Below are 72,089 nucleotides of genomic sequence, written 5' to 3' on the forward strand. Positions count from 1 at the left end.
CTATCAAACACAGAAAGAGAAGACAGAAAAATGACTTTAACTTTGGATTCATCAATTGCATTTTTTTTATTATTAAAGTGTTATACCCCAAAAAATAATTGCAAAAATCCTCAACTTTTTGTGTAGCTTTAGCTGTGAAAGTGTTGATTGTTACTCGGGTCCGTCATTAATTATTTCAGGACACAACACTTGATAAGTGGAAAATACTCGATCGATTTATTGATAAGAAGAGATGTGGATACAGCGCAGCTTTACTGCACAGGTGCAATCGCGGCACAGTTTTGTAAACCACAATTGGGGCGGCCGTTACGTGCACCGATGTAACATCGTGACATGGACTTATATTTATGTCAACTGATTGAAATGGAAAAAAAAACGAGTGTAGGAGATGTTTATTGTTGTTCTTAAAGGGGTTTTCTCGTCTTCTAAAATAAGTAAAGTTGCAAAGTTGTGAAAATTGTTTACTCATTATTAAAAATTTGAAAAAGGCAGAGCGCACTGTCAGGATCAATGATGCAGTGATGCCGCCAGCACCATCAGGAGCGCAGGAAGACTGGAGGCAGGGGAGCGGTGCGCTCCTGAACATAAGACAACCCCTTTAATCTTAGCCCAACATAAGACGCGACCTTATTTCCAATGTCAGGTTCCCTTCTTTGATGTAGGACTTCATCATACCCGGCAGATGATGGCTGTCCCATGCATCCACTAACCCCCTCCGACATGATCGTGGGGTGCCGATGGGTTTCCTTTGCAGCTGGTGGTCTGCAGAAGGCCTCTGTGTGTGCCATGATTGTGCTCCAGTGAAAACCTACCTGCATTTATAGAAAATTGGTCAATCCCAGGTTGAAGCACAAATAGTAAAAAAAAAAAAAGTTTTATAATTTTTTTTTAAATTATAAAACTTTCCAAACATCCCCTTTTCATAATAAATATACAGACATAAAATAAAAGAATATATATTTGTGTCATCACTGCCCAATCCATCAATACCTAAAATTAATTAACACTGTCAAGAAAAAAAAATGCCAGAATTGGATTTTTCCAGTTGCTTCAATTCCGACAAAAAATGCAAACAAAATTTCTTAAAAAACTTTTAGCCCCAAACTGTATCAATAAAAACATTAGCTCGCTACGCAAACAAAATCCCATCAGTGTAAAAATTGAAAGGTTTTTTTTTTTGCAAATTTTCAAATTTTGAGGGTAAACTGTGTAATGCTTAATTACTCCTGCGGAGGCACTGTGGGAAAATTGAGCACAAGTTTTCCCATAGTTCATCTTTGATTACTGGAGGTTCTAGTCTCCCAGTCAAGTCCGTGAGTTATTTTTCTTTTTGGATAGTTCTATGGTGCATCTGTTTCCGACGAAGCTGAATTGCAAATGATTTACAGCATATTACAGGTTCACGGAGGACTCGGTGCTCCTATACAGACAGATCAGCCTAGTGATATGGTAGCAGTGCATCACTTCATAACAACGATGGATCTCCTAGTGGTGGCCATTCTGGTTAACCAGAAGGTTCATGAAGTGGTGAGTATCTGTGGTTTCTTTTCCACCCCCTTACAGTTCAACGCCAGGATCTTGGAAGTTTCACACAACATCTTCCCATTCTTAGTCCTAATAGTCCCATTCTACAGAAATCAGGACTGTTCCCAGGAATATTATTCTGTGCTCCCACTTTTGCATTTTCAAAAATTGACCCCAAAATTCTGACTTTGTGAATCAACAGGACAAAGAATTGTTGTTTTGGTGACACTAATGGACTGTGAGCTAACAACTGCAAATCTGGAAAACCAAAGACCACCGACCTCAGACTGTTGTATCTTCACGTCAAGATGTCAACATTATTAAAGGGGAAGTCTTATTTTCCTTTTTTACCTCTCAAACTGTTCCAAATATCAGGCCAATCGCCCTCTGACTGTTGGTGACTACACCCGTCGTCCTAATTGCATGCTGTGCCCGGTGGTCTTGCGATTTTTCTCTCTTGCTTTCTTCAAATCTCGATTGTGGCGGGAAGTGTCTATTTCATGGGCTCCCTTGCGGATCCTCTTCCCAGCGCTATGTCGCCCCACCTGCCCTTCAAGTTACTGCTCTTTAATCTTACTTTCGAAAGGGATGAAAGGCTGGAAAGGCCTGTCAATCAAAGACAAGAAGGAGGAACACGTGCTCTGGAGGTGCTGTACTAGGTGACCCGTCGATGTTAGCGCAACGGACATTCAGTGCCGGCTGGATCATGTGATCCCTCAAGGCACATGGACAAATTGGAAAATCTGCATGGACTTATCTTAGGAGACACCTGACAGTAAGTATTCAATTACACTGCAGCACCCCCACTGGAGAAATGGGGTACTACACAGGAAGTAGTCACATCAATAGATGGTCTGTATGATACAGGACAGGGCATTTCCTCCATGGAGAGGCGCTCTTTGCAGCTGCTCTCCTCTCTGGTCTATGGGATAAGGACCCCATGATAGGACATATGAAATGCATTTTCTGAACTAGATAATCTCTTTAAAAAGTAAATTAAACCATCAGTATTTTTTATAGTGTAAAAGGAATCAAGAACGCCCTGGGGAAACCCACCCAAAGAGGGGGAGATTATACAACCTTGAAGCTAATAACCACTGAGCCACCATGCTGCCCATTGATGTACATGCATTTGGATTAAGCTTAATAAATCTTTACACAAACCAGTAAAATCCTAATCTAAGATGCGGCAGCCAGAAATACATAATCAATGTCATAAGCGGCATATTTCTCGGCTTCCTGAAGAAATGAGTAATTGTAACGTGGAGGCTGCAGTGAAAGCTTTGTACAACAGCCGAGCGTGGCGCGATGGAGTGTCGGAGGCGTCACGGGAAGCAGAAAGTCAATGAGTTCGTCCTGTACATTACAAGGGTCTTTTTGGTAAGTTCATTATACCATTCTTCTCCTCTGTGGGCCTGTGAAATAGAATTGTGACCCATTAATATTAGGGAAGTTTACTGTAAAAATAAAAAAGTTTGACAACTTGTTAATGTTCTGTGTACTTTAATACATTAGTTTACTGACAGTAAATAGGAGCAATTTTTTATATTTCGAGGCAGGAAATTTGAGACATATAAGAAAACTGTAGGCACACAAGTCATAATCATTGAATTCCGGTTTCTACTTCTGCTCCATTGTCCCCCAGTGTGTAACCTCCGACCTCGCTGCACAACATCCGGCCTATCGACCCCGGTGAATAACTTTCAGCCCTACTGCTTTTAGTGTATAAAATCCAGCCCTAAGCCACTTGGTGCATAACATCCGGCCCCATTGCTCCCGGTGCATAACATCCGGCCCCATTGCCCCCCGATGTATAACATCCGGCTCCTTGCCCCCCCCAGTGTATAACTTCGACCCCTTCCCATGCCTTCTGCCATTACTAATGTGACAGAACGGCCGTGGTGCGGATCTCATTGATATCAGCGCAGCCCTGTAATAGGAGCCACCGGGGTAACACGTCCTTTATGACATTTCTTCCTCCTGAAACTTCCCCCATCCCCTGTGATTGATATTATTGAGAACTGGAAGGAACCGCAGCATCTCAGCCATGAAGTGGAGACCCCGTAATGCTACAGAGTGGGGTCACCAAGTGCTGAGGAGCAGAAAAGTCACCACCGCTCTGCTGACTCCATAACTGCAGAGTCCAGACCTCCTCTGGTATAACATCAGCACAAACACTGCGCCCCTGCCAGGATTTTCATGACCGAGCAGCTGCATACAGCCTTACATCACCAAGCACAATGCTGAGCGTAGGATGGAGTGGTGTAAAGCTGCCACCATTAGGGAAATCATATTTTCTGTTCCCTTTGACTGTGGTCAGTGCACAAGATCCAAAAGTACATGGTTGGTGTAGTTTGGTGGAAGAACATGACAAGCTGCACTTTAGCCCCTTTTAACACTTTTGGGGGATTGTGAGCCCGGCCTCCCCCCAACATCGGTGTCTGATCTCCCAAATGCTCTTTTGGATGAAGGGAGAAAAAAAACATAGACACCTCCAAAATCTTGAAAAAACCTACAAGAAGCAAAATAAACAGAAACCCTGCTATAACTAAATAAGTAAAAAGCAAGTGCGTTTCAATAACACAGGGTTCTTAGTAATATGATTTTTGTTCAAAAAAAGCAGGTCAATAGAGCTTGTCCAGGTGAAATGTGAAGGGGGCACATACTTTTGTCTATATAATATACATCTGAGAAGTAGACACAATTGTGTACAGCTCAGACTTTTGCTGCAGGGAAAAACCTTCCTTTTTTTACTTTGTCTTACAATATTTAATTTTATTTTTACTGATTAGTTTTAGTGTAAAAAAAACAGAGGGAGATGAATAAAAGGGGCTGCCCTGCATTAAAAAGTTTTTTAATGTTTGGAAAAAGGTACAATTTACCAATTTACGTTAATTAAGAATGGAGCCCCTATCTCAAGATTTCGGCACCAAAACATCACTCTCCAGAAGACGGCTTCCCGTGTCGGCACATGGCCAGTAATGTGTGTCATCGGGGCTGGCAGACTGACTCATTTCAATATCTAAGCCAGCCCCCTTCCTTCCCTAATACGGACAGTGACGGGGTCTGGTTTAGTTATTGAACACATTGGATAGGATTGACGAATAGCAACCACGGGAATCTCATGTTCCTCCTAGATGCGGGTCCCAGAGGAAATGTTGGGTATTGCGATGTGCAATGTGAAAAATTGTCCAAAACATAAAAGAAATGGTAATGAAACAAAACTTTTCTGTGGTTTCGTTAATGAAGGAAATGAAACTTCTCTGTTGTCAGGTTGTTGTTTTCTCTGTACATACTGTGATACCGTACTGACCACAGCCGCTCTACAGACTGAACTCCTCAACAAACAAGAATTTACTCTTCACGATGTTCCTGTCTTCTACCCATCAGTGGTGAAAATGTGGAAGTGCAAATCTACCAATCACGTAACCTGTACTGCATAATGGGCCTTCCACTTCACTAGTTTTAACCCTATGTTCAGTGTGTGACTCCATGTGGCTCTCTCTAGGAGACACCATGAACATTGTACGGCACCATTTATAAACATGTCCACAACTAAAAGTGTTCAGCTTTTGCTTTTATTATTTTCACACCAATACTGGATATTTTGCTTCTTTTTTTTTTTTTAAATCACCCACGCGGTTCCAGAGATGTGGGACTTTTTGTTTACTGCTCATTTTTAGGGTCTTTACCAAGGATCCTCTGGAGTGTGTCTATAGCCTGCTTTGCATAATTACCCTGTGAGCTCCTCCCCATTGGAAAAGAACATAAAAATTAGCACTAAATATAAAGGACCATATCTCTGGAACCATATGGCAGATCTAAAAAAAGGAAAAAAGTGGAATATTCAGCAACAATGGGAATAAAATAGGAGGAGACTTTAGATAGGTGACAGATCCCCTTTAAATGGTACCAGATAGCTGGAACAGTATGGTGTAAAAAAAAAGCAAAATATAAAAAAAATGAAATACTCAGGGGAGCAGCAGGAATAAGATAAGATAAAAAGAATTTTCACTTTAAATGTATGTGGACACAGAATGTCATTATATGGACAATATTTTGCAATATGTGTTCAGTGTATGAAAAAGTGGGGAAAGTATTGAGCTGCCACTGACAATTTATGGGACGGATCTTCTAAAAAAACAAACACTTCCTGATTGAAAGTGTAAAAACTACAAATATCGCCACTTAGGGAAGAGTCAGATGACTGTATGCATGGCTCGGACTCAAGACCGGGGTTCAAAACGCCAATCTTGATGAATTAGATCCTAAATCTTTATGCTGTATTGAGTTAGGTTTCTTGAGGATATCAGTTTCGGAGAAGTTCTCACCTAGGTTTACACCGGCATCGCCTTTTTCTTGTCCCTAAAAAAATAAGATAAAAAATTACAAAACTAAAACATGGACTACTGTCATTAAACAAATGAACTCTATAAAAAGAAAAAAAAAACTTAGAAGTCCCATGGTTTGTAGGATCTCAAGTGACCCCAAAAAAAACAGAAAATAATGGGAATTGTAGAGTTTCATGCAAGTGTTTCAGCTCGTATTATGTGTTCTTGACCCTTCTTTGTCTGTAGGGATCCTACAATTTCAGCTTGTTTGCTCTAAAAAAATTAAGGGAGGATTTGAAAATCAATTAAAGTTCAGGAATATCAATCTCCAATTGGAAGCATATTCGATTGTAATTCAAGGCCACCTGCTTGGTACAAATGAAAGTGCACTGGGGAGGAACAGTAAGGAAACCATCCAAAAGGGAGTGGTGCAGGTGGCGTCCACAGACAAGTTCTCTAGTTTCACATTTGGTTAGAGTCTTTGTTCCTACTGGTAGCATAAGGTGGTACCTGAAGTCCATTCTGGGTACAAAAGTAATCCAGCTTCTCCAAGATGGCACATCCATGGGTTTGCCGTGTCTCCCAGCAGTCCCAGTAACACGTAGCAGATACCAAGGTTTGTGCCATTTCACGTGAAAAAGTCTGTTGATCATTATGCTTTCTCCAACATCCTTCAACATGACTGGTTTGGTGGTTGGTAAGTGATGGTCTGGGGAGGCACATTCTTGTGGGGGTCACATTAACCTCCACCTTGTAGCCAACGGTACTCTGACTCATGTTAGGTACCAGGGTGAAATCCTCAAAGCTATTATCAATCCTTAGTCCTGTGCTTTGGGTCTTGGGTTCCTCCTGGTGTAGAACAATCCACAGCCTTGTGTGGCCAAATTGTATAGACAGATGCATAAGACATTGATGCCATTGACTGACCCTCATGTTCCCCACAACCTGAATCTACAGGGTGGGCCATTTATATGGATACACCTAAATAAATAGGACCCAAACTGGAAACCAGAAGCCACAGTCAGGAGAAATCACCAGCAAGAAACTAGGGAGTCGGCAGCCTTAAATCCAATCAGAAATTCCTGATGTCCAATCACAGTCCTCTTCCTCAGGTGGACGGTCTCTGCCACTTAGATCAGCTTCATTACCTCCCTTCACCAACAGAGGGAGTCCAGATAGAAAACTCATTACTCCTCTGTCAGCACAGCCAGCTCCATAACCCTCACCAGAAGCCAGAGGCAAACCCGAAAAAGAGCTCACAACAGAAGAGGGTCATGTGACACATCAAACTAATTGAGAATTTCACAAGAAAAACAATGGTGTGCTTGGTTTTAATGTATCTTTATTCGTTTATGAGTTATTTACAAGTTTATGACCACTTATAAAATGTGTTCAAAGTGCTGCTCATTGTGTTGGATTGTCAATGCAACCCTCTTCTCCCACTCTTGGCACACATATAGCAACACCACAGAAGAAATGCTAGCACAGGCTTCCAGTATCCGTTGTTTCAGATGCTGCACATCTCCTATCTTCACAGCATAGACAATTGCCTTCAGATGACCCCAAAGATAAAAGTCTAAGGAGGTCAGATCGGGAGACCTTGGTGGTCATTCAACTGGACCAAGATGACCAATCCACTTTCCAGGAAACTTTCATGTAGGAATGCTCGGACCTGACACCCATAATGGATGGTATGGTGTGGTATATGTGGTACAAAAATAGTGGGGCCATTCTTCATCAATGGAAACCTCAATGCCACTGGATATCTGAAATTGCTACTTGATGATGTGTTGCCCTCTTTATGCACTGAAGATGGCACGTTCCCTGAGTTTTTCCAGAAAGATGGTGCACCACCACATTATAGGTGTCAGGTCCGAGCATTTCTTCTGCGGTGTTGCTATCAGTGTGTCAAGAGTGGGAGAAGAGGGTTGCATTGACAGTGCAACACAATGGGCATCACTTTGAACACATTTTATAAGTGGTCATAAACTTGTAAAAAACTCATGAATGAATAAAGTTACGTTAAAACCAAGCACACCGTTGTTTTTCTCGTAAAATTCTCAATAAGTCTGATATGTCACATGACCCTCTTCCCATTGAAAAAAATAAAGTTGGATCCAAAATGACCGACTTCAAAATGGCCACCATGGTCACCACCCATCTTGAAAAGTTTCCCCCTCCCATATACTAATGTGCCACAAGCAGTAAGTTGATATCACCAACCATTCCCATTTTATTTAGGTGGATCCATATAAATGGCCCACCCTGTAGTAGGAAACCTACATCCAAAAAACCAAGATATGCCACAGACTGTCCAGGAGCTTTTTGATGCCCCGATCCAGGTCTGGAAGGAACTCTTCCAAGAAACCATCACCAATATCATCTGGTCCATGCAAGGACATTGTCAAAACTGCACACAGACGTCCGAGGACCATAAACTACGGAGACACATTAAGAAATGCCATGATGAAGTTCATGCAAACTGGGAATTTCTTTATTTTGACTTTGATTTTCAGATGATTTGGAATCCAGGCTTCAGTTGGCTGATGATTTTGGTTTCCATTGACCGTTGATGCGTCATTTTTGTTCTCAACAAATTACATAATTTATATCAGTAGAGATTCTCAACTTGAATCTTTCATTCATCGAGATCCAATGTGGGATTTAAAGAGAACCTGTCAGCAGGTTTTTGCTGTGTAATCGTAGAGAATCAAGATATAGAGGCTGATACCCTGATTCCAGCCATGTGTCACTTACTAGGCTGTGCTTTTTGTTTCAATAAAATCAGTGTTTTATCAGTAGGAGGTTATCACCAGAGAATAATGTGTCACAGGCATCCTGATCCAATCCCGCCTCCACCACTGATTTCTATCTGTATTCATTGTGCACAGAAAGCAGCCAATCAGTGGTTTGGGCGGAGTTATATAGATAAAACAGCCAATCAGTGGTGTGGGAGGGGTCATACAGATATAGCTGCAAATGAGTGGGTGGGGCGGGGTTATACACAGCTCAGTATTCTAGCTCTGCTTGATCTGCAGCAGAGAAAACTGTGATTCTATCACAACTGCTGCACCCAGTAAACTAAGTGATACATCGCTGGAATCAGGTTCTCTATCTCTACCTCATGCTGCTTCCAGATTACATAGCAAAAACCTACTGACAAATTCCCTTTAAGTCTTCCCTTCTTTTTCTTGACCAGTGTATTTTTTCTTTTATATAATTATGACGGTCGTATTCATTGTCACCTTTCATTTAGGTTCTCAGAAATTGGTGCATGATGCTGGTATAGTATTGGGTTGGATTAGTTATGGAGTACCTATCTCATTTTTTTCTCTACTATGAGTAATAAGTGCAATGTTGGATTCTGTGAATTGTGCAAAAAAATAAAACTCTAGATTACTGTCAGTATTAAATTATAATATTTTCTCCTATATATAACTGAGTGGAATGAATTTGGACAAGCACTATAGCAGTTGTGCCCAGCCAAACATTATCTGGCAATGCGGTAACAATTATTTGTTGGCCCCTCAATAATGGGCCATCTATGTTATACCATTATTGCCCAACTTTTCAAGCTGGTCTTGTTGGGGGATTTCATGTGAACCACTCCTCCTCTGAAGTACCGTAGCGTCTCCGAACCATACACCCTTTTACAGGAGGCATTCCCTCTCTCCCTTTCCTACAGGCATTCTTCTCTTGCATTGTGTCTCGGGTTCCTCCTGGTGTAGGACGATCCCCAGCCTCGTGTGGCGAAATTATATAGGCAGATCTTTGTTGCATAAGACATTGATGCCATTGACTGACCCTCATGTGCCCCACAACCTGAATCTAGTAGGAAACCTACATCAAAAAATCAAAATATGCTAAGTGGTTTTGGATTTTTTTTGAGGCATCAGGAGATATGCCAACTTTTTTTGATGTCCCAGAGGTGAGCTGCGTCTGTCAGATCAACTATCTCTGTCCTTTTTTATAAAAAGGGCACAATGAGGACAACCCCACTATATGTAAAATATATTCCCTCATTCCTATTTTTCTTAATATACACACACGTGGTCAAAATTGTTGGTACCCCTCGTTTAATGACAGAAAAATTCTCAATGGTCATAGAAATAACTTGAATCTGACAAAACTAATAATATTTGAAAATCCATGAATATGAGCAAATGAAAGTCAGACATTGCTTTTCAACCATGCTTCCCAGATTTTTAAAAAATTAAAACTCATGAAATAGTCCTGGAAAGAAATTATGGTTCCCTTAACTTAATATTTTGTTGCACAACCTTTTTAGGCAATCACTGAAATCAAACGATTCCTGTAACTGTCAATGAGACTTCTGCACCTCTCGACAGGTATTTTGGCCCACTCCTCAAAAGCAAACTGCTCCAGTTGTCTCGTGTTTCAAGGTTGCCTTTTCCAGACGGCATGTTTCAGCTCTTTCCAAAGATGCTCAATAGGATTTAGGTCAGGGCTCATAGAAGGCCACTTCAGAATAGTCCAATGTTTTCCTCTTCGCTATTCTTGGGTGTTTTTAGCTGTGTGTTTTGGGTCATTTTACGGTTGCAAGACCCATGCCCTGTGACTGAGACCAAGTTTTCTGACACTGGGCAGCAAGTTTCTCTCTAGAATCCCTTGACAGTCTTGAGATTTCATTGCACCCTGCACAGATTCTAGCCACCCTGTGCTAGATGCAGCAAAGCAGCCCCAGAACATAACAGAGTCTCCTCTATGTTTCACAGTAGGGACAGTGTTCTTTTCTTGATATGCTTCATTTTTCCGTCTATGAACACAGAGCTGATGTGCCTGGCCAAAAAGTTCCATTTTTGTCTTATCTGTCCATAGAACATTCTCCCAGAAGCTTTGTGGCTTGCCAACATGTAGTTTGGCAAATTCCAGTCTGGCTTTTTTATGATTTTTTTCAACAATGGTGTCCTCCTTGGTTGTCTCCCATGATGTCCACTTTGGCTCAAGCAACAATGGATGGTGCGATCTGACAATGATGTTCCTTGAGCTTGAAGTTCACCTTTAATCTGTTTAGAAGTTTTTCTGGGCTCTTTTGTTACCATTCGTATTATCCGTCTCTTTGATTTGTCAGCAATTTTCCTCCTGCGGCCACGTCCAGGGAGGTTGGCTACATTCCTGAATAATATGTGCAGCTGTAGTCACAGGAACATCAAGCAGTTTGGAGATGTCCTTATAACTTTTACCTGTAACATGTTTGTCTCTAATTTTCTTTCTAACCTCCTGAGACATCTCTTTCCTTCGCTTCCTCTGGTCCATGTTGAGTGTGATACACACCATGTCACCACACAGCACAGTGAGTATCTGTAGCCTCTATACAGGCCACTCACTGATTCCAAGATTGTAGACACCTGTGATGCTAATTAGTGGACACATGCAAATTAACATGTCCCTCTTGTCACATTATTTTCAGGGGTGCCATCATTTCTGTCCATGCTTATATCCTGAGTTTTATTTTTTTAAAATTCTGTGGAAGCATGGTTGAAAAGCAATGTCAAACTTTCATTTGTTCATTTTCATTGATTTTTTAGTTATTATTACTTTTGTCAGATACAAGTTATTTCTGTCACCATTGTGGGTTTTTCTGTCATTAAAAGAGGGGTACCAACAATTTTCACCATGTGTGTATATGTCCTTTATCTATAAAAAATAAATAAATAGAATAAACCTATTTTATTTCTTTATAAAGGAGATAAATATTAAGAAAATATTGCAAATGGGGTATATATATACATAAAATAATAGTTACATAGACTAATAGATGGATATAAGATATTTAGATATATATATATGGAAAGTAGATAGTTAATAAATATGTAAAAAACTTTAGGACCACAAGATTATAGTGAAAAATAAAATAAATTGATTTATTCACCCATGCTCTGTATGATGTTTTGGGTCCTTTAAAGAGGATCTGTCACCTGGTAAGAAGTAATACGTTTTTGTTTTTGTTTTCCCGTTGTTTCCTTGACAATTCAATTTTTTCGCTAATTTTTATGGTTTATTTATCAAAGGGTGTGGCTCATAGGATCCTCTGGGGCGTATCTTTAGGCTTCTCTGCATAATTACTGTGAGAGCCACTCCCCTTTTAAAGACCATACAATTTACAACCAAAAAAAAGGCGCATATCTCTGGAACTGTATGGTGGATTTTAGAAAAGAAAAAAGTGGAATAATCCAGGGAGTAGCGGGAATAATATAAGAGAAAAAAACTGTACAATTTTGACCTTTCACGGGTGCTCTTTAACTGGCTGAACCTTCAAGGATTGTAAAAGGCTCAGCCACCTGGAAAGATGTAAAGACCGCACATAAATACCGTAAATCAATTGACCTTGTTTGAAGTGCTCATGTTTTTTTCATTTTTGTGGAAAGACGCAGAGACGACACCATAAGACTAGCAACTCATATCCAGAGTTTTCTGCTTTCTTCTTTTCCGGAGCAAATAAATATGAGATAGATTGGTACCTTTGGTACCTTATGGCTTGAGAAAGGCTTACAGTTTGAGGAGATGAAAAGTTGCCTATACATGGGTGACTAAGGGCCACATTTTCTTTCACTATCTCTTTCCTGGAGTGAGGCCATAATTTATTGTATAGATAGAGCGCTAAACAGGTAGATAGATAATATCCTTGAATAAATATATAATATAAAAATATCTTACGGCAGCAAAGCATTATGGAAGTGATCACAAGACAGATCAGTAAGAAGCCACAAAGTCCTGCCAGGGGAAGCCATACATATAGGTCACATGATAAGGCCAATGGTTTTGTCTCTTTATCTTCTATGGAACCTAAAAAAAAGACGTATTAATAACACAAAGAAGACGCAAGAGGATTAAAGTCATTTCTATAACTACATACTATATATAGAGGTATAGTCACAATATATGACTATAATAAATGCAGTTATTACTACGGCCGAGAATTATCATCAAGCTCCTCTCTATTCACACAGGTACAATCTCCTCTGCTCCTGCTTCTGCTACAATCCCTGCTTGCTGTCATCTAGTGCAGCATTTCATTTAATGGTACAATCTCCTCTGCTCCTGCTTCTGCTACAATCCCTGCTTGCTGTCATCTAGTGCAGCATTTCATTTAATGGTACAATCTCCTCTGCTCCTGCTTCTGCTACAATCCCTGTTTGCTGTCATCTAGTGCAGCATTTCATTTAATGGTATATAACAGTGCCTCTGAATGTTTGCTAAATTCATTTGTTGCATTGAACTCAATACTTACTGCTGTATAGGCATCTTGGGGTCTGTAGAGATGTTATCAGGTGTAAGGTGTTACTAGCATATGGATGTAGCCAGGCCCTGTGCCTTTGATTGTCTATCATCCCCTGGTGTGCTAGGCAATTGGTAATTTATCCCAAATCAGTTCCCACAATCCCTCTCACCTGATCCCCTACTCAGTCATATATATTCAGATGCCTTCTAGGGGGGCACGTGTGCGGGTCAGGCACGTGTGTCCCTGCAGCATAAGTACCACTGCAGCAAAAGTATCTTGAAAATGCAGTTATTACTACAGCAGTTAGTCTTGGCAGGAGTCAGGACCCCACACTATCTACCTGTCTCTTTTGGGTATGTCTGCTGAGTCAGCCCTTCTTATTACTTGGACTTTGCTTTTCTTAACCTATCTTATTTCTTCACCATGTTTACATATGCCCTAACAGTGTTTGCTCCTTTAGTCCTCACTCTCCTTCGCTATCCCCAAACCCCAGCACCCTCTAACCAAATAATCATCTCCCCTTCCCTCTTTCCTCCCCACCTGACCTCCTCTGCTGAACTGCTCCTCATCCTCAAATCTGTCCAAATGAAGCATAAATCAAGCTGCCCACTCTCCTTCTCCCATCTGCTCTCCCTTTCTCTGCTTCTCCTCACTGCTGGCGACATATCTCCCAATCCTGGACCCCCACAGCCCATGCCCCCCACTACTTCCCCTTCCTACCATTCCCTATCTATTAAGAACTACCGCAATCTTTCCAACTTAAAACCCGTGCCATTGACACCCAACCCCCTGCTCCCTCTCTCGGGAGCACTTTGGAAAGCCCGCTCCATCTGCAAAAGCTCCATGTGATTCACTACCTCTTTCTCTCTCACAATCTTGCCTTCCTCGGCCTCACAGAAACATGGCTGACACCCTCTGACACCGCCTTCCCTTCTGCGCTGTTTTACGGCAGCCTCCACTTTACGCACACTCCTTGCCCTGGCAACAGACACGGTGGAGGAGTGGGTCTTCTCCTTTCTTCCAACTGCACCTTCAACCCAATCCCACCTCTTCCTTCCTCAATCCTCCCCTCCTTTGAAGTCCACTCTGTCCGCATCTACTCTCCCTCCAACCTCCAAGTGGCCGTCATATACCGACCTCCAGGCCCAACCACTGCCTTCATTGACCAATTCTCTACCTGGCTTCTTCATTTTCTTTCAACTGACACCCCCACTATCATCATGGGTGACTTCAACATCCCTACCGATACCCTTCAGTCAGCAGCCTCCAAACTCCTGTCCCTTACTTCATCCTTTGGACTTACTCAGTGGTCCTCCTCAGCCACCCACACAGATGGACACACATTAGACCTGGTCTTCACCCGTCTCTGCTCTCTTTCTAACTTCACCACCTCCCCTCTCCCTCTGTCTGACCATCATCTACTCACTTTCTCATCCCTGTCCTCCTCACCTGGCACCCATGTCCAGCAACACGCACACCCCCGCAGAAACCTTGCACACCTAGACACCCACGCGCTCTCTGACTCTATTCTACCACTGGCATCCATATCCTCACTCCATGACACAGACGGTGCCACTGCTTTCTACAATGCCACTCTCGCATCAGCTATTGACGCAGTTGCCCCTCTCGTTCATGGCAGAATGCGACGTATCAACAGACAACCCTGAAACAATAACACCACTAAAAAGCTCCGGCAAGTGTCCAGGATTGCAGAGCGGCGCTGGAAGAAAACAAAGATGATCATCGCAAGATGACCACCACATTCAAACAGGCAACACTTGATTTCAAATCTGCCCTCACCTCTGCTAAACAGGCCTACTTCACAACCCTCATATCGTCCCTATCTTACAACCCAAAACAGTTATTCAAAACCTTTAACTCCCTCCTCCGCCCACCACTGCCTCCTCCAACCTCCCTCATCTCTGCCGAGGACTTTGCCACACACTTCAAAAACAAGATTGACCAAACAAGGCAAGTCTTCATCACTCAACCACCACAACCCCTTTGTATACCAGACCAATGCCCAAACCCCATAACCTCACTCTCTAACATCACTGAAGGGGAGCTTAATCGTCTCTTCTCGAAATCGCACCTCACAACCTGTGCACTCGACCCCATCCCATCCCACCTCCTCTCCAACTTCACCACCACACTTATCCCATCCCTAACCCACCTCTTCAACCTATCTCTAACATCCGGTACCTTCCCTTCTGCTTTCAAACATGCCACAATAACGCCTATCCTTAAAAAAACCAACCCTCGACCCAACCGCTATGTCCAGCTATCGCCCAATATCGTTGCTTCCATTCACTTCCAAACTCCTGGAACAGCACGTCCACGCTGAACTTTCCTCCCACCTATCATCTAACTTGCTCTTTGACAATCTGCAATCTGGTTTCCGCCCCCGTCACTCCACTGAGACAGCCCTGACCAAAATTACTAACGACCTACTTACAGCCAAAGCAAAAGGACAATACTCTATACTCCTGCTTCTAGACCTGTCCTCTGCATTTGACACAGTTGACCACTGCCTCCTACTACAGATCCTCTCCTCCTTCGGCATCAAAGGCCTTGCCCTATCCTGGATCTCCTCATACCTTTCCAACCGCACATTTGGCGTCTCCCACTCCCACACCACCTCCTCATCCCATCCTCTTTCTGTTGGAGTCCCCCAAGGCTCTCTTTTAGGACCCCTACTCTTCTCAATCTATACACTTGGTCTGGGGCAACTCATAAAGTCCCACAGATTCCACTACCACCTTTATGCTGATCTACCTCTGTGGCCCAGACGTCACCTCTCTGCTGTCCAGAATCCCAGTATGTCTATCAGCCATATCCTCCTTCTTCTCCTCTCGCTTCCTCAAACTCAATGTAGACAAATCTGAACTCATCATCTTTCCTCCATCTCACAGATCTTCCTTACCCGACCTAGCTATAACAATTAATGACATCACGCTTTCCCCAGTATCGGAAGTCCGCTGCCTCGGAATAACCTTTGACTCTTTCTACCTCCTGTCACCTCCAGCTCAAAAATATTTCAAGAATCCGTCCTTTCCTCAACCCTCAATCTACTAAAATGCTTGTGCATGCCCTCATCATGTCCCGCCTCGACTACTGCAACATCCTTTTCTGTGGTCTCCCTGCTAACACCCTCGCACCTCTCCAGTCCATCCTTAACTCTGCCGCCCGACTAATTCATCTCTCTCCTCGTTACTCCTCCGCTTCTCCCCTCTGCAGATCTCTTCACTGGCTCCCATTCCCTCAGAGTATCCAGTTCAAATTACTAATTCTGACCTACAAGGCCATCTATAACCTGTCTCCCCCATATGTCTCTGATCTAATCTCCCGATACCTTCCCTCACGTAATCTCCGGTCCTCCCAAGACCTCCTTCTCTCCTCTACACTTATTCGCTCCTCACCCAACCGCCTCCAAGACTTCTCCCGAATAGCCCCTATTCTCTGGAATTCTTTGCCCCAACAAGTCCGACTATCAACCACATTTGGATCCTTCAGACGGAACCTGAAAACCCACCTCTTCAAGAAACCCTACAGCCTGCAATGACGCCGCTACCTCCTTCTCTCTCACCACTACCAGTGATATCACCTCAACCAACACCGGGACTGCTGCAACCCACCAACCTACTGTCTCCTTCCCCACCATCCTGTAGCATGTAAGCCCGAAAGGGCAGGGTCCTCTCTCCCCTCTGTATCAGTCTGTCATTGTTAGTTTGTTTACTGTAAGTGATATCTGTAATTTGTATGAAACCCAGTCTCATGTACAGCACCATGGAACCAATGGTGCTATATAAATAAATAATAATAATAATATAAAGGTTAATAATATACGCAAAACACAAAACCACAAAAATAAGCACATATGGAGATAAGGAGTAATAAAACACGAGTGAAACAAACCAGAATATCTGTGGCACCTTAGACTCCACATAGTACCCCCCTTTTACTCTGATGACACCCACTTGGCATTCGCTAAAGCTGCTGCAACAGGTAATCACCTGAAACGATTTTCAATGAACAGGTCTGCGTTGTCAAGAGTTCAGTTGTGGAATTACTGAGGCAGTGTTGGTACACGGTCCCATACAGTGCTGAGCCCTATTCCACAACTGCTCGAAGCCAGAATATGACAAGAACCACTTAAACCCTTCACCCCCAAGGGTGGTTTGCACGTTCATGACCGGGCCAATGTTTTTCAATTCTGACCACTGTACCTTTATGAGGTCATAACTCTGGAACGCTTCCATGGATTCCGGTGATTCTGACAATGTTTTCTCGTGACATATTGTACTTCATGTTAGTGGTAAAATTGCATTCAAATAACTTGCGTTTATTTGTGAAAAAAACGGAAATTTGGCGAAAATTTTGAAAATTTCGCAATTTTCCAACTTTGAATTTTTATGCCCTTAAATCACAGCGATACGGCACACAAAAAACTTAATACATAACATTTCCCACATGTTTACTTTACATCAGCACAGTTTTGGAACCAAAATTTTTTTTTGTTAGGAAGTTATAAGGGTTAAAAATTGACCAGCGATTTCTCATTTTTGCAACACCATTTTATTTTTAGGGACCACTTCACATTTGAAGCCACTTTGAGGGGTCTATATGATAGAAAATACCCAAAAGTGACACCATTCTAAAAACTGCACCCCTTAAGGTGCTTAAAACCACATTCAAGAAGTTTATTAACCCTTTAGGTGCGTCACAGGAATTTTTTGAATATTAAAAAAAAAATGAACATTTAACTTTTTTTCACAAAAAAAATACTTCAGGTTCAATTTTCTTTATTTTACCAAGGGTAACAGGAGAAATTGGACTGCAAGACTTATTGTGCAATTTGTCCTGAGTACGCTGATACCTGATATGTGGGGGGGAACCACTGTTTCGGCGCATGGCAGAGCTCAGAATGGAAGGAGCGCCGTTTGACTTTTTCAATGCAAAATTGGCTGGAATTCAGATCGGACGCCATGTCACGTTTGGCGAGCCCCTGATGTACCTAAACAGTGGAAACCCCCCCAAGTGACCCCATTTTGGAAACTAGACCCCCCAAGGAACTTATCTAGATATGTGGTGAGAACTTTGAACCCACAAGGGATTCACAGACGTTTATAACGTACAGCGGTACAATTAAAAAATCATATTTTTTCCACAAAAATGATCTTTTCACCCCCAATTTTTATTTTTCCAAGGGTAACAGGACCCTAAAAGTTATTGTGCAATTTGTCCTGAGTACGCTGATACCCCATATGTGGGTGTAAATGACTATTTGGGCGCATAGCAGAGCTCGGAAGGGAAGCAGCGCCATTTGACGTTTTTGGCTAGAATTGAGATCGGACACCATGTCGCGATTGGAAAACCCCTGATGTACCAAAACAGTGGAAACCCCCCACAAATGACACCATTTTGGAATCTAGACCCCCCAAGGAACTTATCTAGATGTGTGGTGAGAACTTTGAACCCCCAAGGGCTTCACAGAAGTTTATAACGTACAGCAGTACAATTAAAAAATCATATTTTTTCCACAAAAATGATCTTTTCACCCTCAATTCTTATTTTTTCAAAAGTAACAGGACCCTAAAAGATATTGTGCAATTTATCCTGAGTACGCTGATACCCCACATGTGGGGGTAAACCACTATTTGGGCGTATGGCAGAGCTCGGAAGGGAAGCAGCGCCATTTGACGTTTTTGGCTGGAATTGAGATCGGACACCATGTCGCGTTAGGAAAGCCCCTGATGTACCAAAACAGTAGAAACCCCCCACATATGACACCATTTTGGAAACTAGACCCCCCAAGGAACTTATCTAGATGTGTGGTGAGCACTTTGAACCCCCCAGTGCTTCACAGAAGTTTATAACGACCGGGCGTGAAAATAAAAATATCGTATTTTTTCAACAAACATCATCTTTTAGTCCCCATTTTTTTTATTTTCCCAAGGGTAACAGGAGAAATTGGACCCCAAAAGTTGTTGTCCAATTTGTCCTGAGTACGCTGATACCTCATATGTGGGAGAAAACTACTGTATGGGCACACGTCGGGGCTCGGAAGGGAAGTAGTGACGTTTTGGAATGCAGACTTTGATGGATTGGTATGCGGGTGTCATATGCGTTTGGAGAGCCCCTAATGTACCTAAACTATTGAAACTCCCCACAAGTGACCCCATTTTGGAAACTAGACCCCCCACCGAGCTTATCTAGATGTGTGGAGAGCACTTTGAACCCCCAAGTGCTTCACAGAAGTTTATAACGCCTGGGCGTGAAAATAAAAAAAACATTTTTTTCCGCAAAATTATATTTTTGCCCCCAATTTTTTATTTTCCTAAGGGTAACAGGAGAAATTGGACCCCAAAAGTTGTTTTGTAATTTGTCCTGAGTAGGCTGATACCCTACATGTGGGGGTAAAACACTGTTTGGGCACATGGCAGAGCTTGGAAGGGAAGGAGCACCATTTGACTTTTTCAACGCAGAATTGGCTGGAATTGAGATCAGACGCCATGTTGCCTTTGGAGAGCACCTGATGTGCCCAAACAGTGGAAACCCCCAATTATAACTCCAACCCGAACCTCAACACACCCCTAACCCTAATCTGAGCCCTAGCCCTAACCCTAGCCCTAACCCTAGCCCTAACCCTAACCCTAACTCTAACCCTAGCCCTAACCCTAGCCCTAACCCTAACCCTAGCCCTAACCCTACCCTAACCCTAACCCTAGCGGGAAAATGGAAATAAATACATTTTCTTTTAGTTTTATTATTTTTCCCTAACTAAGGGGGTGATAACGGGGGGTTTGATTTACGATTTATGGCGGTTTTTATGTTTGGCGGCTGTCGCACGCTAAAAGACGCTTTTTATTGTAAAAATAGTTTTTGCATCACCACATATTGTGAGCTATAATTTTTCCGTATTTTGACCCACCGAGTCATGTGAGGTCTTATTTTTTGCGGGACGAGTTGACGTTTTTATTGGTACCATTTTCGGGCACGTGACATTTTTTGATCGCTTTTTATTCCGATTTTTGGGACGCAGAATGAACAAAAACCAGCGTTTCATGAATTTCTTTTGGGGGGGTGCGTTTACACCGTTCCGCGTGCGGTAAAATTGATAAAGCGGTTTTATTCTTCGGGTCAGTACGGTTACATCGATACCTCATTTATGTCTTTTTTTATGTTTTGTCGGTTTTTTGCAATGAAAACTATTTTATATAAAAAATAATTATTTTTGTATTGCTTTATTCTGCGAGCTATAACTTTTTTATTTTTTTGCGGATGATGCTGTATGGTGGATCGTTTTTTGCGGGACAAGATGACGTTTTCAGCGGTACCATGGATATTTATATGCGTCTTTTTGATCGCACGTTATTGAACTTTTTGTTCGGTGGTATGATAATAAATCATTATTTTTTGCTTCGTTTTTTATTTTTATTTTTTAAGGGGTTCGCTAAAGGGGTTAACTAATGGGACAGTTTTATAGGGCAGGTCATTACGGACGCGGCGATACCAAATATGTGTACTTTTATTGTTTTTGGTTTTTTTTATTTTGAAAAAATGGATTTATTGGGGAATATTTTTTTTTTTTTTACTGATTTATTTAGCGATTTTTTTTAAATTATTTTTAACACTTTTTTTTTATTTTTTTTTTTACTTTATTACCTTGTCCCAGGTGGGACATCGCTGTCCTGTGACAGATCGCTGATCTGTCACATCACAGATCACTGTGACAGATCAGCGATCTGACACAGGCACTGCTGCAGACTTCCTCATGCCTGCGCTTTGCAGGCACTGAGGAAGCCAGCTTCCTCAGGCCCCCGAAGGCCCCCGTCGCCATCTTGGATCCGGGGGCCTGTAGGGAAAGAGCCCCCAGCAGCAGCGCTGCACATTGCGCTGTTGTGGGGGGCTCAGGGAAGCACGGAGGGAGCCCCCTCCCTGCCGATGCTTCCCTTTAACCCCCGGTACACCGCGATCGCGTTTGATCGCGGTGTGCAAGGGGTTAACGTGTCGGGGGCGGTCCGTGACCGCCCCTGACACATTGTGCCGGGTGTCAGCTATGATAATTAGCTGACACTCGGCCGCGATCAGCGGCGCTCACCACGTGGGCGCCGCTGATCACGATGACGTAATATTCCGTCCATGGTAATTAGGTCCATGGTCACATGGACGGAATATTACGTCAATTGTAGGTAAGGGGTTAAATTTGCTGGCAAGGCGGCAGGCAGCGGCACCCTAGGGGGTTAAGAGCGTGCTGCGCGACGTGACGCTGCACGTCGTCGGACGTTCTTTGAGGGCGTAGAGCCAGAAAGCGCGCGCCTCTGCCCTCTGCTATGCTCTTCTTCCGTCACTGGCTGCCTGCGTCAGGCACAGTGACTGGTGACTGACCTATCAACGGCGTTGCAGCGGCCGCGTTCACCGACTCACCCAGACCAGGAAGCAGGAATTTATCCAGCCTATCCAGGGACCAGAGGAAGCTGGGCAGTGGTAGCTGCTGTGCGCGACTCGACTCCTACCTCCGCGCGCCGGGCTCAGGGCAGGCTGAAGTTCATTCAAAGCGGTGTGGGCCTTGACCGGGGCCGGGGGTGAGTTAAAAGAGGCTGGGGGGTGCACTGATGTGATGATGGATAATATATATATATATATATATATATATGAACAACGACAAAGCAAAGTCCAGCAATAACGTGAGCAATCCAGGATGCTGTTAAAAAATTTTTTCTTTCTTTTTATTCATAAATCCATTAAAATGCAATGGTCCAAGCAGTTCAAAACAGCAATAACGCAGGAAAGTAGTGCAGATAGGACTACGCGTTTCAGCGGTAGAACCCGCCTTCTTCACGGTCCAGAATCTGGACCATTGCATTTTAATGGATTTATGAATAAAAAGAAAGAAAATTTTTTTTAACAGCATCCTGGATTGCTCACGTTATTGCTGGACTTTGCTTTGTCGTTGTTCACATTTGTATGGATGGACTCCTACATCCAGATCCGGGCACAACGGAGTTAACCAGGTTAGCTGAGGTTCCAGGTGGTTCACAGGAGTGAGCTGGTCTACATTGTTGGATATATATATATATGTATATATATATATATATATATATATATATACACAGGGCAGGACTGGGGGGGCTGCCATCTGCCAGGGTGGATGTATATACAGGGACTGGTCACTGGGGGGCCACCATCTGCCTGCACTGATGTGGATGTATATTACAGGGCAGGACTGGGGGGTGCCATCTGCCTGCGCTGATGTGGATGTATATACAGGGACTGGGGGGTGCCATCTGCCTGCGCTGATGTGGATGTATATACGGGGCAGGACTGGGAGGCCGCCATCTGCCTGCGCTGATGTGGATGTATATACAGGGCAGGACTGGGGGGCCGCCATCTGTCTGCACTGATGTGGATGTATATACAGGGCAGAACTGGGGGGCCACCATCTGCCTGCACTGATGTGGATGTATATACAGGGACTGGGGGGCCGCCATCTGCCTGCACTGATGTGGATGTATATTACAGGGCAGGACTGGGGGGCCGCCATCTGCCTGTGCTGATGTGGATGTATATACAGGGACTGGGGGGCCGCCATCTGCCTGCGCTGATGTGGATGTATATACAGGGCCGGACTGGGGGGGCTGCCATCTGCCTGCGCTGATGTGGAAGTATATACAGGGCAGGACTTCCTTTCTTTCTCTCTGTTCTTTCTTTCTCTGTTCTCTTTCTTTCCCCTCTTTCTTTCTATTCTTTCTCTGTTCTCTCTCTGTCTCTGTGTTCTTTCTTTATTTCTCTCTTTCTCTCTCTGTTCTATCTTTCCCCTCTTTCTTTCTCTCTCTGTTCTTTCTTTCCCCTCTTTATTTCTCCCTCTCTGTTCTTTCTTTCCCCTCTTTCTTTTTTTAATCTCTCTCTGTTCTTTTTTCTGTCCCCTCTTTCTTTCTTTCTCTCTCTGTTGCTTCTTTCTTTCCCCTCTTTCTTTCTTTCTCTCTCTGTTCTTTCTTTCCCCTCTTTCTTTCTTTCTCTCTCTGTTCTTTCTTTCCCCTCTTTCTTTTTTTCTCTCTCTCTGTTCCTTTTTTCTGTCCCCTCTTTCTTTCTCTCTCTGTTTCTTTCTTCTTTCTTTCTTTCTTTCTCTCTCTGTTGTTTCTTTCTTTCTTCTTTCTTTCTCTCTCTTTGTTCTTTCTTTCCCTCTTTCTTTTTTCTCTCTCTGTTCCTTTTTTCTGTCCCATCTTTCTTTCTCTCTTTGTTCTTTTTTTCTGTCCCCTCTTTCTTTCTCTCTCTGTTTCTTTCTTCTTTCTTTTTCTTTCTTTCTTTCTTTCTTTCTCTCTCTGTTGTTTCTTTCTTTCTTCTTTCTTTCTTTCTCTCTTTGTTCTTTCTTTCCCCTTTCTTTCTTTCTTTCTTTCTTTTCTTTCTCTCTCTGTTTTCTTTTTTCTCTCTCTGTTCTTTTTTCTGTCCACTCTTTGTTTCTCTCTGTTCTTTCTTTCACCTTTCTTTCTTTCTCTCCCTGTTGTTTCTTTCTTCCCCCTCTTTCTTTCTTTCTTTCTCTCTCAGTTCTTTCTTTCCCCTCTTTCTCTTTCTTTCTCGCTCTGTTCTCTCTTTCCCCTCTTTCGTTTCCCTCTTTCTCTCTCTCTCTGTTCTTTCTTTCTTTCCCCTCTTTCTTTTTTTCTCTCTCTCTGTTCCTTTTTTCTGTCCCATCTTTCTTTCTCTCTCTGTTCTTTTTTTCTGTCCCCTCTTTCTTTCTCTCTCTGTTTTCTTTCTTTCTTTCTGTTTCTGTTCTTTCTTTCCCCTTTCTTTCTTTTTCTTTCTTTCTTTCTTTCTTTCTTTCTCTCTCTTTCTTTCTCTCTCTGTTTTCTTTTTTCTCTCTGCTCTTTTTTCTGTCCACTCTTTGTTTCTCTCTGTTCTTTCTTTCACCTTTCTTTCTTTCTTTCTTTCTCTCTCTGTTGTTTCTTTCTTCCCCCTCTTTTTCTTTCTTTCTCTCTCTTTTCTTTCTTTCCCCTCTTTCTCTTTCTTTCTCTCTCTGTTCTTTCTTTCCCCTCTTTCTTTTCCCTCTTTCTCTCTGTTCTTTCTTTCCCCTCTTTCTTTTTTTCTCTCTCTCTGTTCCTTTTTTCTGTCCCATCTTTCTTTCTCTCTCTCTCTCTGTTCTTTTTTTCTGTCCCACTCTTTCTTTCTCTCTCTGTTTCCTTCTTCTTTCTTTCCCCTTTCTTTCTTTCTTTCTTTCTTTCTCTCTCTGTTGTTTCTCTCTTTCTTCTTTCTTTCTCTCTGTTCTTTCTTTCCCCTCTTTCTTTCTTTCTTTCTTTCTTTCTCTCTCTGTTGTTTCTCTCTTTCTTCTTTCTTTCTCTCTGTTCTTTCTTTCCCCTCTTTCTTTCTTTCTTTCTCTCTGTTCTTTCTTCCCCTCTTTCTTTTTTTCTCTCTCTGTTCCTTTTTTCTGTCCCATCTTTATTTCTCTCTCTCTCTCTCTCTGTTCTTTTTTTCTGTCCCACTCTTTCTTTCTCTCTCTGTTTCCTTCTTCTTTCTTTCCCCTTTCTTTTTCTTTCTTTCTTTCTTTCTCTCTCTGTTGTTTCTCTCTTTCTTCTTTCTTTCTCTCTGTTCTTTCTTTCCCCTCTTTCTTTCTTTCTTTCTTTCTTTCTCTCTCTGTTGTTTCTCTCTTTCTTCTTTCTTTCTCTCTGTTCTTTCTTTCCCCTCTTTCTTTCTTTCTTTCTTTCTCTCTGTTCTTTCTTTCCCCTCTTTCTCTTTCTTTCTCTCTCTGTTCTTTCTTTCCCATCTTTCTTTCCCTTCTTTCTTTTTTTCTCTCTCTCTGTTCCTTTTTTCGGTCCCATCTTTCTTTCTCTCTCTGTTCTTTTTTTCTGTCCCCTCTTTCTTTCTCTCTCTGTTTCTTTCTTCTTTCTTTCCCCTTTCTTTCTCTTTTTCTTTCTTTCTTTCTTTCTTTCTTTCTTTCTTTCTCTTTCCCCTCCTTTCTTTCTTTCTTTCTTTCTTTCTCTTTCCCCTCTTTCTTTCTTTCTCTCTCTCTGTTCTTTCTTTCTTTTCCTCAGTACCAGTCAGTGTGCCCACAGTACCGGTAGAATAAGAGGGGTAGGAAACTAGGTGGCACTGGTCACATTGATCCTTTCATACTTTTTACTGGTGTATAATCATATGCCCTGAGAACCCCCATAAAGTGGGCCAGCCCCAGACAACAGGGTACAAACAAATCACTATTACTATCAGTACAAGTTGACAATTACAGTATATACGTAAATTTAATGATGTCCCTGTGCCAAGCACTGCAGAGGATCAGAATACACCGAGGAGACCAGAGCAGATGGGTATGGTGAGAAGAATTATATGGGGCCCATTATGCTGTATGAAGTAATATATGGTGCCTATTATACTGTATGGAGCATTATGTGGGGGATGACTTTCTGTTTGTTGTGGTCTGACCGCTGGGACCCCATGATCCTGGGAAACGTAGCTTTGAAGAGCACCATGTAAATGGAGATGTGGTCAATCATACGCACTGTGGTGCCATTCACATGTGGCTCTTCAAATAACTCCTTTAAGAGAGTGATGAGGGGACGGCAAAGTATAGCAAAAATTCACTGATTGGGGCTGATGAGTGTTATAGTTTGTGGGCTGGTGGGGTTTGTGTGGCAGGGCTGCATTTTTGTCCCAGTCCGGCCCTGGATGGGGCAAATATAAACCTGGTCAGAGGGGATGCATGAGGCACCATGTTCCCCGGCTCTTGTGACTTGCCTAGCAGGGGCATACATAGAAATCATGGGGCCCCATAGCAAAAGTCTGAATGGGCCCCCCCCAAAAAAAAAAAAAATCAACAGGTGCTCTTAACTCCAGGCATGCATGTTATAGGTCAAACAATTAATTTTATAGCTAGTCTTTGATTTTTTTCTCATTTGAGTAAGGCCGGAGTCACACTAGCAATAAAATCGGACGAATGCAATGTGATAAAAAATCGCATTGCATTCGTCCCAATGTTATTCTATGGGGCTGCTCCCATCATCCGTTTTTTTATCGGATCCGTTCCTCGGACCGAGACAGTCGCAGCATGCTGCGATTGTCACCGATTTTCGGATCGGATTCGACAATGCAAGTCTATGGATGCGATTAAAAATCGCATTGAAAACGCACCACACGTGTGACTTGCGATTAAATCGCAAGACTTCTCCAGGTCATCATGAAAGAGCATCAGGCATTGGCATTGGATGTCAATTTGATGCTTAGATGCGAATAAAATCGGTTCCTCGCTGGAAAATGGGATGACAGACGGATCCCTGGAGAAGAAATCTTTGTGCGATTTCGTATCGTTAAAATCAGACCGATTTTTTATTTGTTGAGTGTGACTCCAGCCTAACGCATCCAAACGCATGATGCGTTACTTCACCCCCAAATGCTGCAGACTGTGTTCCAGGGTGCGTCATGAAGTAACGCATCATGCCGATTTTGGATGCGTTAGTATCACTGTGGCCAAAGGGTGCTGCTATGTAACGGATCCCGGCCAGGAGGATTCAGGACAACACTACAGGGAGGAGGATCGACTACGTCAGTTGTTGCTGCTAAGGGCTCATACTTGCGAGAGAGTCGCGTGTTTCTCGTCTGAGTCTCTCTCTCTCTCGCAGCGGTTCCTTTAAAATTCTGTGAAACAGGCCTAAGGGTAGGGTAAGTAATGTAAAGTGATTTTAGGTAAAACCTGTGGAGAGATCAGGTCCAGCCCCAATCATTATATAGAGTTCAGCTGGTTTCACACTTGCATATTTTGGCTGCACACGGATCGGTTTTGGACGGATGGGACTGTGCATCCAGGTGTCACCGTTTTCCCACGGATCCGCGTGTCTGCATATTTTTTCAGATGCACAAAACACAACTTGTTGTAGTTTTGTGTCATCTAAAAAACACGCAGGCACAGGGAGACGCACGGATCCACGGCTACACGTCTGGAATTAACATGGAGCTCTATGGAGCACGGATCCAGGAGAACACGGATCCATGTGCAGGGATCCGTTTTGCGGCACTGAGCATGCTCAGAAGCGAGGGATGTGCTGTATGGGAAAGTGATGAAACTGTATGGGAACAGACTGCAGACATAATGTAGACTATGTCTGCATGCTGCTGTCTTACAGTGATCTTTCCCGCCCCGCTAGAAGGGCTTGTGCCCTATGTTACAGTGTGGTAATGATAATAAAATGTATTGGGAGCATGTATATAACATGGGGGCACCTGGTTAGGGGCTGCACGAGTGGGGCTGCGTTCACACTAGTGTTTTGGTACGGTGCGTTGTGATGCATAGCAATCCTGATGCATCCTGATCCAGATTACATGCTAACATAGATAAAGAAGGCAATTAAGCATTAAATGCTACAGTACGTCCAGCTGTACAAGAAATGGGACCAAATGTGAAAAAATAAACATCAGGAAGGGAAAAAAAATGTGACAATGAGCTGATTTTCCTGAGTAATGAGCGAAGCGCTGTAATCAGCAGAACGCAACGGCGATTAAACACTATTTGGATGGAGGACGAGCGATGCTGCCGGAGAGGAGATAGCACTGTGCTGCGCTACGACTCTGGGGCAGGATTACAGATGTTTGCAAGAAACTAAGGCATATAGAGGATTAATGTGTGGGCAAGAATGCTTTAACCCCTTCTCGCTGACAAAACGTATACTTGCATCCTAGATATGATGATCATGCCTTTTGACTGTTTAGAACACCCCTGGGAGGTGATGGGAAGACACAATGTGCAGTTTTTGCCATTTAAAATTCCTTTATGTATCACTCATCATAGTGACCTATTGTCATTCAATCTGATTCTGGGGGAAAAAAAACTTAAAGGAAGTCTAAACACAAAATGACTGAAAGTACAGGTGCTCAGTGCCCCCTTGGTGAGGCCAGTCTAGGGCACCTTCTGTCTGCTTTCTATCTAGCTCTGCCAAGGGTGCACTGAGGACATATTTGGTATGAGCAGTCATATTGTGCCGACAGATTCCATAATCGCTGGTCTTATTGTAGACAGCTTAATGAGGTTGTCCTGCTTAATCTTCCATTTTGACTTTTAGGCTAAGTGCACACGTACCGGAACTCTCGCGGAAATTACCGTGAGAATTCCGAAATTCCATTCTGTGGGAAAATCGCATTTTAAATTCCCGCGATTTTCCCGCGGAAAAACTAGCATTTTGCAAGCGTATTTAGCTTGCAGAATGCTAGCGTTTTCCAAGCGATCTGTAGCATCGCTTGGAGAACTGATTGACAGGTTGGTCACACTCGTCAAACATAGTGTTTGACGAGTGTGACCAACTTTTTACTACTGAGGCTGCCTATGCGGCATCAGTAGTTAAAGATAGAATGTAAAAAAAATAAAAAATAGTGTTATTCTCACCTTCCGGCGTCCCGCGCATCCGTTCCCAGTAATCCTTTGCGAAAATGCCCGCGATGACGTCCGTTCTCGCGGGATCGCGATGTCTCGCGGTAATTCGCGATGACGTCGCGCGAATGACCGCGAGACTTCGCGATCCCGCGAGAACGGACGCCATCACGGGCATTTTCGCAAAGGCTTACTGGGACCGGGAGCGTGGAGAGAGGCGGGAATGCTGCGCAGGACGCCGGAAGGTGAGAATAACAATATTTTTTATTTTAAATTCTATTTTTTACAGGGATATGGTACCCAAAGCCCGGAGGACAGTCTCCTCTCCTCCGGACCGTGGGTACCATCCGAAATTGTTCTGCTTACTTTCCGCATGGTGTGCACAGCCACATGCGGGAAGTAAGCGGAACAATGCATTCCTATGGGTGCGGGATCGCCGCGATTCCGCAAATTAATGAGCATGCTGCGTTTTTTACCGCAAAGCGATTCCGCCGCGGTAAAAACCGCAGCATTAGCACAGCATTGCGGAATCCCATAGGAATGCATGGGATGCTTATTTTTCGCGTTTTCGCGGCAAAATCGCGCGGTTAAAACCGCCGCGGAAACGCGAAAAAAACGCCACGTGTGAACTCAGCCTTACAAGGAATATATCAAATTGGATGTGTTTTACTTTTTCTTTTAGGCTGGAGTCACACACAACGATTAAAAAATCGGTCCAATTTTAACGGTATGAAATCGCACAAAGATTTCTTGTCCAGGGATCCGTCTGTCATCCGATTTTCCGGCGATGAACCGATTTTATTTGCATCTAAGCATCAAATTGACATCCAATGCCAATGACTGAGGCTCTTTCCTGTTGACCTGGAGAAGTCTTGCGATTTAATCGCAAGTCACACTTGTGGTGCGTTTTCAATGCGATTTTTAATCGCATCCATAGACTTGCATTGGCGAATCCGATCCGAAAATCGGTGACAATCGCAGCATGCTGCGATTGTCTCAGTCTGAGGAACGGATCCGATAAAAAAACGAATGATGGGAGCAGCACCATAGAATAACATTGGGACTAATGCAATGCGATTTTTTATCGCATTGCATTCGTCCGATTTAATCGCTAGTGTGACCCCGGCCTTAGTATCATTGCGGCCAATGGGTGCGTTAGTGCCGCTATGTAACAATCCCGTTGAACGCAGGGCCATTAACTCAATGTGAACCTGGCCTAACACTATGAGATGATATACCAAACAATGTGCTGAGCCTCTCCTCCTGCACATACCATATACTGTATGTATATGACCAGTGATGAGGGGCCAGTGAGTATATCTTTATCTGGGACTAAAAGTAACACACAGGTCATTGCAGATGATGATGATGATAATGTGCTGAGTCCCTCCTCCTACTACACATAGTCACATGCCATATATGCCATGGAGGAACTGGCAGGATATATTTGGGACTGAAGGGTTAACTCACGTGCATTTATTTACAGCCCACAACTCCACATCTCCTCCTCTCCTGACCGCTCCCCCCAGATGAGTCACAGTCAGGCTTCACTAAGCTGAAGCTGCCAGGCGCCAGAAAGAACCCCCCAAAAAACTCGGCTGTTCTCCCTGCAGAGCCGGCTCATTTTGTTCACAGCAGGGAGCCGGCTCTTTGAATAGGATCCTTCATGAACCACACATCAATACTGAAGAAGCAATGTTATGTCACAATTCACAGGGAGGAAGCCAAAGTCCTTCACACACCTCATCCACCTCCTGACAGAAGGCTGGGTCTCCTCCCTCCTCCCAAGGAGCAACATCTTAACTCCTTCTTGTGAGCTCATGTTCTGCAGGGGGAACACACAGCGCTCTGCTACATCCTGACTAAGCACAGCTCATCACTGACAGACAGCCTACATGTGCAGACAGGACCCTTCATTATAACACATCACCTTGTACATGTAGCCCATCAGCACCAGAGACCCTTCTGCTTCCTGCAATGCACATGAGCTGCTACCTCTCTGGCTGCCAGGAGGCGTGGCGTTCTAATGCAAATCCAGCCAGAGACTTCAGCCAACTGCTGACCAGGAAACAAGGAAAGGGGAGCTTCAAGGGGCCCGGGGGTATACGGCAGCCGTCGCATTTAATTAAAGGAGATAGTACTGTGTCAGCACAGCACAGCTGCCAAACCGCAGCGGCCGTCGCAGGCCCCCTCACCCATCCGGGCCCCCTCACCTCTCCGGGCCCAATAGCAGCTGCGTGGTCTGCTACTATTGACGGTAAGCCACTGTTGCCTAGTCTGCCTCCCTTTTCAGCTGCTGTCATCAGTTGTGATCGACCAGGTTCAAAGCCAGACAGAAATACCTGACATGCTGCTTTCATCTGTCCGCAACACGGAAATTTCTGGATTTTTTTGTACAGCTGTAGGAAGATGGACCGGGCCAGTGTTACTTCTCTTGCGTCAGTTCCAGAACTATCAGGGCTGTCACCATTGTTGCTGGAGGAAAGATTTTTGACCTGGAAAAACTTTTACACTCAATTGTAGGGGGCGGGTCAGTGATAAAAGGGATGGTGCGCGGGAAAGCAGGAGAATTGGCGGGAAGACAGAGTGCGCAGCAGGAGAAGGCTGATTCACTCTCCATGGAGTGATGCAATAGTCCAGGCCCGCGCTGCAGATACCCAGCCTATGCGCACACCAACTGTGAGCAACGTGTATCTGTGTGCCCGCTCACCCCTGTCACTGATAATTCTTCCCGTACCGTTCTGCTGACTGCTGCGAGCGCGCAGCCTAGTTCTGACCAGGTGAATCATACAGAGCCGGGTAGCTTCACACCGCTTCCGCCACTGAACTGAGTCACACTCCGGCGGTACCACAGATTACTCCACGTCACGTGCACTGCGCCAGGAGCGCAGGAACTCACCTAGGAGAGCCAGGATACGCCGCTTCTGTCAGGAGACAGTGCCTCAACTTTCTTCAGGATCAGGCCAGAGACTTCACGCATCACTTGCGGTGCCACCATGGGATTTCAAACTTCCACCTGTCATGGTTTGAACAGGGTTCATGCCCTGCACTCACAGGGTTAAGTGTTCGTGGCCTCTTTCTGGATCTGGGAGGGGTATTTATACTCAATTTTACCAGGGTTCTTTGTCAGCTATACTGTTGTTCTGGTGTGTCTGACCCCTGGTGTGCGTGTATTCTGCGTTGCTTGTTTGCTTCCCGTGTATGATCCGGTCCGTTCCCTCACTCTGTACTCCGTCTCTCGTTTTGGTACTATTGTCTTTTCTGGTTCTGACCTCCTGGCTTGGCTATCGTTACTCCGTCACTGTTTGTCCCTATTGTAACGTCTATTGCCCGTTCTGGTTTTCTGATCTATTGCTACGTCCTGACTATCCATTCTTTCTAACCCTTTGGTATGGTATTGCCATCTCGTGCTTTGACCCGGCTTAATCTAGTCCCTGGAGCCAAGTTACCCAAGGCTCGCCTGTTCAATTTGTCCGGGCCCGAACGTCTAGCCATGAAGGAGTACATTACCGAGAGTCTCCGCAAAGGGCATATTAGGCCTTCTGTTTCTCCTGTGGTGGCGAACTTCTTTTTTGTTAAGAAAAAAGATGGTGGGTTGCGGCCGTACCTCGACTTTCGGGAATTAAACAAAATTACTGTGAAAAATACATACCCTCTCCCCCTAATTCCTGATCTATGTAACCAACTCACAGGGGCAAAGTGGTTCTCTAAACTGGATTTACGTGGAGCATACAACCTTATAAGAGTCCGGGAAGGGGACGAATGGAAAACAGCATTCCAGACGACTGAAGGGCTGTTCGAAAACTTGGTTATGCCGTGTGGTCTCACCAACGCTCCTGCTGTTTTTCAGAATTTTATTAATGTAATTTTCTCTGATTTAATTGGTCGTTTTGTGGTCATCTATTTGGATGACATTCTGGTGTACTCGGTGGACAGTCAATCTCACTTGCACCATTTGCGGATGGTTCTCCTGAGACTGAGGGAGAATCATTTGTATGCCAAGTTGGAAAAATGCTCATTTTTCATGCAAGAAGTATCCTTTCTGGGATTGATTGTGTCAGGGGAGGGGTTCCGCATGGATCCTAAGAAGGTCCAGGCTGTTACAGATTCGGTGCAGCCTCATGACTTGAAAGGGTTGCAGCGATTTTTAGGCTTTGCTAACTTTTATAGGAAATTTATTAAGGGCTTCTCGCAGGTGGTAAAGCCTCTAACGGACTCACAAGTGAGCTGAAGTAAAAAATTGGTCTGTAGCTGCAAAAAATTCTTTCATGACATTAAAAAAGTGCTTTTCTTCAGCCCCTGTATTGATACAACCCGACCTGTCAAGACCTTTTATCGTGGAGGTTGACGCCTCGGAAGTAGGGGTGGGGGCAGTTTTGTCTCAGGGCCCTCCTACCCTTACTAATCTGAGGCCTTGCGCCTTCTTCTCTAAAAAATTTTCCTCTGCCGAGAGAAATTACGATGTCGGCAATAGAGAGTTGTTGGCGGTAAAGTTGGCTTTTGAAGAATGGAGGCATTTCATTAAGGGGTCTATTCATCCCATTACAGTCATCACTGATCACAAAAATTTAGCCTATATCGAGTCCGCCAAGAGATTGACCCCAGACAGGCTCGGTGGGCGCTTTTTTTTCTCGATTTCAGTTTACCATCACATTCCGCGCGGGATCTAAAAACATCAAGGCTGATGCCTTATCCCGAAGCTTTAATTTGGTGTCCCCTCCAGAACCTCCCTCCTCCATTCTTCAGCCAGGAGTAGTGGTGGCCGAGATCTCATCTAAGTTACAGAGAGAGATTTTGGAGGCCCAGGCTCGGGCTCCGGGTGGTAAACCCCCGGGTAAATTGTTTGTACCGGAACGTTTACGTCTTGGACTTATGCAGGAATTTCACAATTCTATGTTGAGTGCTTACCCTGGGATTGCAGCTACCCGGGGGGCAATTGCAAGGGGTTTCTGGTGGCCCTCTATGGTAACAGATATTAAAAAGTTGTGACTGCATGTGGGGTGTGCGCTCGTTCTAAAAGTTCTCATGTCCGGCCGGGGAGTTGGTGCCATTGCCAATTCCGGATAGACCATGGACACATTTGTCCATGGATTTTATCACAAATCTTCCTCCTTCCAGGGGCAACTCGGTGATATGGGTGGTGGTGGATAGGTTTTCAAAACAAGCCCACTTTGTACCTCTCCCCGTGTTACCATCTGCTGAAACCCTGGCCCGCTTATTTATGCAGCATACGTATAATTCGGTTGCATGGAGTGCCTATGAATGTGGTGTCAGACAGAGGGGTACAGTTTGTAGCCAGGTTCTGGAGGGCTTTTTGCAAAAAGCTGGGGATTTCGCTGTCCTTCTCCTCTGCCTACCACCCAGAGTCTAATGGACAGACGGAGTGCACAAACCAATCGTTGGAGCAGATTCTGAGATGCTTGGCCTCTTCCAGGCAGGAGGACTGGTGTGAGGTATTGCCTACGGCAGAGTTTGCATTCAACGGTCGTGTGAGTCAATCTACTGGGAAGTCTCCCTTTCAGATCAACTATGGGATTAACCCACATTTTGGAGAGTTTTCCCGCATGGATTCAGGTTGTCCTGGAGCTGAAAGTGCGACACAACGTCTTAGAATTCTTTGGAGGGAGGTTCAGAGGAATATTTCCAAGGCCCAGGAAAACTATAAGCGGTTTGCTGACAGGAGGAGGGGGTCAGGTCCAGCATTTGCAGTAAGGGAGAAGGTGTGGCTATCCACCCGCAATATCAAGCTTAAGATACCATCTATAAAGCTGGGCCCCAAGTTTATTGGCCCATACAAAGTTGTGGAGGTTGTTAACCAAGTAGTCTACCGACTGCAGCTGCCCACCTCCTTTAAAATTTCTGATGTCTCCCACAGGCCCTGCTAAAGCCTGTGGGGACGGTGAGAGAGGATCCCTCATCAAATGCTCCGCCAGTGCTGGTAGAGGGGCAGCTACTAACACAGGAACAGAAATATGATGTAATTGGAATCACTGAAACTTGGTGGGACAATACACATGATTGGAATACAAGACTAGAAGGATACAACTTATTTGCAAGAAACAGACTTGATAAACGAGGAGGGGGTGTCGCATTGTATGTTCGAAACGCGTATATCTGCACAGAGATTGAAGCTTCAGAGACTGGGAGTTCTGTGGAAACTGTTTGGGTAAGAATACAAGGACAGAACAATGGAAAGGACACCATTGTAGGCATTTACTACAGGCCGCCTGTGCAAGCCGAAGATATAGATGAACTCTTTATGCATCAGATGGCCAAGTTCTCCAAAAAATATGACATAGTTGTCATGGGAGATTTCAACTATCCAGACATTTGTTGGGAATCTCTCTCAGGCAAAACTAACAGGTCAAGGAAATTCTTATCCTCTCTTGCTGACAACTTTATCTTCCAAAAGGTAAGGGAGAAAACAAGGGGAACTGCTACCTTGGATCTAATCCTTATAAACAGGGAGGAAATGGTTGAGGAGGTAAAAGTGGCTGGGACCCTAGGAGGTAGCGACCATGCTATTTTAGAATTTTGGATTACTAGAGGTGGAAGACCTGTGAAGACTCAGACGTCAAGGTTAGATTTCAGAAAGGCAGATTTTAAGGGATTCAGAAAGAGAATTGGAGGGATCCAATGGCTGGATATCCTTAAAGACAAAAATGTCCAGGAAGGATGGGAAATCTTGAAAAATGAAATTCTCAAAGCACAGTTGTTAACAATTCCGAAAAGAGGGAAGAATAGGAAGCATTTAAGGAAACCAGGATGGATGAACACAGAACTTAAGCACATGCTAAAAAGGAAGAAAAAAATGTTTATAAAATGGAAAGAGGGAGCCATATCTAAAGAAGAATATAATGCTGTCTGCAGAACCTGCAGGGCACAAATCAGATTAGCTAAAGCTGAAAATGAACTGAGGCTTGCAAGAGATGTCAAAAGCAATAATAAAGGATTTTGGGGATATGTCAAAAGTAAAAGAAAAGTCAAAGATGCTATAGGATTTTTACAGGATGAAAATGATGAAATGGTAAGACAGGATGTTGAGAAGGCTGAACTTTTAAATTCCTATTTTGCATCTGTTTTCTCTCAGAAAGGAAATGCAACATCAACTGTTATTCACTGTCCTATTAAGGGAATAGAAGAATCCAGGATATCTATAAACAGAAAGATAGTGAGGAAACACTTAGCTAACCTAAATGAATTCAAGTCTCCAGGTCCAGATGAATTACACCCCAGAGTACTGAAGGAGATAGCAGAAGAAATTTTTGAACCCCTCTCCATAATCTTTGAAAATTCTTGGAGAACAGGAGAAGTGCCAGAAGACTGGAGAAGAGCAAATGTTGTTCCTATCTTCAAAAAGGGGAAGAAGGTGGACCCAGGCAACTATAGGCCGGTGAGTCTGACTTCTATACCAGGAAAGATCTTTGAACAAATTATTAAACAACATGTATGTCAATACCTGGATAAGAATGAAGTGATTAAACAGAGTCAGCATGGGTTTCTAACTAATAAGTCATGTCAGACTAACTTAATTTCCTTCTATGACGGTATCACTGATTGGGTGGATCAAGGAAATGCTGTAGATATAGTATATCTTGACTTCAGCAAAGCATTTGACAAAGTCTCTCATACAATCCTTATTGAAAAAATGACTAAGTATGGAATGGACAAGGCAACTGTTAGGTGGATTCATAACTGGCTTAGTGATCGGACCCAAAGAGTGGTCGTAAATGGCTGCACATCCAGTTGGAAGAATGTCTCAAGTGGGGTACCACAGGGCTCTGTCCTGGGCCCTGTATTGTTCAACATCTTTATCAACGATTTAGATGAAGGAATTGAGGGTAAACTGATTAAATTTGCTGATGACACAAAGCTAGGAGGGATAGCTAATACTAGAGAAGAGAGAGAGAGGATTCAAAAAGATTTAAATAAACTGGAGAAGTGGGCAGCAACTAACAGAATGGTTTTTAACAGGGAGAAATGCAAAGTACTACATCTGGGCAATAAAAATGAAAAAAGCATATATAGAATGGGAGGAATAGGGCTAAGTGACAGCACATGTGAAAAAGACTTGGGTATACTAATAGATCACAGACTGAATATGAGTCAACAGTGTGATGCAGCAGCAAAAAAGGCAAATGCAATTCTAGGATGTATTAACAGAAGCATACAGTCTAGATCACGTGAAGTCATTATTTCCCTCTACTCCTCTTTGGTCAGACCTCATCTGGAATATTGTGTCCAGTTTTGGGCACCACATTTTAAAAAAGACATCAACAAACTGGAGCAAGTTCAGAAAAGAGCGACCAGAATGGTGACCGGTCTGCAAACCCTGTCTTATGAGGAAAGGTTGCAGGATTTGGGAATGTTTAGTTTGCAAAAGAGAAGACTGAGAGGAGACTTAATAGCTGTCTACAAATATCTAAAGGGCTGTCACATTGTAGAAGGATCAACTTTATTCTCATTTGCACAAGGAAAGACTAGAAGCAATGGGATGAAACTGAATGGGAAGAGACACAGATTAGATATTAGAAAAAACTTTTTGACAGTTAGAGTGATCAATGAGTGGAACAGGCTGCCACGAGAAGTGGTGAGTTCTCCTTCAATGGAAGTCTTCAAACAGAGGCTGGACAGACATCTGACTGGGATGATTTAGCGAATCCTGCTTTGAGCAGGGGGTTGGACCAGATGGCCCAGGAGGTCCCTTCCAACTCTACGATTCTATGATTCTATGATTCTATGAAGTAGTGCACATTGTCGACTCCCGGTGGGTGCGCCAGAGACTCCAGTATCTGATACACTGGAAGGGGTACTCTCTGGAGGATCGGTCATGGGTTCCGGCCAGTTCGGTGCATGCTGATCGTCTGGTGCGGGCTTTCCACGCCAGATACCCAGACAAGCCTGAGGGTCCAGTGGCCCCCCGTTAAGAGGGGGGTACTGTCATGGTTTGAACAGGGTTCTTGCCCTTCACTCACAGGGTTAAGTGTTCGTGGCCTCTTTTTGGATCTGGGAGGGGTATTTATACTCACTCTTTACCAGGGTTCTTTGTCAGCTATACTGTTACTCTGGTGTGTCTGACCCCTGGTGTGCGTGTATTCTGCGTTGCTTGTTTGCTTCCCGTGTATGAACCGGTCCGTTCCCTCACTCTGTACTTTGTCTCTCGTTTTGGTACTATTGTCTTTTCTGGTTCTGACCTCCTGGCTGGGCTATCGTTACTCCATTACAGTTTGTCCCTATTGTAACGTCTATTGCCCGTTCTGGTTTTCTGATCTATTGCTGTGTCCTGACTATCCATTCTGTCTAACCCTTTGGTACTGTATTGCTATCTCGTGCTTTGACCGGGCTTGATCTGGTTCCTGTCTTTGTCTATGCCCCTTGGTAACATTGCCCTGTAGTTACCTTTCTAGGAGTTTCCCTGCAGCTCCTGGCTCTGAGGAGCTGAGGCCATGCCCCCAGCAGTCACATGCTTCAGATCCTGTGAGCTTGGAGCATGCATCATCACCACTGAGACCCCGCTCCGCAGGTATCTTTGTGCACAGTCTTTGTACTCAGGACACGTGCACTGGCTCAGTGAGCAAGTGCAGTGTGGTGTTCCTGACACTACCGCTCGGAAACCATCAGACTGATCAGTTTATCTGTTTCATAAACATTTGATCTTACCCTGGTACAATACTCAGTTTTAATCCTCTCATTACTCATTCTATCCTTGTGTGGAGTATCCCCTGTAATAAACCCGTCAACTCTTGCTCTGCCTCCTGCTCGTCATTGCATCCCGTGTATCTGCTGTCTCACACTGCAGTGAAGGGAATCATGATGAGTGGACAAACCTGGACACAAGAATGTACTCATATCCTGCGCTGGTCTGTGCCCACTCGCTGTATGACACTTGTTACCCACAGTCCTGTTCTGATAAAACCACATCACGTAAGTGGACAGGTCACTGCTTCCAGCAAGATCAACACACTCATTTCCTGTGGCTCTGAACATTGTGATCATTTTTTCCACCCACTTTTAAGACGTTTACAGGAAAAAAAAGATCAAGTTATTCCAACCATTATAATGGGCAACGTAAAGATAATTGTCAAAATAGTTGCAAAAAAAGATAGAATGTCAGAAGGTCAGAATGATGGACAGATATATAGATTGGTAGACAGATTGAATAACGTATATTGTGCCTTGAAAACAAATTCATACCCTGTGATCTTTTCTACATTTTTTCATGTTACACCCACAAAGTTGAAAGTATTTTATTTGTATTTTATGTGATATACCAACGCTACGTAGCAAGTATTTGTGAAGTGTAAAGGAAATAATACAGGGTTTTCTAATTACACTAAAAATATAAATCTGAAAATTGTGACGTGCATTTATATTCAGCCCCTCTGAGTCACTACTTTGTAGGGTCACCTTTCACTGCAATTACTGTTGCATAGATTTTGGGGTACATCTCTACTAGCTTTGCACAGCTGAAATTTTTCCCTATTCTGTTTTGAAAAATATCCCAAGCTTTGGCAGTATGTTTAGGGTCGTTGTCCTGCTGAAAGGTAAACCTATGCCTCCATCTCAAGTGTTTTGCAGCCTCTAACTGGTGTTCTTCCATGATTGCCCTGTATTTAGTGCCATCCATCTTCCAATCAACTTTGACCAGCTTCCCTGCCCCTGCTGAAAAAAAGCCTCTCCACAGTATGATGCTGCCACCACCATTTTTGATAGTGGTGATGGTGTTTTCAGGGTGATGTGCAGTGTTAGTTTTCTGCCACACATAGCGTTTTGCATTTAACTCAAAATGTTCTACTTTGTCTCACCAGAGAACCTTCTTCCACATGCTCGCTATGTCCCCTACATGGCATGAGCATAGATAGATAGAAGGTAGCTAGTTCTCTGATGAAAGAAAATGATGGTCACATCCGCAGAGCTGTCTCTATTTGCACAGTCACAAAATATTAGTACCGTATATACTCGAATATAAGTCGAGTTTTTCAGCCCCCTTTTTGGGCTGAAAAAGACCCCGCTCGACTTATATTCGGGTCACGGTTCAAACTTACCTGGTCCCCGTCGTCTCCACGTTCCCCGGTATGTGTCTGCGGTCCCCTGCAGCCTGTCAGTGTCCCAGCGGCGGCGTTACAAGTAGCTGTGCGCCGCTCTCTCCCAGCGCGCCGCTCTCTCCCGTCCTCCGGCAGTGACGTGCAGGGGGCGCGATGACGTGGAAAGCACGCGCCCTCTGCCTGAGTCACTGAAGAGCCGGCGACGCTCAGGAGCAGCTGTCAGCAACGGAGGTGAGTATATAGTGTTTTTTTTTTTTTTTTTTTAAATTCCAGCAGGGGCAGCAGCAACATGATAGCAACCTATCACTTGGCCAATAAATCATGCACTGTGCAGCATTTATGGGGGCATACCTGTTGTGCAGCATTACGTTATTTGGGCCACCTTGTGCAGCATTACGTTATTTGGGCCACCATTACTCACTGTGCAGCATTTATGGGGGCATACCTGTTGTGCAGCATTACGGTATTTGGGCCACCATTACTCACTGTGCAGCATTTATGGGGGCATATGCTCTGCAGCATTACGTTATTTGGGCCACCATTACTCACTGTGCAGCATTTATGGGGGCATATGCTCTGCAGCATTACGGTATTTGGGCCACCATTACTCACTGTGCAGCATTTATGGGGGCATATGCTCTGCAGCATTACGGTATTTGGGCCACCATTACTCACTGTGCAGCATTTATGGGGGCATATGCTCTGCAGCATTACGGTATTTGGGCCACCATTACTCACTGTGCAGCATTTATGGGGGCATATGCTCTGCAGCATTACGGTATTTGGGCCACCATTACTCACTGTGCAGCATTTATGGGGCCATACCTGTTGTGCAGCATTACGGTATTTGGGCCACCATTTCTCACTGTGTAGCATTTATGGGGGCATACCTGTTGTGCAGCATTACGGTATTTGGGCCACCATTACTCACTGTGCAGCATTTATGGGGCCATACCTGTTGTGCAGCATTACGGTATTTGGGCCACCATTACTCACTGTGCAGCATTTATGGGGGCATATGTTCTGCAGCATTACGGTATTTGGGCCACCATTACTCACTGTGCAGCATTTATGGGGGCATATGCTCTGCAGCATTACGGTATTTGGGCCACCATTACTCACTGTGCAGCATTTATGGGGGCATATGCTCTGCAGCATTACGGTATTTGGGCCACCATTACTCACTGTGCAGCATTTATGGGGGCATATGCTCTGCAGCATTACGGTATTTGGGCCACCATTACTCACTGTGCAGCATTTATGGGGGCATATGCTCTGCAGCATTACGGTATTTGGGCCACCATTACTCACTGTGCAGCATTTATGGGGCCATACCTGTTGTGCAGCATTACGGTATTTGGGCCACCATTTCTCACTGTGTAGCATTTATGGGGGCATACCTGTTGTGCAGCATTACGGTATTTGGGCCACCATTACTCACTGTGCAGCATTTATGGGGCCATACCTGTTGTGCAGCATTACGGTATTTGGGCCACCATTACTCACTGTGCAGCATTTATGGGGGCATATGTTCTGCAGCATTACGGTATTTGGGCCACCATTACTCACTGTGCAGCATTTATGGGGGCATATGCTCTGCAGCATTACGGTATTTGGGCCACCATTACTCACTGTGCAGCATTTATGGGGGCATATGCTCTGCAGCATTACGGTATTTGGGCCACCATTACTCACTGTGCAGCATTTATGGGGGCATATGCTCTGCAGCATTACGGTATTTGGGCCACCATTACTCACTGTGCAGCATTTATGGGGGCATATGCTCTGCAGCATTACGGTATTTGGGCCACCATTACTCACTGTGCAGCATTTATGGGGCCATACCTGTTGTGCAGCATTACGGTATTTGGGCCACCATTTCTCACTGTGTAGCATTTATGGGGGCATACCTGTTGTGCAGCATTACGGTATTTGGGCCACCATTTCTCACTGTGTAGCATTTATGGGGCCATACCTGTTGTGCAGCATTACGGTATTTGGGCCACCATTACTCACTGTGCAGCATTTATGGGGGCATACCTGTTGTGCAGCATTACGGTATTTGGGCCACCATTACTCACTGTGCAGCATTTATGGGGGCATATGTTCTGCAGCATTACGGTATTTGGACGGAGCGTTTTTTTTTATCCTGTTAGAAATGGATCCCAGTACTTCAAATCCCGGACCAAAGCAAAAACGCAGGTCGTACGAAGCTGGTTTCAAACTTAAGGTTGTGTCAAGAGCAGAAGAAAGCAATAACAGTATTGCAAGTAGGGAATTTTGTGTTAACGAAAAACTAGTAAGGGATTGGCGAAAAATGAAAGCGGACTTGGAAAAGACTCCAAAGGCAAAAAAAGCTCAACGTGGTTTGAAGGAGTCGTATGGGGCTCTAGAGACTGAATTGCATAAATGGGTTATGGAGTGTCGTCAAAATGGCTACTGCGTAACACGCATGGGAATTCGCTTACGTGCCCTTCAAATGGCTAAAGAAGATCAATTGAAAGCACCAGGAATTGAAAAATTTGTTGCATCAGCAGGATGGTGTACCCGTTTCATGAATAGATTTGGCCTATGTTTGCGACAAAGAACAAAGATTTCACAGAAGTTGCCAAAAGACCTTGATGAAAAAGTGATGTCATTCCATTCATTCATCATAAAACAAAGAAGGATCCATAACTATGACCTGGGAGATATTGGAAATATGGATGAAACACCTATCACTTTTGATCTTCCCAGCAACAGAACTGTCGCAAATATGGGAGAAAAAACTATTCTACTCAGAACCACAGGAAATGAAAAAAATCATTTCACAGTCGTTCTTTCATGTTTGGCTAATGGAACTAAGCTGCGGCCTGTCATTATTTTTAAAAGAAAGACCCTGCCTAAAAAGGTCCAATTCCCACCACGAATTACAGTGCGCGCTCATATTAAAGGCTGGATGGATGAAGATGGAACAAAAAAATGGCTGGAAGAAATTTGGAATGGACGGCCAGGAACAGCCTTAAAGAAAAAACCATCATTGCTAGTTTGGGATATGTTCAGAGCCCACACATGTGATGACATCAAAAAATTGGCAAAGTCTTCTCAAGTTACTTTGGCGGTTATTCCAGGTGGACTTACATCTGTATTGCAGCCCCTAGATGTGTGTTTAAATAATCCTTTCAAAGACCGTGTGCGGAGGATGTGGCATGAGTGGATGTCATCTGGTCAAGCCCGACTAACAAAACTTGGAAATCTGATGAAGCCGGACATAGAATTAATAGCAAAGTGGGTTCGTGATGCATGGGAAGAGATTCCAGAGGACATGGTGCAACACGCCTTCAAGAAATGTGGCATTAGTAATGCTATGGATGGCAGTGAAGACAGCGCTTTGTATGAAGACGACAGCAGTGACGGTGATGACCAACTCAGTGATGATGACGACAATGTCTATGCTGATAACCTCTTACAAGCTGAAGCTGAAGCTCTGTTTGGACATACAGATGATGAGGAATCCAGTGACTTTGAAGGATTTTAACTCTTGTGTTTTACATTGAGCTGAGGTTTTTGTACTTTTAAAGTCATTGTTGTTGCCCTATTGGTTTTGTTGACCCTCTTTTCAACTTTCAGGGCTTGTTTAATGTTTTTCTTTTAAATAAATATTCAAAAACATTTAACCTACTGATGTCTCACTTAATTTTACTTTTATTCTTATCTTTTTTTATTTTTGAAATTTACCAGTATCTTCGGCAATTCCCACCCTAGACTTATACTCGAGTCAATAAGTTTTCCCAGGTTTTTGAGGCAAAATTAGGGGGGTCGACTTATACTCGGATCGACTTATACTCGAGTATATACGGTATATTAATTATATTTCTGCCATACCTCAAAATAAGACTCTGAGTGGCAAATGATTGATCCTGGAGATGATGTACAGTGGAGGAAGTAAGTATTTGATCCCTTGCTGATTTTGTAAGTTTGCCCACTGACAAAGACATGAACAGTCTATAATTTTAAGGGTAGGTTCATTTTAACATTGAGAGATCGAATATCAAAAATAAAATCCAGAAAATCACATTGTATAAATCATATAAATTTATTTGCATTTTTCAGTGAGAAATAAGTATTAGATTCCTCTGGCAAACAAGTCTTAATAATTGGTGGCAAAACCCTTGTTGGCAAGCACGGCAGTCAGACGCTTTTTGTAGTTGATGATGAGGTTTGCGCACATGTCAGGAGGAATTTTGGTCCATTCCACTTTGCAGATCATCTCTAAATCATTAAGATTTTGAGGCGGTCGCTTGGAAACTAGGAGCTTCAACTCCCTCCATAAGTTTTCTATGGGATTAAGGTCTGGAGACTGGCTAGGCCACTCCATGACCTTAAAGTGCTTCTTTTTGAGCCACTCCTTTGTTGCCTTGGCTGTACGTTTTGGGAAGACTCAGCCACGACCCATTTTTAATGTCCTGGAGGAGGGAAGGAGGTTGTAACTCAGGATTTTACGGTACATGGCTCCATCCATTCTCCCATTGATGCGGTGAAGTAGTCCTGTGCCCTTAGCAGAGAATCACCCCCAAAACATAATGTTTCACCTCACGGAGAGTTGAGTTAATGCCAAAGACCTCAATTTTTGTCTCATCTGATTACAGCACTTTCTCTCAATCACTTACAGAATCATCCAGGCGTTCATTGGCAAACCTCAGATGGGCCTGCACATGTGCCTTCTTGAGCAGGGGGACCTTGCGGGCACTGCAGGATTTTAAACCTTTACGGCGTAATGTGTTACCAATGGTTTTCTAGGTGGCTGTGGTCCCTGCTGCCTTGAGATCATTAACAAGTTCCCCACCATGTAGTTAGGCTGATCTCTCACCTTCCTCATGATCAAGTATACTCCACGATGTGAGATATTTCATGGTGCCCCAGATCGATATCGATTGACAGTCATTTTGCATTTCTTCCATTTTCTTACTATTGCACCAACAGTTGTCTCCTTCTCACCCAGCGTCTTACTTATGGTTTCGCAGCCCATTCCAGCTTTGTGCAGGTCTATGATCTTGTCCCAGACATCCTTATAGAGATCTTTGGTCTTGCCCATGTTGTAGAGGTTAGTCTGACTGATTAATTGAGTTTGTGGAGAGGAGTCTTTTATAAAAGCGACTATGTAAGACAGCTGTCTTTAATGCAGGTAACGAGTTGATTAGGAGCGTCTAATTGGTCTGTAGAAGCCAGAACTCTTAATGGTTGGTAGGGGATCAAATACTTATTTCTCACTGCAAAATGCAAATAAAATTATATAATTTATACAATGTGATTTTATGAATTTTATTTTGATATTCTATCTCTCAATGTTAAAATTAACCTAAATTATAGACTGTTCATGTTAGTGGGCAAACGTGCAAAATCAGCACGAGATCAAATAATTATTTCCCTCATTGTATCTGGCAACTTGTGCAAAATATATAGAAACATTTACAGATCCTATAGAAATAGCATCATTCATACTGAATCAGTACTGATCCATAAAATAGAAATCAGATCATTTATAATAGATGTTATCAAGTACCAGACTATAAATTAATAATAAATAAAGTTTTTAGAAGTTTTCAGTTCTCTGTCCTAACTTGAAGCACCCTGACCACGAGATCGTTACTTGTTGACCCTTCCATCTCCAGTCACCGAGCACCCATCACCCCACATGTATGCCTTTACCAGTTAGAAAAAAAAACAAGTGGCTCTTGCGGCACGTACCTGTGGGACAATTACACGAATCACCCGCTGTCGTTCTCGCGGGAGGAGCTTTCGTTGATTTTGGTTTGGGTGTTGTCACTTAAAAGCAAAAAAAAATTAGTAAATTCATAAAAACATTTTTTTTATCAATGTTAGATATATAAAAAAACAAAAAATATATACGGTACTAGCAAAAACAAGAAAAAAATATAAAAAAATAAGGAAATTTTAACAATCTGTAAAGAAATGATGTTACAGGCAGAATGAGAAAATAAAATTGTGTGATCAAATAAAGTAGCAAAAAAGAACGGCTGGAATGAGCCAGCGGCCGTTACCCGCATGGAATAAACATATACTGTATATTTTTGGATATGGTTACCTTCAGGATACATGACCTTGAGGCCCGGGCTAATATGGAGGATGGAGTTTTTATTGATCAGGCAGTAGTAAGTTCCTTGGTCTGTCGCTTCGAATTTCTCAATTTCCAGTTTGTACTGTATTCCCGACACACTGGCTTTGAAACGATTTTTGTCGTTTTGCTCCTTATATGTCGGTTTTGATGTAGAGCTGACATACACAATAGATACCGGAGATTTCTCTCCTGTCTTATGACGGAACCAAAAGACCCCGACATTCGCGTCTTCTGAGCCTTCAGTTTCACATTGCAACTTTATAGGTTTCGAGCCGACTGGGGGCAAGGTTTCGCCGCTAAGCTTCAGCTGGTGAGTACCTGTAGGAGATGTAACAAAAGGGATAGGAAACTGATGATCACAGTAATATCTAATTATTACTAGTATTGTTATGGTTGTTTATGGTATTATTATGTATTGCGATCATAATCGGCAGGTGGGATCTGCAACCACAGCTCCCTGTTGTGTCAGAGTTTAGAGAGGCTTCCAAAAGGCTAAAGAGGGGGATTGTTAATGGATCGTGCTGTACTGAAGTGTTATTCCTTACCTTCTTTTTGACTCAATATAGCACAAGATGATGGTGAGTGAGAGGTGATCAACTTTGGTTAAAAAAAAAAAAAGCCAAATAACACGATTTTGTGATATTCTGTTGGGAGATGTTTACATCTAAGTGTCTACATGTGACCACTCAGTGGTGGTGATATAAATTGCAGCTTGAGGATCATTTTATTAACATCTCTCGATCGAATTGATTAAAGTTGTATAGTAAGAAATTAGAATCTTTAAAGAGTTTTATAGAAAGGTAAGGATGGACACATCCGTAAAGGCGAAAATGATCAAATAAAGATGTAAAGATCAAAACTAAAAAATCAACTTCAGGATAAAAAGAAAGCAAACTAAATTATAATAATAATAATAATAATAATAATAATAATAATAAGTAAAGTAAACATAAAATTTAAGTTTCAAGATGTAAATCAATTTAAATATATTTGGTGTAGACATAAGTACCGAAACTATAAATTACTGTAATTCTGTAATCTGAGATGATTGGTGTATTCTGTAGCAAAATAATAATGAAAAATAAAAACAAAATAAATACTTTTATTATTCATATTAATCAAAAAAGGAACTGGAGCCATTGACTGCTCTGCCCCCTTTTTATGGGACTGAGATAAATATACTATAATATATTAATTTTTCATTGTTTTTGACCAGAAAACGACTTTACAAAAACCATGGATAAACCCTACAAAAAAAAAAGACAAAGTCAAAAACTGTTGGAAAAAACCTCAGGAAACTATTGAAAATAACACACAAGAGATACTATTGGATAAAAACTCCAGACTTGGAAAAATCGGTGGGTTCACCTGAGTTTAAAAGATGTGTGCACGTACCCTTACATGGGTTGTCTTGCAACGACAGCCCTTGTCATTATGTCCTAATTGAACATATGGATGCATAGTGAAAGGAACAAAAGTGGCAAAAATGGAGGGCCACTCTAAGAGTCTCCAATTCTGATGGACCTCGCTGTGACTGAGGGTCCACCCGCACCTTTATAAGCAGACAATGCTTTTAATACGGAGTACAGTCATTGACATTTTCCAATAAGTCTACGGGCCACCAAAATCTTCCATTGACTTTCGCCCAACAGTTATCACATACTGTACAAGTTCCCTATTTATCTAAATACTTGGCTTTTTTGGCCAAGCACTACTCTCGGAAATCATCTCAGTTTGTGAAACAACAGAGGTTTAGTAAAAACAAAACTACTTGCACGTTACCTTTACCTTTTATGTTTTCTTATCTCTGATGTTTTTGAATTATATTTATAATGATCGTGTTGCCAAAGTTCAACCTAAAACTCCACATTGTCTTGCAAATGCTGTAGTTTTTTGGATCACACGTAGTCCCTGACATTTCTTCCCTATTGTATTGACAAACCAGTCCCCCCAAAAAATCATTTTAAACCAAAATCATCACTGGAGGTTTCCTTTAGAAGCAGAAACAGTATAAAAGTTTGACAAATGTTATCTTGGTCCTTGGGATTTCCAATTTTTTTCTGATTTTTCACACCTGACTAAAGGGTATTGTGATTGAAGATTTGCCACTTATGAAATGATAATTTTTGGATGCAAGTCCAAAAATTATCTATTGAGGAAAAGCCTATATGTAAATACCACCGGCATTTAGATGTATTTTCTAATTTTAATAGTTAAATACAAAAATTAAAAAGTTAATTGGCAGTTCCAATAATGGTTCTGGCTCGAGTAGTTGTATTCTCAGCTGGCTCATGACAGATTGGTAGTTCTTCTATGGCTAGCTTTAAGGAAAGCATCTATATCTATAGCTCCAAAACAGCAACCCATATGGTAGCTATGGGGCCCATAGAGAGAGCTATTTCTCGCCATCCCACCATCAACATACTCTGATATAGCATCGGCAAGGAGGAATGAATTTGCTCAATCATTTTCCCCCTTAATATCTACCATTCTGAAGGTCAGGATAACCTTCTCAAAGCTTGGCCAAATATGGTCAGTCTGGCTGATAATCTGTTATGTAACATGTATTAAAAACTTTAGTCCCTAACACGTCATATTCTATAATGGAACAACTCTCCTATCAGGGAATTAAATAAAATTTCATTATAATTTTTTTTAAAAAACTCATGGAATTTGTTAACATTTTCAGCATCAAATTCTTTAAAATGGCGCACGTGATTCACGAATATTTGTACAAAATAAAAAATGCGCTTTAATTTATACTTTTCACTTGTTTGACAACTTTTTTTTTTAGCCCAAATATACACAAGCCCTGCTAGAATATTGCAAAGTTTTGTGCAAATATTTCAGCTGTACGTAAAAGTTCTCCGGGAAACACCGGAGTAAATTTGTGTCCAAATTTTTGAGATTTAGTTTTTTAAAAACTTGCAATTGAAGAATCAAAAGAAAACATTTGGAAACCTGAACTTCGCCCACGGTCCCGAACATAAACAGAATATGGGCGATCACATATAAAATAGGCTAAAAAAACAAATTAAAAGAGGAATAAAATAAATTAAAACAAAGATTGCAAATGAAAAACAGGTGAAAAAATCTACGATAAAAAGGTGATAACAATGAATCCGGCCCTTATATGTTTACTATCTTCATATATTCGAGTTGAAGAATGTTCCTGGACAGTCCGTCAAAATAGGGCACGTTTCCCCCTGTCTGTAAAATTTTTTACTTTTTGTTGTAAGAAATTGTACAGATTTTTATGTCTGTAATTATCATCATTTTTACAGTTCATAGTGAATGGAGAGGATGTCTTCATATCAGAACTATGGGCAGGAGGCAAAGATCAATAATAAACTTAATGAATTATTATGGCCTTCTAAGTTGCCTGTAAATACATTTTGGCTGGCTGCGACTTTTTTTGGTAAACCAAACAGTAAAAAAGAAAAAAAAAAGTCAACCATGTTATATAGGCATGGAATCTGGAGGTATCGATCGACAATGTAACGAGTAATGGGAGACTTTCTGACTGTCTCCGAGTTGCCATTTTTAGTTCCCTCTTTCCAGTGAAATATTCATATATATATATATATATATATATATATAATTTTATATAATTAATAAAGACTAATACACAAAATTCTAAAGATAATGGTAAATATCATCATTACTGTAATGTGGCTGTTGAAAAATGAAAAAATATTAACAATTAAATTATTTAAAAATTAATAATCAATGCAATCAAAGTTAAAAAACATTTTTAGTGCAATAATAATAATTTACTTAAATTTCAATAAAACATGTAAAAAATATTTTTACGACCTCAAAACATTTATCTAAAATGCATCTTTCACCGGACCATTAAATTCTTGCTGCTTAAACATTTCTTTTTAATATAGATCATTACAGACATCTAATGGACATTTCACAAGGTTTTCATTTTAGGCCATTTTACAGATTTATGGAAATTATTCTTTGCAATAGCTTACTTTGAAAGTATATAGTAATACGAATGAAGTTGATAAAAAAAGAATGAAAATAATACAAGGACCATACAAACATAAAAAAAAAACCACACAAACATTGAATTTGATTAATCGATTATTAAAAAGAAAATTAGATTTCTACAAAATAATTATGAAACTTAATAATTATCAACATGACTTACATAGGAAGAGACAGAGAAGAATCGGAAGGGAGGTGATGGGTAACATAGTGTGAGAGACCATTACAGGGCTTCAGTCCTCGCTGACTGTCAGCGCAAGATTCACACACTTGGGGTCTCGGCAGCAGAGAGGATGTGATGTCAGACTCACACACAAAGGAAGATTAATAATGCTGAAAACAAGTGAAACATAATACACAGAACATAAAATAGTCGTCTGTCCATCAGTGAAGACCTGAGAATAATACTGTCATCTATAGTCTTCTAAATAGATGGACCATAATTAGAAGAAGCTTAAAGGAGTTGCACAATTTGATCCATCCAGGATTATTTGGAAGCTGGAGAAACTTATGAAAATTATGGGCTAGAGACATAGATCACCTAGAATTTTAATGGTTAAGTATACATACGTGTGGGAACACGAGGGTCAATGGTTGCTCTCGTCCGCTGGCCTCATTGGCTTTAGAAAGACTTCATGGACCAGGGCTCATCCCACTGAACACCTTTACTCCTTTCCCGTAGGCAGAATACCACTCAGACAGCACAGGATGAGAGTAAAACAGTGTGGCAATACTTTATTGAACCACCAACGGACATTAACATATATAACAATGCCAGAAAATACAAAAGATGGTGCAAATTACAGAGTCTCAGCCTTCCACTGTCTTGCCGGGATTAGAGCAGCTGCAACTTTCGGGTTTCAAGGGCTGACTAGCTCCACAGTGGTACCCCACTTTTGGTGGGCACCCACAGAGAGGAGGTAACAACAAGCTAACAGTCCATTGAGGCACGTTGCCAGGTGACCTAACTGTCCCAACCTGGCTTCTCCAAATGTCTCAATGGAGCCACGTGACCTGATTGTCACCACCTGGATTCCCTGGGGCCAGGTGACTTGATTGTCCCAACCTGGCTTTTATAAATGTCTTCATGAGGCCAGGCAACCTGATTGTCCCAATCTGGTTTCTCTGAACATCTCCATGGGGCCAGGTAACCTGATTGTCTCAATCTAGATGCTCCAAACTTCTTTGAGATTTCAGTGATGGTTAATGGAGCAGATCTGTATTCTTCCAGTTATGGCATTGGTCCCTTAACCCCTTCCTGACATCAGACGTACTATCCCGTCCATGGGCCCCAGGCCCCTATGCCCATGGACGGGAAAGTATGTCTCAGCGATCAGCGGCGCCCACGTGGTGAGCGCCACTGATCGCGGCCGGGTGTCAGCTAATTATCACAGCTGACACCCGGCACAATGTGTCAGGGGTGGTCACGGACCACCCCCAACACGTTAACCCCTTGCACACCGCGATCAAACATGATCGCGGTGTACCGGGGTTAAAGGGAAGCATCGGCAGGGAGGGGGCTCCCTCCGTGCTTCCCTGAGCCCCCCACGGCAGCGCAATGTGCAGCGCTGCTGCGGGGGGCTCCTTCCCTGCAGGCCCCCGAATCGAAGATGGTGACGGGGGCCTGCAGGGAGCTGGCTTCCTCAGTGCCTGCAAAGCGCAGGCATGAGGAAGTCTGCAGCAGTGCCTGTGACAGATCGCTGATCTGTCACAGTGATCTGTGATGTGACAGATCAGTGATCTGTCACAGGACAGTGATGTCCCACCTGGGATTATGTAATAAAGTGTTGAAATAATTTTCAAAAATTGCCAAATAAATTAGAAAAAAAAAAAAAAAAAATCCCCCAATAAATCTATTTTTTGGAAATAAAAAGACAAAAAACAATAAAAATACACATATTAGGTATCGCCGCATCCATAACGACCTGCCCTATAGAACTGTCCCATTAGTTAACCCCTTTAGCGAACCCCTTAAAAAATAAAAATAAAAAACGAAGCAAAAAATAATGATTTATTATCATACCGCCAAACAAAAAGTGCAATGACGCGCGATCAAAAAGACGCATATAAATATCCATGGTACCGCTTAAAACGTCATCTTGTCCCGCAAAAAACGATCCACAACACAGCATCATCAGAGAAAAAATAAAAAAGCTATAGCTCGCAGAATAAAGCGATGCAAAAATAATTATTTTTTATATAAAATAGTTTTCATTGCATAAAACAGACAAACCATAAAAAACGACCTAAATGAGGTATCGCTGTAACCGTACTGACCCGAAGAATAAAACCGCTTTATCAATTTTACCGCACGCGGAATGGTGTAGACGCACCCCCCCAAAAGAAATTCATGAAACGCTGTTTTTTGTTCATTCTGCGCCCCAAAAATCGGGATAAAAAGCGATCAAAAAAGTCACGCGTCCGAAAATGGTACCAATAGAAACGTCAACACGTCCCGCAAAAAATAAGACCTCACATGACTCGGTGGGTCAAAATACGAAAAAATTATAGCTCTCAATATGTGGTGATGCACAAACTATTTTTACAATAAAAAGCGTCTTTTAGTGTATGACAGCTGCCAAACATAAGAACCCGCCATAAATAGTAAATCAAACCCCCCGTTATCACCCCCTTAGTTAGGGAAAAATAATAAAATTAAAAGAAAATGTATTTATTTCCATTTTCCCATTAGGGTTAGGGTTAGGACCAGGGCTAGGGTTAGGGTTAGGGCTAGGACTAGGGTTAGGGCTAGGGTTAGGGCTAGGGTTAGGGCTGAGATTAGGGTTAGGGGTGTGTTGGGGTTAGGGTTGGAGTTAGAATTGGGGGTTTCCACTGTTTGGGCACATCAGGTGCTCTCCAAATGCAACATTGCGTCTGATCTCAATTCCAGCCAATTCTGAGTTGAAAAAGTCAAATAGTGCTCCTTCCCTTCCATGCTCTGCCATGCGCCCAAACAGTCTTTTACCCCCACATGTAGGGTATCAGCCTACTCAGGACAAATTGCAAAACAACTTTTGGGGTCCAATTTCTCCTGTTACCCTTAGGAAAATAAAAAATTGAGGGCAAAAATATCATTTTTGTGGAAAAAAATGATTTTTTTTATTTTCACTCCCGGGCGTTATAACTTCTGTGAAGCACTTGGGGGTTCAAAGTGCTCACCACACATCTAGATAAGTTCCGTGGGGGGTCTAGTGTCCAAAATGTGGTCACTTGTGGGGAGTTTCAATAGTTTAGGTACATCAGGGGCTCTCCAAGCGCACATGACACCCGCAGACCATTCCATCAAAGTCTGCATTCCAAAACGTCACTACTTCCCTTCCGAGCCCCGACGTGTGCCCATACAACAGTTTTCTCCCACATATGGGGTGTCAGCGTACTCAGGACAAATTGGACAACAACTTTTGGGGTCCAATTTCTCCTGTTACCCTTGGGAAAATAAAAAAATTGGGGACTAATTGATCATGTTTGTGGAAAAAATATGATTGTTTTATTTTCATGCCCGGGCATTACAAACTTCTGTGAAGCCCTTGTGGGTTCAAAGTGCTCACCACACATCTAGATAAGTTCCCTAGGGGGTCTAGTTTCTAAAATGGGGTCATTTGTGGTGGGTTTCCACTGTTTAGATACATTAGGGGTTCTCCAAAGGCAACATGACACCCGCAGACCATTCCATCAAAGTCTGCATTCCAAAACGTCACAACTTCCCTTCCGAGCCCCGACGTGTGCCCATACAACAGTTTTCTCCCACATATGGAGTATCAGTGTACTCAGGACAAATTGGACAACAACTTTTGGGGTCCAATTTCTCCTGTTACCCTTGGGAAAATAAAAAAATTAGGGACTAATTGATCATGTTTGTGGAAAAAATAAGATTTTTTTATTTTCATGCCCGGGCATTATAAACTTCTTTGAAGCCCTTGGGGGTTCAAAGTGCTCACCACACATCTATATAAGTTCCTTAGGTGGTCTAGTTTCCAAAATGTTGTCATTTGTGGGGGGTTTCCACTGTTTAGGCACATCAGGGGCTCTCCAAACGTGACATAGTGTCCGATCTGAATTCCAGCCAATTTTGCATTGAAAAAGTCAAACGGCGCTCCTTCCCTTCTGAGCTCTGTCATGCACCGAATCAGTGGTTCCCCCCCACATATCATGTATCAGCGTACTCAGGACAAATTGCACAATAACTTTTGCAGTCCAATTTCTCCTGTTACCCTTGGTAAAATAAAAAAAATTGAACCTGAAGTATTTTTTTTGTGAAAAAAGTTAGATGTTCATTTTTTTTTAAATTTTCAAAAAAATTCCTGTGATGCACTTAAAGGGTTAATAAACTTCTTGAATGTGGTTTTGAGCACCTTAAGGGGTGCAGTTTTTAGAATGGTGTCACTTTTGGGTATTTTCTATCATATAGACCCCTCAAAGTGGCTTCAAATGTGATGTGGTCTGTAAAAATAAAATGGTGTTGCAAAAATGAGAAATCACTGGTCAATTTTTAACCCTTATAACTTCCTAACAAAAAAAAATTTTGGTTCCAAAATTGTGCTGATGTAAAGTAAACATGTGGGAAATGTTAGTTATCAAGTTTTTTGTGAGCCGTATCTCTGTGATTTAAGGGAATAAAAATTCAAAGTTGGAAAATTGCGAAATTTTCAAAATTTTTGCCAAATTTCCGTTTTTTTCACAAATAAACGCAAGTTATTTGAATGAAATTTTACCACTAACATGAAATACAATATGTCACGAGAAAACAATGTCAGAATCACCGGGATCCATGGAAGCGTTTCAGAGTTATTACCTCATAAAGGGACAGTGGTCAGAATTGTAAAAATTGGCCCGGTCATTAACGTGCAAACCACCCTTGGGGGTGAAGGGGTTAAGCTGGCAACCTGTAGGAGATCTCTGGGAGCAGAGGCAGATCCCCCTTTTATAGTTCACCACTGTCCTTCAGGCTATCATCCACAGGTCAGGTGGGATGAGGTCATTTCTCATTGTTCGAGTATTCAATCAATTTTCATAGTTTATCTTTCATTGTTTGCAGGTCAACAAACTGCATGGACTGGTACAATGGGTAATCAACATATTAGCAAACATCAGTTATTCAATGACCCTGCATCCCTGTCCTTCACAGATAGCAGCACAATAAGTCATAAGTTGCAACAAATATTAATTTTAGACTCAACGTTCAGGCTCATATGAACAATGGCTTAGGTCTCTTGACTTACTGGAAAATATGTCTGTAATGATTAAGAATAAATGCGGTATCGTCACAATATGTTTGTAAAAAAGTGGGCTTTCTGCGATTTATCAATAAGCTGTCCCCCAAAAAATAAAATCAGGTTGACTTGACAACCCTGCTCACCAGCTCTAACCCATTGGACTCTCTTGCACATTTAAAAACATCCCATTCCAGTACCTTAGGAAAAAACACTAGCACCAGATGTAGTACTACAGATAATATATATAGTATATATATATAATATTCTACATATATAATAATGCTTTATATATAGTGAATTGATAATAATAGTTATATAAACTACCACCAGTGTCTAGTGAAATTAGTGATTTACCCACTGATATAGAAATTAAAACAACCAACCATAAGACCTATCAACCAGAAAAGACCAGACAGGGTATAATTAATCAATAATCTTTATTATATTAGTGGTTTCATATAAAAACCAATTAAAAACAATGTGCATGTTGGGGGACAGTTTTACACAAATTTGTAAAATAATAAAAATTGGACCCAATTATATATACCATTTTCTAATATGTATTCCTCATATATTAAGAGGTGAAAAAAACTGCATAAAAAATTTTGTAAGCAAAAAAAGTGCATGTGCATGAATAAATTATATGTCAATTGAACCAATAGTAAGTTAATAAATCACTGCCATAAAAGTGCAGTGTGCAATGTGCAAAGAAACAACTATGTGCTATCATATCATGTGAAAAAAAGCCACAGTGACTTTTATATAACGTGCAATACAATAGTGGAGGAATACTTAAAATCGGTCATGTACCTTTAAGGGTCACCACGTCCCCAACGCGCGTTTCGGAATACTTCCTTCATCAGGGGACATGCGCACTGAAAAGTAAAGGTATATACAAACATATATCCAGGAGCATTTACTTTTCAGTGCGCATGTCCACGTCGCTTATCAGGAGCATTGTCTCCGGCGTCCAACGAAGGTGGCATGTGATTTATGGTTGCCATTGTGATGTTATGTAGCGCATTGAATACTGGGTAATACGTCACTTCCGGTTTGCGGTTACCATGGTGGCGGCTCTGTTGTTGTAAACGCTGCAATGGACGCTGGGAATGATGTTACTTCTGGTGTGGGCACCGATCTGACATGCGCTATGATTAGCTGATTCAGGTGCATTGTCTCCGGCATCCAAGGAAGGCGTCTTGTGAACTGTTGTTGCCATGGTGACGTTATGTACCGCATTGAATACTGGGTAATACATCACTTCCGGTTTGCGGTTACCATGGTGACGGCTCTGCTGTTGTAAACGCTGCAATGGACGATGGGAATGATGTCACTTCCGGTGTGGGCGCCGATCTGACATGCGCTATGATTAGCTAATTATTGGGAACAGATGTAAGGGTATATATAGACCAACACACAGTGTGAGCACAGCCCCCTGAGGAAGCCCACGTGAAATGCGCGTCGGGGCTGCTATGCACGTGGTATTTTAGGACCGACTTGGGTAAGAAGTCCTCCCCCCTTCTTTTCTATTGCACTGTGGCACTTTATTTATTTTTGTGGCGTGGTCCAGACTATTTTGAGCTTATTATAAATATTGGATTTTTTCCACTCCTCCTTTCTTTAGTCTCCTCTATATGAGTAGCTTTATACACTAGGACACTTTAGGAATATTTTCTTATGTCTAGAGGTGTGACAAACCCAGTCCTTTAATTAATACTATATATACCATATATTTTACCACTGTTCAGTTCTTTTGCAATATTGAACAAGTTGTTGTCCATAAATAATTTTAAGTGTATTTTTATATACTTTTATTTTTATGTAATCTTAATAAAATTGTCAAATTTTTGAGCATTCTAAACAGCTTTGTGTACTTTTTTTCTCTGTGGTTGAGTATATCAGTACCTGACCACTGCAGCCAATTACAATCCTCAGTGGTCAGGTGGCTGTAGAACAAGACACTACCAGTTCCTAACCGGGTGGAGAACACAACAGAATAGTGGAAGGCTGGAATGACGGAGAGTTAGAACCTGTGAATATACCATTTTTTATTATCTTAAAACATTTGCTATCTTTTAATTTGTTTTTGGAAGTCAGACAGCCTCTTAAGGAAAATAATCTTTAAAAAATGCACCTCAAATCTATAATAAATGTTTAAACCCTAAATGGATGGACAATTAATAGGTTGATGTTAACCAGAAAGTCTTGAAATAGAGGGTTACTCAATAGACAAACCTAATATATATTACTAGCTATGAACCCGTTCTACGCCCGGGTGGTGAGCATTTTTATTGGTATATGGTCTCCCATCCTGCTATGTTAAGCCACCCTCCTATCCTGGTATGCATAGTACCCTCACCCCCCCAATCCTGGTATGCATGGTACTCCATTCTTCATCCTGGTATGCATCGTCCCCTCTCCCCCCAATCATGGTATGCATGGTACTCCCTCATCCCTATCCTGGTATGCATGGTCCCCTCACCCCCTATCCTGGTATGTATGGTCCCCTCATCACCCAATCATGGTATCCTGGTATGGATGGTACTCCTTCATCCCTCACCCTCACCCCCTATCCTGGTATGCATGGTACCCCTCATCCCCCAATCCTGGTATGCATGGTCCACTCACCCCCCAATCCTGATATGCATGGTACTCCCTCATCCCTATCCTGGTATGCATGGTCCCCTCACCCCCTATCATGGTATGCATGGTACTCCCTCATCCCTGTCCTGGTATGTATGGTCCCCTTACCCCCTATCCTGGCAAGCATGGTACCCCTCATCCCCCAATCCTGGTATGCATGGTCCTCTCACCCCCCAATCCTGATATGTATGGTACTCCCTCATCCCTATCCTGGTATGCATGGTCCCCTCAGCCCATATCATGGTATGCATGGTACTCCCTCATCCCTGTCCTGGTATGTATAGTCCCCTTACCCCCTATCCTGGTATACATGGTACCCCTCATCCCCCAATCCTGGTATGAATGGTACCCCTCATTCCCCAATCCTGGTATGTATGGTCCCCTCACCCCCCATCCTGGTATGCATGGTACCCTTCCTCCCCCAATCCTGGTATGCATGGCCCCCTCACCCCCCAATCCTGGTATGCATGGCCCCTCACCCCCCTATCCTGATATGCATGGTACCCCTCATCCCCCAATCCTGGTATGCATGGCCCCCTCACCCCCCAATCCTGGTATGCATGGCCCCTCACCCCCCTATCCTGTTATGCATGGTACCCCTCACCCCCCAATCCTGGTATGCATGGCCCCCTCACCCCCCTATCCTGGTATGCATGGTCCTCTCACCCTCCCATCCTGGTATGCATGTTACCACTTACTCCTATTAATACCACACACATACAAAAAAACCCCCATTTATACTCATCCTTACTTCCTGTGCTCCAGCGCTGTCACTTTCTGCTGGAGGCCGGGGCAGGAGTGTGGCTGGAATCGCGCATGCCCTGCCCATAGCGCTGTCCTGCTCCTATTGCTGAAGACACACTGCAAGTGTGTCTTCAGTAAAATGGCGCCGGATCGCGCTATGAGCATGCGCGATTCCGGCCGCACTCCTCCCTGGTCTCCTGCCCCGAAGAGAAGTGCCGCGGCAACGCTCCTCCCGGTCAGGTAAGTATATAAGTATGGCTTCGAAGATGGCGGTATGCAGTGTGTACGGCACCGCCATCTCCAGCGCCATACACACTCCTCACCGCTGGCTGCCTCACTCTGTCTGGAGCCAGACTGCGCAGGCGCATCGTGCTTGCGCAGGCTATAAAGGCTTCGGACAGAGTGACGCTTACAGCTTTATATTATAGATCCTGTGGGGGTTTCAGCTCTCTGGTAGCTGCCTTGATACACACAGGCACAGAGTTTTTGTATCAAAACATAGTAAAGCTGATTGGCCTTCATAAACTTTACAGCTCCAAAAACGAAAACAACCTTTCTTTACCACAAATGAATAACAAAACAGTCCCTTCTTTGGGTAAGTCAAAGTAAATCAAATGGCCTCACCAACTTGGCATTACAGGCAGTTCACAGTCTCTTCCATAGATTATCCACCATGAACAGTCATCCTCCAGCTCACACTTTGCTGAGCTAACCCAGCTGCCTGCTATTAGGCCTGTAAGATGCGGACTGGAGTATGGGAGCGACTTTTCCTAATCAGGCTCTTTTGGTCACTCCTCAATCTCAGATGCAAAATTCAGTAGCAATAAAGTCAATTTTAGTAACACATACCTACCATAGGACCTTACCTCCTGCTTTCTTACGATCCTAAATGTGTGAAACATAAATAGATGGACGATATACAGTTATGGTCAAAAGTGTTGGCACATTTGATAGTATTTCTGAAATGAAGTATTTCTCCCAGAGAATTATTGCAGTTACATATATTTTGTTATACAAATGTGTATTTCCTTTGTGCGTATTGGAACAACACAAAAAAACTGAGAAAAAAAAGAAAAATTGAACATAGTTTCACACAAAACCCCAAAAATGGGCTGGACAAAATTGTTGGCAACTTTCCAAAATTGTGATGCTTGTTCAAACTCACCTGTGACAAGTAACAGGTGTGGGCAATATGAAAATCACACCTGAAACCAGATAGAATCAACTTCTCCCCTTTTTATCTTTGTATTTGGTGTCTGTGTGTGCCACAGTAAGCACGGAGATTAGAAAGAGAAGAAGAGAACTGTCTGAGGACTTGAGAATCAAAATTGTTGAAAAATGTCATCAATCTCAAGTTTACAAGTCCATCTCCAGAGATTTTGATGTTCCTTTGCCCACAGTGCGCAACATAATCAAGAAGTTTACAACTCACGGCACTGTAGCTAATCTCCCTGGACATGAACGGCATCCTCCTGTTTTGAATGCCGGCACCTGCGCTGTGGCAAGAGTTCTCGGGCATGCGCAGTGCGCGCTGCCCGAGAACCAACATCAGGCTATTGCGCCTGCGTGTTGTGGAGGCCCCAGATCCCACCCCACAGTGTTTTATGATGTATTCACACTGCGGGGCTGGGACCTCCGCAACACGCAGGCGCAATAGCCTGATGTCGGTTCTCGGGCAGCGTGCACTGCGCCTGCCCGAGAACTGTTGTCTCAGCGCAGGTGCCGGCATTCGAAACAGGAGGAGGGGCAGCGACGCACAGGGGCATCATGATGGACGGATAGTGGGCAGTGCTGAGACACCGGACAGGCATGATGGACGGATGGTAGGCGGCTGATACAGGGGGACACAACATACCTATGGGACACATTACAGGTATGAGGAGCTAGTTATAAAAGTCGATATTTCAGCGTTACTAGGGGTCAGAAAAAGAAGAGCCACCTTCACAGATTGCAGCCTTAGTGTTGCTGAAGGTCGCTCTTTAACTGAAAAACACCCTGGGGGGGGTGACAGGTTCCCTTTAAGTCCCCAAAGGAGACTCAAAGTAATTAAAACCCATAAAAAATACACTTTAACCCATCTAAAATAAAAACAGAAGCAAAGAAAAAATAGAAATTTACAAAAAATCTGAGTTTTGAAATAAAAAATTATTCAACCTTCAAGGTGAAGGACATAGAGCAATAAAATTTAAATGCCAAAATATGGTTTTATTTGGTCATCCCCCCAAAAAATGCATTAAAAAGTGACCAAAAAGACCTATGTACCACCAAACAGAAACAGTAAGTACTACAGTTTACCATGCAAAAAAACAAGCCCTCAACATGCTTTAAACTGATGGCAGAATAGCAAACATGTGGCCTTCTCTTACGTCCAAATATTTCATATTTTGATTCATCAGTCCAGAGGACCTGGTGCATTTTTCTGAAACCTGGTTTCTATGTTTTCGTGCATAGTTGAGTCAATTGGCATTGTTTCCATGTCGAAGGTCTGGTTATTGGCCACAATTCTTCCATGAAGTCCACTTCTGGATAGACTTTTCCAAACAGTAGATGGGTGTAGCTGGGTCCCACTAGTTATTGCCACCTCGGAGCTGACGGCACTACTAGATGTCTTACGATTTTGAAGGGAGGTAAGCATAATATGTCTTTCACCTGTGGCATGAAGTTTATGTTTTTAAATATATAGATTTTTTTTTCATTTTTTAATAGTCCTCCTAAGAGACTTGAACCTGCGATCACTTACTGTAATATTGCAGTGTACTGTAAAACTACTGATGTCCTACGAATGCCGTAAGTGCACAAACATGGCAGAAATATGTTCCTTTCTTAAGGCCCCAAAGCTTTCACACAAATCAATTTCCAACATTTTAAATGCCACTGCCACAATTGACAGCATCTAAGGGGTTAAACTAATGTGATTGGAGCAAGGCATAATCTCAAAAGACTCAGATGCCAGCTGATCCCACTCCATACTTGCAGTGTGCACATGGTCGAGTAGTTTCATAGAAAACAAGAATGTTAGAGTTGAAAGGGATCTCCAGTGTCGTTGTGTCCAACCCCCTGTTCAATGCTGGATTCACTAAACCATTTCAGTCAGATGTCTGTCCAGCCTCTGTTTGAAGACTTCCATTGAAGGAGAACTCACCACCTCTCGTGGCAGCCTGTTCCACTCATTGAACACCTTCACTGTCAAAAAGTTTTTTCCTAATATCTAATATGTATCTTCTCCCTTTTAGTTTCATTCCATTGCTTCTCGTGTTTCCATGTGCAAATGAGAATAAGGATGATCCCTCTACACTGCGACAGCCCTTCAGATATTTGTCTCCTCTTAGCCTTCTTTGTTGCAGGCCAAACATTACCCGATCCTTTAATCATTCCTCGTAGGACATACTTTGAGAGTCTGCTCTCCATCTTGGTAGCTCCTCTATGAACTTTCTCCAGTTTTTTCAATATCTTTTATTAAAATGTGGTGTCCAGAACTGGACAAAGTATTCCAGATGAGGCCTGACCAAGGAGGAGTAAAAGAAGATAATGACTTCACGTGATCTAGACTCTATTCCTCTCTTAATACATCCTAGAACTGTGTTTGCCTTTTTTCCTGCTGCATCACACGGTTGACTTGACTCATGTGCAGCCTGTGATCTATTAGTATACCCAAGTCTTTTTCACACGTGCTGTTGCTTAGTTCTATTCCTCCCATTTTATAGATGTATTTTGCGTTTTTCTTGCCCAAATGTAGAATCTTGCATTTCTCCCTGTTAAATACCATTCTGTTAGTTACTGCCCATTGTTCAAGCTTATCTAGATCCTTCTGAATACTTTGTCTTCTCTAGTGTTAGCTATCCCTCTTAGCTTTGCATAGTCTGCAAATATGATCAGTTTACCTACAGTTCCCTTATCTGGATCATTTATAAAAATGTTGAACAACACTGGGGCCAGGACAGAGCCTTTTTTGTACCCCACTTGAAAGAGTCTTCCAATTGGATGTGCAATTCAGTTTCCACTAGATGCAGTGGATCCTGGCACTTGCCAGGGATTTGCCGGGAGTTTGTCGTAGGTTTGCCAGGTGTTGCCTTCTGCCCTGACTGCTGTGCAGAGTCAGTAGTAAAAAAATATACAAGCTGAATGCCAATCATGAGACCAACCTCTTTAAAGGATATTTAGGCAGGAAAGGAATATTGGGAAAGTTTCATCTGCAGAATTATGAATTCTGCTCTGGAGTATAATATAGACTGTAACTAAAAAATAAGTAATATAATATATTTAGTCTGAAAAAGGAGGGGGGGTCTAGTCAATAGCATTTCTTGGAAAACTTCATGTTGCTTGTCTACTATATTCTATATGTAAATCCATTGATGTTCCCCACTCGGCATGTGAACGCAGCAGATGTGCGCAGCCAGGTGTAGCATAACATTCACTTACTTCTGAAGAGGAAGTGGCACACGTTCCTTGAGGGTCTCATGAAACCCACCACTGAAGTCCTGTGGTCCAAGTATCTGGCATCTCTGCACACGCCTAACTCTGAATGTAACCACAATTTACTTCCACCCTGCAGAAAGTGTCTGGCTGTGAGCACGGTGACTAAAGGATCGGTAAACTCTTGTAACAAGTCTGCCGAGACCACAGCGACACTAGAATAACAGGGTGAAGCTCGGTGGCCTACTGTAACATCCATCCATCGCTGTGTACATGAAACGATCCCTGCATCATCTGTGCTTCAGTATGTGAATGTAACAAAGAGAAAACAAAGAAAGTCAAGAATTCTACTGCAAGAATAAAATGGTGCGACTCTTTGCAGAAACAGCGCCATCCTCATCCACAGGTCATGCCTGGTGTTGCAGTTCCGTCCCATTCAATTGAGGTTCTGAAATCTGAATACCAGGCACCATGAGGTCAAGTGCACCTTATATTTCCAGGTTATGGATCTTTTTCTTCGTTGTATAGAATAAGAGCAAACCTGATGGCGATGCAGGAGCTGGCTGGCGATCACAAGATCACTTATTCTTTTGCCTGTCTACCTGGCATAGCTGAGCTCCTGAGACTTAACAATCACAGATCAGCTCCTCCAGTGATCATTGTAAGTGACTTGGGGTTGTACTGTCCTGAAATTGGGGCTTGTATGAATACTGCACTTATATTAACTACCTAAGGACACAGCAGTTTTTTGTTTTTTTTTAATCCTTTTGTCTTTTCTTCGCCTTCTTCCAAGTGCCATAACTTTTTTATCTTTTCGTCAATGCAGCTGTGTGTGGTTTTCATTTGTGAGACGAGTTGTATTTTTGAATAACATCATTCATTTTACCATACAACCCCTGGCAAAAATTATGGAATCACCGGCCTTGGAGGATGTTCATTCAGTTGTTTAATTTTATAGAAAAAAAGCAGATCACAGACATGGCACAAAACTAAAGTCAATTCAAATGGCAACTTTCTGGCTATAAGAAACACTAAAAGAAATCAAGACCAAAAAATTTGGTAGTCAGTAATGGTTACTTTTTTAAACTAAGCATAGGGAAAAAATTATGGAATCACTCAATTCTGAGGAAAAAATTATGGAATCACCCTGTAAATTTTCATCCCCAAAACTAACACCTGCATCAAATTAGATCTGCTCGTTAGTCTGAATCTAAAAAGTAGTGAGCACACATTGGAGAGCTGTTGCACCAAGTGGACTGACATGAATCATGGCTCCAACACAAGAGATGTCAATTGAAACAAAGGAGAGGATTATCAAACTCTTAAAAGAGGGTAAATCATCACGCAATGTTGCAAAACATGTTGGTTGTTCACAGCCAGCTGTGTCTAAAATCTGGACCAAATACAAACAACGTGGGAAGGTTGTTAAAGGCAAACATACTGGTAGACCAAGGAAGACATCAAAGCGCCAAGACCGGAAATTTAAAGCAATATGTCTCCAAAACAGGAAATGCACAACAAAACAAATGAGGAACAAATGGGAGGAAACTGGAGTCAACGTCTGTGACCGAACTGTAAGAAACCGCCAAAAGGAAAATTGGGATTTACATACAGAAAAGCTAAACGAAAGCCATCATTAACACCTAAACAGAAAAAAAACAAGGTAACAATGGGATAAGGAAAAGCAATCGTGGACTGTGGATGACTGGATGAACGTCATATTCAGTGATGAATCGCGAATCTGCATTGGGCAAGGTGATGATGCTGGAACTTTTGTTTGGTGTCTTCCAATGAGATTTATAAAGATGACTGCCTGAAGAGAACATGCAAATTTCCGGAGTCATTGATGATTATGGGGCTGCATGTCAGGTAAAGGCACTGGGGAGATGGCTGTCATTACATCTTCAATAAATGCACAAGTTTATGTTGATATTTTGGACACTTCTTATCCCATCAATTGAAAGGATGTTTGGGGATGATGAAATCATTTTTCAAGATGATAATGCATCCTGCCATAGAGCAAAAACTGTGCAAACATTCCTTGAAAAAAGTCACAAGGTCAATGTCATGTCCTGCAAATAGTCCGGATCTCAATCCAATTGAAAATCTTTGGTGGAAGTTGAAGAAAATGGTCCATGACAAGGCTCCAACCTGCAAAGCTGATCTGGCAACAGCAATCAGAGAAAGTTGGAGCCAGATTGATGAAGAGTACTGTGTGACACTCATTAAGTCCATGCCTCCGAGACTGCAAGCTGTTATAAAAGCCAAGAGGTGGTGCAACAAAATATTAGTGATGTGTTGGAGTGTTTTTTTGTTGGTTTGTTTTTCATGTTTCCATAATTTTTCCCTCAGAATTGAGTGATTCCATAATTTTTTCCCTATGCTTGGTTTAAAAAGTAACCATTACTGACTACCACATTTTTTGTTCTTGATTTCTTTTAGTGTTTCTTAAAGCCAGAAAGTTGCCATTTGAAATTACTTTAGTTTTGTCTTGTCTGTGATCTGCTTTTTTTCTACAAAATTAATCAACTGAATAAACATCCTCCAAGGCCGGTGATTCCATAATTTTTGCCAGAGGTTGTATAATGTAGTGAAAAACAGAACAAAAAAAAAACTGCAAGTGTGGGAAACCCTCCTCCCCACAACTCCACACATAATTTTGATTGATTGAATACATTTAAAGTAAGTTGAATTTGAGTTGAATTTTATAAAAAAAAAAATCACAGGTCCTGGTGAAATTCAAACAATTTCAGATTCGTTTTGCCAAAAAATTGCCTGCCGCCTTTACATGTTGCAAAATGTTGCATATATCACAGAAAGTTTACATGACCTCAAGTGTGACCTTGAGGGTTTACACGTAATGTCTTGCAACTATGACATAGTATAGCACAGCCAATCAGGAGGGATTATACTAGCCTGTATAAAAGCTGAAGCAGGGAAAAAAGCAGCCATTTGATGGTGATTTCTGATTGTGACCTCACAACTCAGCAATAGAGATAGGAGAAAGACCTAAACATTTCACAAATACTCTAGACAGTAATGAATTGAATAACTGCAGCAGTGAAGAAGATGAGAGTAATAGTCTGCAAATAATGTAGAGATAAGAATTGATAAAGGGAGCGAGAGATAGTAAAGGTGCCACTGCCAGCAGCCTTGTCAGACTTAGGCTACAGTCACACTATCAGTATTTGGTCAGTATTTTACACCAGTAAAACAAGGTGAAGAACAATCAGAGAAAAAGTATAATAGAAACACATCACCATGTATGCATTTTTCTCCCACCCCTGGTTTTGGTTTACAAATACTGATGTGAAATACTGACCAAATACTGACAGTATGACCGTAGCCGTAGTGTGATTGACCTGGTGGAGCTGGCATTTGTCCGTCTACATTTAAAGTAAAATTACATTTTTTTTCTCCATTCTTGATGCACTAGATAGCAACAGCAAGACAGCACATTCCATTATGTCCTAACTAGCAGCACAACAATGGGTAATTACACCCATGATAACTAGTAGGAAAAATGGAATTAGTAATTAAAATAAATTTTCTCACCCTATGAAAGGCCGCTTAGTCCCTCCTACCATGTTTTTTTTTCTGTTCTCGGAGGACTTAGATGTTTTTTTTAGCCTTTTGGTTTCTTGTATATTTTTAGCGTCAATTTATTATGTTGTACTTCTTAGATTGATCTGTGAAGCATGCAAAGGTAGTTGTTAACCTGAGAAAATTCTCTCCCTGCTTTTTGCTGCACTTAAGCACCTTTTGGTCGTCTCCAGCGCCTGGAGTTAACATTCTTCTGGAGGTTCCGTGTGTTGGTGAAGATATACCGTAATTATTCTATTTTTTTATTACAATTTGGTATAAATTTCTAATCGATGCGTTATTCCAACGTGAGTCCATCAGTTCCAAAGAAAGTCTAAGGGGCAAAAAAAACAACCTCCATGTTAAAGCACTTAACTGCACGGATTATTTTATACCACTACCTGATAGCTATGAACAGTGGTATAACATTAGCGGTTGCAGAGGGTAGTACCGCAACCGGGCCCAAAGCACCAAGGGCACACTGAAGTCAGCGTTATTTTCATCTGGATGTGCTTCTTCAGACACACATCCAGTTGAAAACTATTGCACTGCCGAGAACCATTGGCTCTTCTCCCTACGATACTAGTACATACCACCAGTCTTTCAGAGGCCAGCAGGACGTCGCAGGTGACCTAACGACATTTCTGCTTTGCACTGCTTGTGCCAGACGATGAAGGAGCAGGGGGAAGAAGGAGACGCTCTTTTCTTAGCATAATGTCACCCATTCTGACACCTGTACATTTATATTCTTACCCATTTTATCTCTTATTTAAGAGTACGAGCCCAAAATTAGGGGATATAAAAAGTGTACGGGGGTCAGAATGGGAACATTATATGCAACCAAAATTAAGAAACGTTGTAAGTTTATAGGTGACAAAATTGGGGAACGTTGTATGGGGGCCATAATGGGGGACCCAATGAATGTATGAGTTCTAGAATGGGGGACATTAAACATATAAGGGGGGGTCACAATGGCTAATGTCATTAGTGTATGATGCTACAATAGGGGCCATTATTAGCGCATGAGGAGCAGTGGGGGAAATTATTACTGTATGGAGTCAAAGAGGGTGACATTATTAGTGAACGGGGCCACATTGGAGCTTATTATTAATTTGTGGAAAGACAAATGGGGACATTAATAATGTCATCCATTATGGCCCTATACAGTATAAATATCCACTACTGCGGCCCCATACTTTGGTAATGTTTCTCATTGTGGTCCAATATTTTATTAATGTCCCCATTTGTTTCCTGTCACCGTAAGAGGTCAAAATGGGGACATTACAACTGTAATGGGGCATTAAATATGGATGCTTCTTTTGCATGGGGTCAGCACTATGGCACATTTCTTCTTCATCCAGCAGTACTTATAAGTATTACTTATTATAAGAGAATACGGCCACTGATATTCATCTGTCTCTGGTTATGTGTTAAGGATCTTGTCCAGAAATCCGGACTGGGATTAAAAAGTCTTCTATTAACAGAATCTATGAAATGGAAGTTGTAAAGGTCTTCACCCTAGAAGTCAATAGGAGAACAGCTGTGGGCAAATCAACAATGAAGTCACTGGACAAGGTCTTCAAATCGAGGAACATTTCACTGGCGAAGAAGACTCGGCTTAGACATAGTTTGTTTTTTTCTGTAGTAACATCTGGATGGGAAACTTGGACGATAAAGAAAGAAGACAGAAGAGGAACTGACGTCTTCGAAATGAGAAGAAGGTTATCAATACCATGGATGGCAAAGAAAGGAATTTTGGAACAAATCCATCCAGACATGTCACTAGAAGCAAGGATCACCAAGATACTAGTTGCCTACTTAGGGCACATCATATGGAGAGAGCAGTCACTGGAGAAGGACATTGTGGTCGGAAGAACAGAAGGAACAAGGCAAAGTGGAAGACCAGCAACCTGATGGCTTGATACAATCAAGTGGAGAAGACCCTGGTGGACCTATCTAGGATTGCACAAGATCGATCTTCCTACAGAGTGTTCACCCATGAAATCGCCATGGCTTGACATCAAGCCGAAGGTCGTTAAATAATAATAAACTGTTGCTAATGGCAATCCCCCAAATTTCTACATTATTCTGATAAGTATTCCTGCTTGTGAGAGACTACAGAAATGATAGAATTTCATCAAATCTACAGATGTCGATTGATGACTATGAAGAATCTTCCGTGAATTTCATTTTAATTTTTATTTCAGAAATCAATAGGACATTAATAAACAACTTTGTAGTATATCTCATAAAATAAATCTGCTTCTTTCTCTGTTAGAATTGATCAGTCATTATCGAAATTCTCAATTTTGTGGTAAAATCTGTATTCAGTGAAGAAAGACTATCCCATTACTGAGATATGAGATGACAGCTGCTACTGATGAGAATCTATCTGAATATGAGGGAGAGGAGGTGGGAGGAGCTTGGCCTCTAACTCCTCCCATCTACATAGAATCTTATCAGCACCAACTGTCACCTCCTATTTCAGTAATGGGATAGTCTTTCGTCACTGAATACAGATTTTTCCTCAGAATTGAGACTTTTGAAGATGACTAATCAATTCAATATTAACACATTATTCCATTAAAGAACAAAACCTCATGTCTTGTTGTGCCATAATTGCGGATAGTTAGTTGGTCCTGCTTCAGAATTAATGTCTCACAACACACTGCTGTGACCTTGAGATGTTCAGCTTAATGTCTTGAAAGATGGCCAGACCCTATAATAATCTAGTGGGCTATCAGATAGGTAAGGAGATCTGGAGCCAGAAGAATCGTGTTTCAGGCAAAACAGCTATCGCTCGTCTCTTCTTTCCTAGGTCCACATCATGTGCATGTTTCCCTAATAATGGTGCTGTTTTTGGTTATCGGTGGTGAGTGTCGCTATTTTTTCAGCATTTCTCTTGTTCAAGGAGATCTTTGTCACAGTCAAAGTCTGACCCCACCAAAAAGGCTTACAGCAGATTGAGTGGTCTATTGAGTGGTCTATTCCGATATTCCACTAAAAGTGTGAATATAGTCAACTTGTGGAATAAAAATATCATAATCTTTGAACAGGAAGTATTTTTTATTAAAGTCTAATTTTATTGACCTTGAAGATCTAAACCTCAGCCCTGTGCACTCTATGGTAGACCCTCCTGAAAGGTTCTTGGTGGAGGTTGAATTAATAGGTCTGCTAGAAGACTGTCTATTATAAGAATTATGCTAGATTGGTACATTGACTGAGTCCTGGATATGTATGCCCTCTCTCTGAATCTATGGGAGATTTATGTTAATTTATGTCATGTGGCATGGGGCGGTAGCAGTGGGTGTGGTAATCATCTCTGGTGCCCCAGCACGTTACATGAAAGTGGGGGTCCTGGCTGGGTGTGTGAACTTGTGACGTGGGGGCGCATGTAGCTGATGTTGGTTGACCAGGACCCACAGCTCCACATAGCAGCTGTACAATACGCTCCACAGCTCTACACAACAGCTGCTCGACAGGCCCCGCAGCTTCACACAACAGCTGCTCGATTAGCGGTTTCACACAGCAGCTGCTCGACTATCCCCGCAGCTTCACACAGCAGCTTCTCGACTCCGCACACAGGCACGGGTACCCTCACTCTCTTCCTTTAGTTACTTAACGTCCCTCGCGGTTCTTCCACTGTGGCTGCCCTAAGCCTACCACCACAGCAGTTTACCAGTCTGAGTCTGTTCTTGTTATGGTACCCCAGTCTGTCTCTGTCTGCGGCCTCTCCTGTCCGGGCCACCCCCCGTGACCTATCTCAGCTGTCAGGTCTCTCCGGGGCCTTGCCTTAGTCCTTCCTGTCTCCTGGGCTCCCGTTGCTGACTGACCTTTCCAGAACCTTCCATCTGCCTTTTATCACCTTCTGCTCTGGTAACCCCGCCCCCCATGACTCAACGGTTTTCTTAGCCAATGGCTAATGTTCAGTCCTAACCTACAACGCTCCACTGCCCTCTAATGGTCAAACTTCAAATCTACACCCTTTCTTCCTATCTCCAGCTGTTTCCCCTCTTTCACCACAACAGTCCACCCACAATACTCCACACCTCTGCCTTCCCACTGCAGACAGGTCTGTCCGTCCGTCCACCTTCCCTACACACTGCTCACACTGGACCCTAGGTCCTCTTATTATGCAGTCTGGGCCCTTTCTGTCTCCCTGACAGGAAACTGTCTCTCCTCCTCAACTTAGCGCCTCCCACTCTGGGCTAGTCCCCACCATTAAATCTAGCTCTGCCTACTGTTGAGCAACACACATGATTAATGTTATTAACGCAAGTCACATTCCACAACCCAACAGGATACTTGTTCTTCACGGAGGAGCGTAGGCAATATATCCATTTCCTTACATGTAACTTAGATATTAGTTCTATCCTGTTGTTTTCAAATATATTACTTGGATGTAAGGAAATTTTCGAATTTAGTAGCTTTGTCTCCTGAGAGGCAAATGTAAAAAATTCATACTACCTTTGATGCTCGGATTAATCAAGTCATTAGACTATGGTTCAAATCTCTACTCTTCTAGTGCCCACTCTAGTATAGTGTCCTGTTTGGTTGAACTACATCTGATCCTATGGGATCACATATCCGGTGCAGTTTGTGCTCACAATATATTTATCAACCAATACAGGCTATTTTTTTGTTCTCTGTAATTGCCAGCTAACCCTGCAGTACACAAAGTGGCTGGTTACTTAGATAAGGAGTAGTGATGAACGAACGTGCTGGGATAAGGTGTTATCTGAGCATGCTCGGGTGCTAACCGAGTGTCTTCAGCGTGCTCGAAAAATATGTTCTAGTCCCCGCAGCTGCATGTCTCGCGGCTGTTTGACAGCCACAACACATGCAGGGATTGTCTAACAAACAGGAAAAGTTTACTGGCAAAGACAGAAAACTTTCAGCAAACTTTTCTACCACTTATAGTGAAAAATATTTGCAGCATTGCAAACAAATAGTTCCCCTATTTTTTTTATCAGCATTTGGATTTGGCTAAGATTCGAGAAACAAGGTGAAATATATTTGACACAAGGCAACCACCTTGGGCAACATTTTATCTCTCAGTCTTTAGAAATCTAACGTTTAGAAAACAGACATAGTTACGGTACAAGAGTCCGGCAATTTACATCTCCACCCAACTTGTGTTATGTTCTAAGAATACTCTAATATTCATCAATATGTCAACCGCACTCCTCAACATTGAAATCGGTATGGAGTATGATCACTCTGGAGAAATCCCTGCAAATCGCCTCCTTTCACATTGACCTTGGCACACGCTCATTAGATGCTACAGTTCAAAAGTTAGGGGAGGAGAATCTTCATTGCTGCTAATGTGCGTTTGTATTTCCTGAAACAACAGGAAGTTAGAGTCTAAGAAAGTCCCAGTGGCAAATGTGAGAATTGCATGATTTCTATTTTTCATTTTTGACACAAATTGTGATATGTAAAATAAAAATGCCAAAAGTAAAAAAAAAAATGCATTAAGCGTTAAAACCTGATTTAAAGAATAGGCCATTTTAAGATGATTACTGCCTTTTTATCCCTTCCCTCAAAAATGACATAACTGTACATCAAGATTGTAGGTGATTTACTGTAAACTGTGTAGGGATTCAACTCGCTCAGGAGCAACGGGCGACAACCAGGAGGCACGTTCCTTTAAAAGTTCATAGGGTTTATTGCTCCATAACCCATAAACCAGCACATAACATAAGGAATAGCCTTTAGCTCAGGCGAAAGTAAGCATAAGTGTCCATTGTTTCAGGCTCAGTCCTGGAGCCTCAGCAAACACAGGAGGCTTATCCGTCCTCACATACAGCCAATATCCATAGGCCTCACTGGGTCAGCAGCCTCAGCACATGGTCTTCAGGAAGGTAGCGCACCTTCCTCCACATAGGCCT

General features: G+C 42.5%; 1 protein-coding gene across 2 annotated transcripts; it reads right to left on the reverse strand.

The window, feature by feature from the left end:
- Nucleotides 1–940: 940 nt before the first annotated feature.
- CD8A (CD8 subunit alpha) lies at nt 941–49,837 on the reverse strand. 2 transcript variants are annotated; one of them, XM_073562089.1, is made up of 6 exons: nt 49,767–49,837; nt 45,572–45,922; nt 45,214–45,291; nt 12,534–12,662; nt 5,856–5,889; nt 941–2,939 (listed from the first exon to the last, which is right to left on the reverse strand). In XM_073562089.1, the coding sequence occupies exons 1-6, from the start codon at nt 49,825–49,827 to the stop codon at nt 2,888–2,890; spliced, it is 705 nt and encodes a 234-aa protein (XP_073418190.1). In that variant the 5' UTR covers nt 49,828–49,837; the 3' UTR covers nt 941–2,887. The 2 variants fall into 2 exon arrangements, with proteins under 2 accessions (XP_073418190.1, XP_073418191.1); XM_073562090.1 differs by lacking the exons at nt 941–2,939; nt 5,856–5,889; nt 12,534–12,662 and adding an exon at nt 43,551–44,735.
- Between the last annotated feature and the right edge of the window lie 22,252 nt (nt 49,838–72,089).

This window comes from Dendrobates tinctorius, unplaced genomic scaffold, assembly GCF_039654945.1.
Source record: "Dendrobates tinctorius isolate UK_male_01 unplaced genomic scaffold, ASM3965494v1 ptg000334l, whole genome shotgun sequence".
Classification (NCBI taxonomy): Eukaryota; Metazoa; Chordata; class Amphibia; order Anura; family Dendrobatidae; genus Dendrobates; species Dendrobates tinctorius.

Excerpts from the sequence above, each read along its gene's own strand:
- CD8A (XM_073562089.1), bottom strand. The coding sequence starts at position 49,827 with ATGGTCTCTCACACTATGTTACCCATCACCTCCCTTCCGATTCTTCTC. Across the intron at positions 45,292-45,571 it reads CAAGGTCATGTATCCTGAAG|TGACAACACCCAAACCAAAA; the intron begins GTAACCATATCC and ends TTTGCTTTTAAG. Across the intron at positions 2,940-5,855 it reads CGATGCCGGTGTAAACCTAG|GCCCACAGAGGAGAAGAATG; the intron begins GTGAGAACTTCT and ends TCTATTTCACAG.